This window comes from Malurus melanocephalus, unplaced genomic scaffold (assembly GCF_030028575.1).
Source record: "Malurus melanocephalus ecotype Western Australia unplaced genomic scaffold, MMel_1.1 scaffold_204, whole genome shotgun sequence".
Taxonomy (NCBI): Eukaryota; Metazoa; Chordata; class Aves; order Passeriformes; family Maluridae; genus Malurus; species Malurus melanocephalus.
The window spans coordinates 602,215-663,304 of NW_026623436.1; the positions used below are offsets into that span (position 1 = coordinate 602,215).

General features: G+C 39.9%; 2 protein-coding genes across 3 annotated transcripts; both read left to right on the forward strand.

Annotated features, from left to right (window-relative positions):
• The first annotated feature begins 7,066 nt into the window (after positions 1-7,066).
• CTSC (cathepsin C) lies at positions 7,067-23,960 on the forward strand. Of its 2 annotated transcripts, none has more exons than XM_057373650.1 (7): positions 7,067-7,273; positions 8,248-8,393; positions 16,591-16,757; positions 17,211-17,354; positions 19,364-19,479; positions 21,939-22,070; positions 22,827-23,960. In XM_057373650.1, the coding sequence occupies exons 1-7, from the start codon at positions 7,108-7,110 to the stop codon at positions 23,327-23,329; spliced, it is 1,374 nt and encodes a 457-aa protein (XP_057229633.1). In that variant the 5' UTR covers positions 7,067-7,107; the 3' UTR covers positions 23,330-23,960. The 2 variants fall into 2 exon arrangements, with proteins under 2 accessions (XP_057229633.1, XP_057229631.1); XM_057373648.1 differs by having other exon boundaries at positions 7,069-7,273; positions 17,199-17,354.
• Positions 23,961-37,906: 13,946 nt separating this feature from the next.
• RAB38 (RAB38, member RAS oncogene family) lies at positions 37,907-59,882 on the forward strand (the record flags this gene model as incomplete). Its single annotated transcript, XM_057373643.1, has 3 exons — positions 37,907-38,360; positions 45,906-46,186; positions 56,145-59,882. Coding segments are annotated over 3 exons (888 nt in total), but the record flags the coding sequence as incomplete, so codon positions are not given.
• Positions 59,883-61,090: the final 1,208 nt, after the last annotated feature.

The window sequence follows — 61,090 nt, forward strand, 5'->3', positions numbered from 1 at the left end:
AAAANAAGAAAAAAAAAGAAAAGCATCCGGTGCTTGTTTTCAAAACTCAGGATGCAAAAGCAATACTGAATACCTGTTATATGCACAGGGTTCTTTGGTACTCACACAGTTTACCTGGCATTTAACTTTGAAATCASACCACAAAGTCACACCAGGCTGTTGCACAAGTRTATTCACCTCCTGCTGACCTATTACAAAACCAGGCAGGACTGCAGCTGAGTTACAGATACCAATAATAGAAAGCTGCTAAGCTTTTCTGATTGCAAATATCCTTTGTTTTTCACCCTTCCTCGAATAGGAGCACACCTGATCCAGCCCTGGAAGGTTTCTCATGGCCTACAGGCAACAATACATACCAATAAGCAGAGAATAGGGAGTTTTTGTGTGGGAGCTTACCTTGTTTCATCTCACTTTAGAGGCTGATAAAGCACAGGAATGATTTAGGACTGCCTTCAGTTTCTCAGCTCCTACTGGGCAGTAACAGCCTGTGGTGCATTGGAAATACCTTGTTACCCACCAAGCAAAACGGCCTGCAGACCTTGCTGCACCGAACATGTCCTTGTCACCAACTTCTGAGGGTGCTCAGCCAGGCAGGGCAAGCACCACTGACAGCCTTCTGGGTGACTCAGGCTCCCCAAAGCCACACAAATGCACGCACAGAGAATGTGTGTGCTGCAACCACACTTTGCATGGCTGTGAGTGAGGCAGCACTTAAACCACACTTGTGGAAACAGTTTTTTCACCATGAGCTGGTTTTGCAACCGACAGCAGCACACCCCTCAAGAGTTGGGACATAAACCTCACCTCAAGGGCAGAGTGGATAGATATATTTTTGCTTGGATTAGGCATAACCTTGCGTAAATAAGTGCTTTGAGCAAACTGATGACTTGCATCTCAGAATAAGAAAACCTGACAGAAGMCTGGGGAAAATGGGTTAGATCATTAATTAATAAGTCCTATTATGGAGTGTRGAGCAAGTCCATTGCTGTTACTGTAGTCAAAGAGATGCTGCTGTTCCCCTCCTTCATCTCTTGCTTTCCAGARTGCTCAGGGATTGTCTAGACACGGGTTCAGTGAGTGGTTCAGTGATGTGATGCAATGGAAAAATATTCCATTTTTTTTGTGATGGCATGCTAGGTTTTTTCTCTGATCTCCTTGCTTGCCTGTGACTGCTCAGTCACTGGCTTTGATGCCACAAAAGCACCTGCTGGGTCTGATGGGAGAGGTAGGAAGAAGCAGAAGGGGACTGKTTTTTTTTGCATTGGCAGTCTGCAATTACACCAGCTAAAGCAGAGCATCAAACTGCAAACACAATGAGTTACCATTTCAACTGTTTGCCTCTTTGAAAGCTGACTGGAAAACCTAAATATAATGGATTTTCTTTGAGACAGTTGCATTGCTATCAGAATTTCTACTTTCCGTGGCCATCCAATTTCCCACATGACCTACACATTGTAAAATCAACTTGCAGGACACTAAATGAATTTCACTTCCTAACAGTGGTAAAAATAGTGTTTTGCTGTGGGAGGTGTAGATATTGAATTATTTCAGGTTTGTAACATTCTTTACCTTTGAAGATTAAAATGCTCATATATACCAAGCACTCAACCAGAAAAGCTGTTGSTTTACGAGAAGTGATGTTTCTGAAGAATGGCATTTTTTTTCAGTGAAGGCAACTCTGAGAAGGTCACATAACATTTTTTTATCTTCTTCACCTTCTTTCAGTGAACCACAGGGCTAGAGAGCTTTCCAACAGGTCACCATCTCTTCAATATCAGCTTTTGTCTTCCAGTGCTGGTAGGATTTGCTATGGGATGATGTTTGTGAGCTCTCAGCAGTTCACCCACACCATTCTGCAAGTGACTACCCCCAAATCCTCCAGCTGACACTTTCTTGATTCCTTGGTGCTGTAATATTCTACACATTTATATATCTGAAGGAAAAAAGATTTTCAAAGTCAAGTTTCTTTATATTTAAACTTATTGACCTCCTGGTAATTTTGAAGATAACAGGATTTTCACATTGTTTTTAATTACAGTGACATTWCCTGTTTTTTCTGTCCCCACTGGAACATTATCTAGATTTTTTTAGTGTCTTAATCAACATTGAATTAACATTGTTATTTTAACAGTCATTGCAATAACCAAAGTAATAGTTTCCAGAATGCTTCCATCAAATTTCCCAAGTTTCTAAATAGGAAAACACACTCAACACAATTTAAATTATAACATGTTTTTCCAGGAACAAATGAGCTATATTTTTGAGCACAAACACATATGCACACAGGCTATGCAGATGAGTATTCTGTGTATCATCTTTCAGAAAAAGAAGGCAGAAAAAATGTCCTCAGTGGAAAAAAGCCAGGYAAAGTAACTGAAAGGTGATATTTCTGCTTGACTTATGGAATCAGATTCCGCTATGATTTCCAACCTTGCAGTGTGCTGTGGGGAAAAAAAAAAAAAAACAAGACTGCTGACATGCTTCTACAATTTAGGTGTTTCCACAGCAATTGCAATGAAGAGTCTCTTTTCCCCCATATCCAACTATTCCCAGCTCTGTGYTTCAGCAGGATGATCTCCAGGTCAACCAACACAACTGGTTTGGATATGTGTTAAAGTGCAACTTGGTGAATTGATCTGCATTTAAGTTATCCTCCCATTCTTTTTTCTTTCCCCCTTGTTTTGCACATTCTCTGTTAGGCTGTATCATTTCCCTGGTGTATCTCACTGTGYTGCATTACAGACAGGTATATTACAGTGCATGGAAAGTATGATGCTCTCAGTCAGAGAACTGACCAGATCATCAAACTATAGGCTCAGTCTATGCTTAAATTCCATCCTAATGTTATTTATTATTGCTATGATTATTTTTATTTAGCCTTTCGATACTGGCAACATGATAGAAAGCAACTTTTTGCCCACTAGATGCAATGAAGWAAATAATAAAATAACACCAAAAGACTATGAGGAAACACATGGTTGTTTCTAAAAAGAAAAAGTTCAAGAGAATTAATCACACTGCTTGTATTTGCATGATTACTAATTCCTGCACTGAAATAAAAAATGAATTATCCAAAAATCCCTCAAAACCAGCTTTCTGAAGAAACAATTCTTACCCCAACATCTGCAAACTTCAGTTGTTAATTTCAATCCCCTAGACAAAGTGCTGTACATCAAGATGAACACACACATCACACCCATTCTGTTCACAAAATTAACTCACATAATTGTTAGAAACTGCTTGAATTGTTCCACAGAGCAAGTGTCTTCCCTTAAAATCCATAAGTTTATAGCTATCACAAACGAATATCTACCTGCCYTCTAGAAACGTGCAGCAGCAGTTTCACTGTGAGGTAAACAGAATGCTTTCAATCATGCATAGAACTATATAGTGCTAAGCTGGCATAAGTACTCTGCAGTAAAACAAAATGACCAAATTTTACAGTGAGATAATGATCATGTATGAATTAATGCTCTGAAAAATAAGTCTTTGAGTACAGCTCTTCACTTTGGAAAGGCACATAATTAGGACATTGCTCTTGCAAAGCCATTGGCAGAACAACCCCGTCTCAGTAAGGAGCTAATTTCAGAGCCTACACAGGACCATGCAAATGCTCATATTCTTGTACTTTTCCAAAATAAGCAAAGGAAAAGGGAGTCTTCAGTTATGTTTAGGCTCTGATTTTTTTTWAAAATTAGTCCCATTATACTGTGCTTCAAACAGCTTCATCAGAAGCAGGGATGACCACACACCAATAAAAATGCAGCAGAGTTTGTAAGGAGTTATAATTTTTTATTAGCTTTCTGTGAAGCACTCCAGGCATGTAATCTATGTGTTCTCTTTTGTAAAGTGGATGGCTAATTAGCACCCAGATCATGGGTATCTCCCAGACTGGGGAACTGACTTGACTGAATAACAAACACGCCAGGGATTTTTGCTCCCAGGATTCTTTTCAGCCAGTTCATTWCCTCACAGCACTTCACTTCCACACACTTTCCATGTACTGCTTCCGCTTATACAGACAGTGACAAGTTAAAGAGGACAGGATTGGGTCTAGAAATAAAAGGTTTATTYGTCATTATTTGCCGAAGTTCTGTTTATAAGCATTCAACACTTGGTGAGCCATTCTTCACACAYGGTGACACAAAAGGAAAATCCGCCTCTTTCCCCATGCTACACCTGCTGATCACTGTGACCAAGGAGCCCTGGATCCTTTGCTGAGCTGATTCAACACTCTAACCCAGCAGAAAGCTATTCACCTTTTGGAGGGAGGATTTTCACTGTTTATTTTTGAGGGGTTCTCTCCCACCCCGTGACAGTGACTTCAATTGCCTTACAAAAAAGACAATGCATACCATAGCTATCAGGAGGTTACCAGACCAGCCCTTCCCCTTGGGGACAATAAACCATGGCACTGATTTGGTCCCTCCTTATCTGACTTTCCTCGGGAGATTGTAAAGCACTGACAAAACACAGTTTACGAAGGTCTTATAAGTGATTTGGCAACATCTTGGCTTCAAGAAAACAGGTAACAGTGTGACAGTAAAAAAAGTCTGTCACCAAACACAGATGTCCCATCTGATGTGTCTCACACACAGGGTGAGACATTAAGTAACTTAAGGCTGCATTTCACTGACAAATCCAGGTATGTCAGTGCTTATGAGGTGGGAAGATTTTCTTTCCATGGAAGTAATTAGCTTAGAATTGATACTGGATAGAAGGCACAGGGAGTGCCTTTATCTTCCACAGGTAAAAAAAGTTACAGCGGAGGAGAACTGGAGTGAACTTAATCGGCCAGACTGAACCATCTCTGCCAGGTCTCAGTGACCATTGCACAACCTCATTATGTAAAATACACCTCTATTTTTTTATAATCTATTGTGACTTCCAGGCAATTACAGAGAAACCCATATGGTTTTGTGCAATAACATCCTGCAGTGGCTGCAAATTGAAACTGAAAATTGAGACTCAAAGCACTGAAGAATGCAAAGAGGCAGGATCATCCAATCAGTGTCATGGGGATGAGATGGAGTTATCAGACTCTTTCTGCTCCTGCACATTAAACCAGAAGGACAGTAACACAGGCTTTTTCCTAAGGTCATTAGAGCTTTTGAGTTGCTCTCTAAATATGTGGAGCCAGAAAAAAAACAAAACGTATTTGGTAAAGAAAGGAGACATGATGATATAGCCACATGTGTTTGGAGAGGCTTGATCAGGAACGGTAAGGTGCATGCAATCGTATGGCACATCCAGCAAAATGTCCAGCTTACATGGCATGTCCAACTGCCTTTGCAAAAAAAAAAAAAAACAACCTAGAACTATGTTTTTTAATACCATAGCAYTACTGGATAACAGAGTCTTAGAGAACTGAATGAGCATTTATTCTCTTGTCTGTAACATGGAGGAAATTCTGTTTTCCAACCAAGTCAGTGCTTTAGAATCCTTAAAAGGCCTTTCTAAAACAAGTGTTTTAATCTCTTTTTTGGTATGACTAAGAGCATCTATTAGCTAGTTGCTCTAAAAATCAGCAGCAAAATGTCAAATTAATCCTTCCGCAAAAGATTGAGAAGATGGGATAAAAAGAAATTGATGGTGGTAAAATAATGTATTACTTAAAACAGTTTAAATTTACTGATGCAATTACTAATCTCATGATTTAAATCAATACAAAAATAAAATGGGACACTTATAGTTTAAACCTAGTTTAGCTCGTGAGTTATTTAAAACCGCACTTTTGAAATCTCTGATGAGCATCTATGGGTAGATTTATACCGGTTTAACAATATTTATTTTAAATTTATATCCATAGTCAAGCCAGTGCATCATTTTCATAGCCAGAATTTTCATACTATATGCATTTATTGTTCCCCAGAAAGGGGTTATTTTTTATATAACTCTTTTTTTAAATGAGGGTATATTTACTCATCAGCAAGTCTTTTAGCCTTCTTGATAGCACATATATCTTTGTAGATGGGAAAGCAGCACATTTTACATCTGAAAAGACAGTGGAAAAGGAGCCACTTCCCTGCACACCCATCCATGCACTCAAGGGCTGTACCCAGAGTCTCTTGGTTTGGTGGACACATCTTTGTCCCAGATAGCACCTGTTCCCTGCAAACACTCTGCATGTTGGACASGCAAGATTGTGCAGGTCACCAAACCTTCCACTTTCAGGGTGGGTTTTCAGTGCTTTTTGTTGACTCTGAAAGGAATGAGAAATGAGTGTCTTTACAAACAGACTGATTCCGGGGGTAAGATAAGGCTGATACTGGGAGATAGAAGGAAACAATGGGAAGGATTTCCATAGGAATTCCTTTGATTGACTTMTYCCAGACTATGTTAATGGACTACAAGAGCAGAGACACAGAGATGTATATTGAAAGGGGGCAATGTATGATAGAAGGGGGGTTTCATCAGGCGTTTCGGGAAGCCTGTATCTCTCAAGTACCTCAGCCAATGAGGAAAGAGAGAGGGAACCGCGGCCGGGAAATTGGGATAAAAAGAGGCTTCGTCCTCTATGAATTTGAGAGACCCTATGGGAAATGCCCATGACCTCTCCCTTTATTCATGAATAAAGTTGTGGTACTCCTCTGTCTCCTTTTTGGACATAAACCTCTAGTGCTTGTGGATTCATTTTCCTAACAACTGCTATGTATACAAAGTGTCTCAAAGCTGGTGCAGGGTTTTGGGGTTACATCCCRAACAGGGCTCATGCCGCATGGTTGCCTGGCTGTAACATGTGAACTCTAAGTCACTTTGTGCTGCTAAATCCATGGCGAAAGAGAGGCCTCGCCCTCCACAGCAGCAAGGTGCTGGCTTGCAGTGTCACCCAGGCCTGGCCTCGCTGGGGACATGCCGAGGCCTGGGGTTGGGCAGGAGGATCCCTTTGGGGAGGTAGATGGACTTAGGTGAAGAAGACACCCTTATTGGGGAAGGATGTCCTTCGAGGAGGTGGATGCGCTTGTCAGAAGAGGCCGACCTTTGGCAAGGACACCCAGCGGGGAGGAGGAGGCCCGGCCGGGGCGGGCCCGGGCCCGGGGGCGGGGAGGCGGCGGCGGCCGGGCCCATTCGAGCGGCGGTGTCGGTGTCGGCGGCGGGCGCGTTGCGATGGCGGGGTGGGCGCTGCGGGGCTTGGCGCTGGCGCTGCTGGCGGCGCTGCCCGCGGCCGTGCTGGGCGACACGCCGGCCAACTGCTCCTTCGCCGACCTGCTGGGCGCCTGGGAGCTGCGCGTCTGGCGGGCCGGCGGCCGCCACGGCAACTGCTCGCAGGCGGGTGAGAGCGCGGCGGCCCCGGCCAGCTCCCTCCCTGCGGAGCCCGGGCGGGCGGGGGACAGGGCGCCCTGGGAGCGGGGCGGGGGGAGCGGCCGCTCCGTGCCGAGAGCCCCCGGAACCGGCATGGGCGGCGGGGAGGCGGCTGCCTGCGCTGTTGCACTTCCACCTTACTGTGCGGTTTTGTTTCTCTTTTGTTTGTTTCGATTAGGGTTTGACTAGGCCTCAACGTGGGCCCCATGGCTCACGCCGGCTCTCTGCCCCTCTGCTGCCCAGCTCTGCCTTTCCTGGCAGTGGCCATGGCCAGCAGGAGAGGGTGGCAKTGCTGGTGACACCTGGGCACCGCCTGGGATGCTGTCAGAGCTGGCAGTGGGGAAACCTGACAGCATCCAGAGAGATGGAAATAGCACTTCCCTCCAGGGGATAATAGTAGTGAGGAGTAATTGTTGAATGATTGTATGTCGGTGTCATTTTAAAAATAGTAGATGCTTTGCATTTTTCCGTGTCATGTGCTTTTTGATCAGAGGAGACAAGTGGCAGTACCGGCAGTGGAGGTGAGGTGGGTGGTAGGGTTGGAGCACTGGTGTGAAGGAGTGTGGGATGTGTGATGCTCATCCCAGATGTTGTAGGGGAAGAGTTGTCATTKCAGACACGGTGCCTGAGTGATGCCACAGCACCCATGAACCTGCGTAGCTCTGCAGCAAATTGTGTTTAAATCAGCTGTCACAGCTATTGGTGCTGCTGCTAATTAAATGGGCAGATTCTGTCTAAAAGTGGGGAAAATGATCATGTAGACCCACTGACAGGTGAGTGGAGGCCCTGAAGTGTCTTGATGCCCTTTTGCAGAACACTATATTCAACAAGTATATTTTAGCATCTTTAGGAATAAAATTACAACATCCTTTATGCTGGTTTTTTGTATTATTTTTGTCTCTCCCATACAGTAATCATGCCATAATATTTCTTTATTTCTTTTAGRGCCTGTGGAGAAAAAGGTGGTTGTAAATCTTCAGAAGTTAGATGTGGCTCAGGATAGTCTGGGCAACTATGGTTTCTTCACTCTGATTTACAATCAAGGCTTTGAAATTGKGATAAATGACTACAAGTGGTTTGCATTTTTTAAGGTGAGTTAACGTGGTGTGTTCTGGATTTTGCTTGGCCATTTGCCAAAATGGCCTGCAGTTWAGATTCTCTTCAGTCCTTGAGTGCCACAGTGGGGTGGTTGGAACACCTGATAATCWTTGGCTCTAAGATACCAGATAAAGGATTTCTTCTTTTCTTGTTTTTAACATAAGGAAACTGTTACCAGTGGTTGGGTAGGGAGCAGAGAAGGAAGAGGTATTTATATTCCACACTGGCTATTTTCTGAAAAACASATGCTATTACTTCCCCTTCTGGGTGTGCTTAAAGCAACTGAAGGCCTTCATGAAGCTAACTTGCCTGTTAGCCTGGAATTTTTCTTTTTTGGAACCTGCGGACCCAAGTCAAATAGCAAATACCATTACCTTTATCTTTCCTTACAGATGTTGTCAAATACATGGAAACTTARGAGCCATCTATTCTCCTTGAGGGAGGATTTCTGGGATCTTTAAATTTTATTTCAGAACACTACTTCAATATTTAAGGAACCACTCTGCTGTCTCTAATTATTCCTTTGGAGTAATACTGTTCTCTTCACCCCCTGCTAATGCCTTTAGGTCAAGCTGAAAACAGTGATGATAGGCAGGGGTTAGACAGGAGTAAACACTCGTTAGGAGTGCTCTGCTTCTATCCTGATGAGTGGGACATGATGAATATGAAGGGTGGTTTGAAGTAATCTCTGCAGGATGACTTTACTACCTACAAGACAGATGTTTTGTGCAGCGGGGCTTCTCAGTTGATGAGTGCAGCCCTGGGCAGGAACAATAAATGTGATTTTGGTTGTTTTGAGAAGTATGAGCTTGTGTCTGGCTTTGGATGAGTCAACAGTAAACACCCAGGCCTTGTCCTTAAAATCTCTAAACTTTGGCTAGTACTAAGGAGACTGAAGAAATAACTTTTTCTTTAAATTGTCTTTCTGTGAGCAAAGGTAGATRGTTTATTTTACAGCAGCTATTTTAACGTCTATGTTTTGAGATAYTAACAAAGCTAGTGATCCATTCTTTCAGGAAATTTTAATCCTTACTGAACAGAAATTATGTGTAAGGCTSCAGTTTAACTGCAAACTCCTTGCAGCTTCCATCTGTGCCGATTTGGAYTCATATAAGGGAAAGGACTGTACAGACTGTTTAACACTGTGGAAGTTGTTTATGCGCTCATTGTTGTAGGTTAACCCTAGTAAACAGCAAAGCACAACTCAGCCATCAGTGGGATGGAGTAGTGAATCAGAAGGATAGAAGTGCAAAAACATGTAGGTTGAGATAAAGGTCAAGCAAAGCAAAATGAGGGATTCATTCACTGCTTGCTACCAGGGTAACTTGCCACCATAATAAGCAGGTATTCAGCAATTTCCAGGAAAGCAGGGCTTCATCATGCATAACTGTTACATAGGAGGGCAAATGCCATGATTCTGCCCCTCTTTTCACCTCCTTTCCCCAGCTTTTAATTCTATGCATGATATTGTATGGCACAGAATATCCCTTTGGTCAGATGGTGTAAGCTTTCTCAGCTATGTCCCCTCCCAGTTTCCTGTATACCCCAGCCTATTTGCTGTCAGAGTTGCCTGAGGAGCAGATGAAGCCTTGGTGCTATGTTAGTGCTGCTCAGCAGTAACTAAAACATCCCTGSAATATCAACACTGTTTTCTTCACAAATCTGAAATGTGGCCCTATATGAGCCACTATAAAATGAACTGTCAAGACCTAATGCATTCATATAACTGGAAATTTGGAAATAAGAATGCAATTTTTWAAATAAGACAGGGTCTTACACTTGAGCAGAAGCAAAGGATGAGAAGTACCTGATTGACACTCTCTTCTGTGTGAGATAGTGAAATTGTATTGTCATGATTATATTGAAACTCCTCACAGGTTTGGCAGGTGATACAGCAAAAGCACTGAAGGATAATCTAACTGAGCAGAATCACTCTGAAACTTCTCAGACAGGGATACCTCTATGAGCTCACCTGCAGTGGCAGGACCTGCCTTACAAGTGGCAGGAATTGCTGCCTCCATGAGGACAGCAGAGCACAGTATGCTGTTAGTATTGTCCATGAACTTGGTCTTGAGACGTCTCTGGCAGGTAGAATTCCACAGTCGTTGTTGGACTCATCTGAGGACAATATAGTTGAAGTAGGAGACTTTAGGCTGATACTTTACACTGAAATACAGAGTTGCTTTGCAAGCCTATGTGTAGAGCTGTAAAATAGCTGCTGATTATCAAAGGAATTCTGAGTGTGAGGAATTTAATCATAGAAACAGTGTGGCTTCTCTGGGATATAATGTATCTGTTTGGTGCAAACTTGAAGATAGCTGAGTGTCACGAAGGCTGCTGCTGTTCATACTTTGTGAAATACATCATCCCCAGGAGATGAGCGCTGAGTCAAGTGACAAATAAGCACTGATTTCATGTATTGCATTGGTTTAATTTATTGCATTGATTTCATTGCATTACAAAAGTACTTTTAAAACAACTTATCAAAACTGCCGTAGAATAATTTAAGCTGGAAGGAGCTTCTGGTGGTCATCTGATTCATCTTGCTGCTCAAAACAAAGTCAAATAAACAGCTGAGCAGTAGCAATGTGCAATGGCTTGCATTTTATGATCATGAATGTGTTTCAGCCCTTTGCGAGGTAATGGATTAATTATTGGTTTTGAACTTGGCTTTGGTATTAAGAAATAGCAAGCTTGTTTGGTTCTTTGCTCAGTGGTGGAGAATCCATCAGTGAGACATATTTAAATTAAAGACTTCTTTCCTTAAGCACCATAGAGAGGATTAGAGCTCAATTCGGTTAACCTCTCTAATAATTTTTCTGCTGTCAAARGAGCAGCAGATTACCAAGATGCAAGTCTATTGCTGAGAAGCATGAGGAAATACCACAGCACTTGGTAAATGGATTTTTTTCTTTTGCTGCAGACAGCTGCTTGCTGTTATTGGGCAACAACATGCAATGTGTCTGCCTCCAAAACTCCAATTTCACAACTATCAGTGAGTACTTGGAGGGAGGAACTGGTTCTTTGCAAACTGCTTGACCTCGTGGCATATTTAACTGTGCATATCTGTTTACTTTTAATCCCGTAAATATTGTGTTACATATGAAATAAAAATACACCATGTCTGACATTGAGCAGAGGAAGGATTTGCCAGGTACAATGAGCAGCAGTATTTAAGCCAATACAGTACTTTTTGAGTTTCAGGATTAAAGAGCCACTTCTGCTAATTGAACCTCCAGTGTATTCTTTCCTAGTGTTAAAGAATTAAGCTGTTAATTACTGACAGGAATGCCGTGGGCTTGTMTAAGTGGTGGCTTTATCAGAGCTACTGTACTGTGTAGATATGGATGCAGCCTGTTTGGCTGTGCATGTTTCAGTGAGTTCATCATAGCTATTTGTTCCTGTAGCTTATTAAACAGACACCACTGAAACTTTTGTAGGGCTTCATTGCCTTTACAAGGTATTTGTTCTCTCACATGAGRCCTGTAGGGAAATGACATTATACACCAGAGAAATGGATTGGGTGAGCTAATCAATCTTTTTTTTTCCTCAGTTTACTTTAGTATCATAAGTAAGGAGTTCTGACAGTTTTATTTCTAACTATTGTACATAAACTTGTCCCTTTAAGTTTGCCAAATTAAATGCAGCATCCTACTGCATTCTTGCATTCTGCTTCTCACAAGTCACAGTTACTCTGCCTGGTGTTTGTTTGCAGCACAAAATAACTTGTTTAATGTGTGCTTCTGAAACATTCCTATACTGAACTTGGATGTGAAGTTAGTGTACTGACTTTTGGCAGAAGCTTGATCATGTGCTTCTGCTGGATGAYACAAAGATTCTTTAGCGTTATGCAATATATAAAGCTTCAAAGATTTTTTTTTTACCCTCAGAAAGGAAGAAAATAAATAGGAACAGCATAACATAAAAAGCTAGAGTGAGGCTGAAAGGAAAATTGAGGCCAACTTGTTTCAATTACTTGGTATCTTTGAGGTATTTATTTATTGTTAAGACTACCACTTTGAAAAGAGACAGTCTCATRAGATTGTTCCTGTTTGTCCCTTGGGCTAAGTGGCTCTGACATGTTCTTTAGCAAGTACCATAACTGGCATTTTTTTCTTACTGAAAGGTTACTACTTCAACAAAAAGAAAGAGATAGACTTTAGAATATTTCACCACTCAAGTTGCTAATCTTTTCCAGTCTGACTTGGTGACACCTTCRTCATATCTTTTTCTCTCTTCCCCAATGCTCCCAAATTTGGTTAAAATCAAGGACTATTGTTCTGAAATAAACAGCCTAGATAAGCGACAGCAGTTAATATTTATGTTTTCAGGATATGGGAAAAAGCCCCRCACCAGAATGCATTTTATTTCATGTTGCCAAAGTACAAGTGTTAGAGTTGCTCATGCTATTAAGTCATCTTGRAAATCAATTGAACGTCAGCTTTTARCTTGTCTTATTTGGGCTTGCTTAACTGGCAGTGTGCCACTGCTGCTTYCCTGAAGTGTAAATCTGAAAGTACAAAACTCAGAATTGCAGAATGTTTCCTAGAGTAAAGGAAATGCATCTGTAGTTGATATTTKCTTGCATTTTATATTGGGTAGCAAGATGCAGTAGTTTGTTCTGGTAATATCTACTGTATTTTTGTGTAGTAAGGCATCTGCAAGTCTGCAGCTGTGCTCTCATTCAGTGTGTGCTTCCCATATTAAAATGCATAGGCACACTTGTAAATTTGAGAGAGAAGTCTTTTTACCAGRTTTAATGGGTAGGGTAGTCCTGCCTCCTGGAACTGAATGTGGCTTATTGCCCAGGCGTTGCTTCAGTTGAGAGCAGTAGATGTAAAAGAGTCTGGAATGTCTGCCTCTCTATGTAGCACTGCTGAATTCCTGTTAAAATGCTGTGACCAATGAGGTCTCCATCCTGTCTTGCTTTACTCTTAGTGAGATTAAAGGTTTTTTAAAAGCTTTAAACAGTTAGGACTAGGATTGAACATGCAGTTAAATTGTATCATGATGACCAACACAGGAAAGACTTYATTAAAAGTATACTTCACTGAAAAGCTTACCTGGTTTCAGATATMTAACAGCACACTTTGAATTTTAGCTACATGAAGCCTTTTAAGGTTAACATTGGAGTGGCTTGGCTAAACTTYGGCATTAGGACATGAATTGTTAGGCTTGAGAAAAAATAGGGATTTGAGGTAGAATTAAATCTTACTACTTTCAAAGCTCAGAATTGGAACTATGGATACAGTTGGGTGCCTTTCTAAAGGAGTTGTCCTTTGGTCAGGTCATTGGATGGAGTTAACACTGCAGATGTGAGCATTGGCTGATGAAATTATCACATGGCACAACTGCAGTGGTGTTAACTCAGAAATGAAAGCCATCTTCTTAAGTCTGCGGAGAAATGCATGCAAGCAATTGTCCAGCAGTTCTGGTGATCACAGCTGTGTATTGTCCTCCATGAAGGATGCTTTTCTGGGGTGGATTCTGTGGATATTTTGGGTACTGTGCTGGCAACTTYAGTTGAATTTGACATTGTAATTCACATCCACCTGAGTCTTCTGTTGTTCATGCAATGGCACCATACCCCTGTATGACTGACTGTTAGCTGGGCAGGTGTACTCATAGTCTGTTCTCTAAAACTGGTACAGTCAAATTTCCTAGATCTCATCTGTCAGTCCTTCACTGGTAGAAGTAAAAAATGCTGCATGTGGTTTTAACAATGATTTAATAGTGTACCTTCTGGTAAGCAGTAGGCATCATTGTTATGGCACTGATGAGATTTTTTAAGGGCTTGTCTGCCGCTTCTCTACGTCAGTGGCTCTCAATTAAAAGTTAGAGGAGAGGAACGCAAATAGCGACCTTATGTGGGTATCTAGCTACAGTGTTTCTTGGAGTTMAAATTCCCTTTATCCAAATGTCATTCATGTGTTACATCTCAAAGTTTCCACATCCACTTTCCTAAGTCATTTCAGTAACAGCTTAATCTGGCAYTCTATGAAAAGGTAGCTACAGACAACTTGAATTGCCTAATTTCAGGCCTCTACACAGACTATCTGAAATCGGCTTTTTTGTCTTGTTTGTATTGAAGYATTGCCACTGGCTGTCCCCTCACCTCCTTTCTAGTTTTGCTGATATGTGTGAGCTGAAAGAAAGGTGTAAGAAATTCGCCACATTCACTTTTCTGAAAGCTAAGTTGCACAGATGGTGTGAATGCTTTTCTGGTTATCTCTCTACATCCTTAAAAAAGCAATGAATTTAATCTCCTGGAAAGGGAGAGGGATTTCTAGGAGAAAACCACCTTTTTCTTGTTTTTGTTATTTTAATTTGCTAGTTAGCAGATAATTAATTGCCTTTTTTTCCATGAAGATAACGCCCAAATCTGTGTTACTTGTTTTAACTCASTATAACACTCTGTGTGAGGCAGGATAATTGCAGGAAGCAGGCCTGTTCTCCTAATAATCTTCAGGTATTCTGATTGAAAGTCTATGGTTATTGAGAATTGCTGTACTTAGTCTTGTTATAATCTGTGGCAGCTTTTAGATAGAAAAGACAGATATTAATTTCTACTGTCATGAAGAGCCATAAAAAGTGATCTCACAGTAAATTAGATGTAAAGTCACTATCTGTTGCTGTTGGAAATGTCTGGATTTCTGTTTTGAAGAGGCTGTTTCCCAAAAGTCATCTCTGGACCTTGCCCTTGGTATTTGGCTAAGTGTAGTTATTTCCCACATTGCACAATCTTGCATGGTAAGATGGGAATAATAAAACAAGGCAACAGCTCAGCCTTCTAGTGCCCCCATCCTGCTCCAGTCAGCAAACACACTTGCTGGGTGTAGATATTTTGCCTCTGCATCCTCMAGACTGGTAACAAAGCAAATTTCCATTGTTCCAAAACAGTCAGGATTAACCTTTAATTTTATTCCTCTGATCGATAAACCTAAGTATTTTACTGTAAGTTCTCCTTCAGATTTCTCACAAAACCTCAATAGCCACAAACCTCCCAGTGTCTTTAATTAATCCTTTCCATGGGGTATTTCCATCACTGTAAGCCACCACTACCACCTTCAGTAAAGAAGCTGAGCRAACATTTTGTTGAAACATAGTTACAAAATCCATCTACCATTTTACATGTGCGACTCAAATAGGTTGAGATTTAATGAAGTTTTCTTGGACTAGGAAACTTGAATTCTGTTTAAGTGATAATTTTTTTTTGGTGATTAGAATAGTAAAATTAAAACCTTTCTTGCATGGGGTTTTCAAGGTGCCTTTGTAGTGTAATACAAAACATGCTTTAACCTTAGGAGATGAGTAATGAGCTGCACACACCCCCACCATGACACATTGTGTTGTCAGAGAATTGCTAATCCAGAAAATTTAGGTAGCTGGGCCAAATGTTAGTGYTACCTGTTGTATGAATACATACTTCACTGAATATATTGAATTACTAGTCCTCTTCAGTGGTAAAATGAAACTTGTGTTGCTGAAAAAAGTAGTATTAGTACTCGGGACTTGAGGCTTTAGTTACGCTATGTGCTGCCAACTTTAAATGAGCTGCTCTTAAGGGATCATCATTTCTTAGTGTCTYATTTTGATAGTTCACGTGAAATTGTTTCTTGATGCTTTGCCATCATAGCCCAAACCTATAAAAGTGGCAGGAAGTTTCATCTTTGGTTAAAGATGAAACAAAACCAGTGCCTAAGTAGTACATAAGCATATAAAAATAGTGCATAAATTTTAAAAGAGAAATAGTATGAGAGGTTACTGGATGACAAACTTGCCATCCACCCTGTGTTTAAGTCTTAATTTCTCAAACTTCTGTAGCAATCCAGAGTGAGCTTGACTAGTCATATATTTGGTGCAAGAAACCTCAGGACCTTGAAAACAAGGGTAAGTAGTGAGAGGTTTTTTAACATCTTGCTGAGAAAGTAACCTTTGCACCCAAAGAATTAGCACAGGTTAGTTGATACTGATAGGAATGCATCCTTTGTTGCTAAAAGTGCAAGTCACAACCCAATTGTCTTCTGCAGTTATTTGATAAATACCAGTTTCTTTCATCTGCTTAACCTTGGGAGTGTGTTTGGCCACTTCCTGTAAAACACAGTCAAGAGGCAGCTGAGTGGGTGGGGAGCTACTGCTGTGCTAACAAATGCATCTGCTCAACACAAGCATAACTTCTTCACATTACAGTACAAAAAGGAAGGCCAGAATGTAACCAGCTACTGTAATGAGACTCTACCAGGATGGGTGCATGATGTACTTGGCCACAACTGGGCTTGTTTCACAGGACACAAGATTTCTTCATCTCCCTCAGATGTTCATATCAACGAGCTACCTCTCCAGAAGCCCAGGGGAAGGTAAGCAACATATTTTTACTGAAATAAAATGTTTCATAACAGTGCTTGATGTTATAGCTAAAATCATAAGAACCAAATTTTAGCTAAGATCATCAGAACCAATTCCAATACTGAGGTTGAAGTTAATGCCAGTGATAATGTTGGAAATAAACCTGAACTCAGAAGAACACAGGAGGGTGTGCCTGTTGCATCACACAGTTTTTCCTTCAGTCTGTGGTGAAGCCCAGTTATAAAACTGGCTTATCTAAGGAGCATGGTTTTATCTAGTCTGTCTCAAGTTTTAGAAACCTTGCCTTGATCCAGTAATTCCATGTTYCTTATCAGTATGTACCAGAAGACAGTTCCAGATATAGTCTTTTATATATTGAGTTTAGAGAACACCTTTACTTTTCARTCCCAGTCCTTTTCTTACTGTTTTAGTTGATCTCTTTTTTTTTGCAGTCTTTCCCACAGACGTTATGTGCACAACTTYGACTTTGTAAATGCTATCAATGCTCACCAGAAGTCATGGAGAGCAACAAGATACAAGGAGTATGAGAATTTCGCCCTGGAAGAACTGACTAAAAGAGCTGGGGGTCTCTATTCCAGAGCTTCAAGGTAGTAAGACACTTTGTTCTGCCACAAACCTCACTGCTGCTAAGAGTCTGCTTGTATTTGTCCTGGTTTGTCCTATCTATGTTTTGGCTTGTAGTTTAGATATTTAATCAAGTTTCAAGGCCTTCCAGTTCACATTCATGGGGYTGCAAACATATTTTTCATTTGAATGGTTATTCTGAGCATCTGTTGTCTCAGGCAGTTGTGAAAAATAGAGTCACCTACCCTTTAGTCTTGCCCAGTAACTCGCTGCTGAATTCATATGTGCAGGGAGAAARTGGGGACAGTCTCAGTTGACACTCTCGTGTCTGTTCATCAGCTGCTTGCCATAGTCAGGAGTTTCTGCTTATGCTTCATCCTGGTTCTGCTTTCATATTTGCAGTTCATAACTGCAGTTAAAAAGCTGTGAACTGCAATCTGCTCCTAAACATGAATATCAAAGATTTTTGAGGGAATTCCCTGGTTMCTTTGATAATTTGCCACGCCTGCAACAAGAGTCCTCTAGTAGGAGTGTCTCAGTGAAGAAACAGGAAAGTAACCCATAAAATAGCGTCAGGCTCTTGCAGATCACTTAGATGAGAGTGGCAGTGGGGATGGGTGCATCATCCTATACGTAATTTGAGAACTAGACTTCTTTGATCTAAGGATTCCCTTCTTTATAGKTGTTTTACCTTCTTCATAGTTTTGCTTTGTCCACTCTTGGTATTTTTGTGAATAGGAATGCTACTTTTCCAAACTGTGTCAATTGTATGGTTGTAGAAGAAGGTTCTACTGTGGAATAAAAATACAGATTTGCATGGGAGTATCATGCAGATTATGGTTTCATTATATAGACAGTATACTTCATCTTGTAGATGATCTTAAATACATTAACCTATTTGGAAACTCTCTTCCACTTAGCAGTGCCATGACAGTATTTGGTTGGCTCTCTCCTGCTTTCAAAACAGACTTCAGTGTCTGGTGTTTGTGAATGGCACTTGAGGACAAGCATCAGGTTATGTGAAAGTTGAATGCAGGAAGCTCTTCTCCTGCTCATATGAACATCACATGGCTCCAAGTGGTAGATGAGGGCAGGTAGCGTTCAACACTTATGCAGTAGTCACAGTAAGAACTTGCCTCAGAGAAGATTCCAGGGCAAGTGGGACTGCAGTTAGTGAATTGTTGGTGTTARCCACGCCTGTGTCTGAAGTGAAAGGGTCTGTAGTTGCTGTCAGCACATGCTGCCAAGACAAGAGGCTTTCTCCAGTCAGGTATTCTATATATCTTATGGTTGCAGTAAAATAGCTGTTGCAGAACTGTGCTACARCCTCTGAGAGTTACCTCAGCAGTTYAGACTAGTGCAGAAGTAGYTGACTTCAGTAGCTTGTGGATGTTAAGCAAAGGCTTCTGTCTGACCACCCAGGAGCCACTCTGGCAGTCACACTTGCCCACCTGAGCTGGGACCAAGGCMSTTTTGCAGCTACACCCCACATACACACTCGGAGCAGGTTTCCTTACCTGGGTTCCCATAACAGAGACTCAGATGTCCAGATCTTTAAAATAATTTWATCTTSGTGCAATAACTAAATACCAAAATAGCATCTTGAGCTGGCTCCAAACAAGAGAGCCCCTGGGCTTTTATACACCCCGTCTTAAGTGTGGGAAAGTCTGGGGTTCTTTCTGAGTGTCCTGTCAAGCTGATTGGGCCATAGGTCCTTACACCTTTGGTTATGCAAAGGGATTTTGCCACACAGAGCACACTTTGAAGCTCATGCTGCACTGAATGTATTCTTGAACAGCGGATAGTTAATAATATAGTTCCCTCAGGGAGCAATTTGAGCAGGTCTTTAATCTTGCTGACACTTATCTCTTCATAGAATTGACACCCACTCAGTTTAGATGGAGACTGTTTTAAATTGCGTAGTGTAAAACAAGTCCAACTAGTAGAAGCCAAAGATAAAAACTGAGTGTTACGTAATTGTTTCCTTGCCTATAGTGTGATATGTTTCTCAAAAGCATTTTCTCTTCTTTAGACCAAAGCCAGCACCTCTAACAGCTGAGTTACTCAAGAAAGTTTCAAGCTTGCCGGAATCCTGGGACTGGAGAAATGTGAATGGTGTCAATTATGTCAGCCCTGTTCGGAATCAAGGTAAAAATAAATAAATAAACCCTCTAAATTAAATGTTCTTGAGCTCCTTTGATGTACTTTGTAATTTGCTGCTAACCAGAAGGTTTTGTCTAGTGTCTTGCAACTGACAGATTGCACCTTTACTGTGAATGACCTGTGGAAACTGGGTGGAGTCCTGGCTGACAACTCTGTACCAAAACAGGTGGTGGTACTGGCTTGTCCAGGCATCACTGAGTTGCTGGAGTGAAAGCCATTTACCACAGTACTSTGCATGGACACAGCTGTCCATTTTTCTCCAAACAATCAAAGACATGGTTTTCTGCACACTGACTTAACTGATGTGCATCTAATTTTTTTCCTAATTCCCGCTGATGCCAAATTATCATGCAGCTTTAATGACTAAACCCATGAWAATTGCTTATACTGCCTCCAAATCTTACCACCCTGATAAATTCAGGAGTTACTTAAATGGCTAATTGCAAGAGGATACATTARCCATTATGAAAATTGTGGAGAGTGACAAATATAAAATACTGGTAAAAACTTAGGATACAATGCTGGTGTATATTGATTCTGTAGGGAGTGTGTTAATATGACTTGTGTGAGATGCCTGAATTAGATGATTATGTAATGGAGGCCAGGAGTGAGCTCAGTTAATGTGTCCCTTTCCTGTGCCACCATTTGCAAATAAAATTGCTTCTACTGGTAGCTATCTGGTTGCAGCTTTTTGGGGGAAGGGGACATAACATTACCTTGGATGGGGAGGGCCTGCCTTAAATCACTGATCCCTCTTTTATATCTGACAAATTCTGCCAGCTGTACTCCTGGTAGCAGAAGCAGCATAGGAAGGCTTGTGGAATTTCTAGTTAYGTGGAAGCGCTGGAAGATGGCAACAGGAAATTATATGGCCTTGTGTAGGTGTGAGTCCTGTACTTTCTCCTGGTGAGAACTGTGAATATCCTAAAGGCTTTTTTATCTTCCAAACAGTTGAACACTCCCTTCCAGACTTACCCTTTCTCCATTGTGTTGCTTCAAAGTTTCTCTAAATGAGAACTAGTCTGTTGTTTCCTATAATAAAGCTTCCTACACTTCTTATGTAATCTGAGGGTCCATGCTGAGTGTGCTAAATGTCTGTGGAACATGCATTCTGCTCCATCAAATTAGAATTTTAGCTTTCAGGCTTTAAAAAAAAGACCCCAACAAARCCTACAAAAGAGGTCATTCTTTGGGCTTCATAAATAGCTCTGTGGTAGCAGGAAAGAAATGTAGCAGCCAGTCCAACAGACTTCAGACTGAAATGGTTGTGTGAATTGTATTTTTCATGTTTTTTGCACACATAATGCAACAAAGTGTTCTGCAGTGTGGCCCATCTCAGATGCTGTGACTCTACAGTGAGTGGGTGGCATCTTTCACTGCTTCACTSTGCCCTGCTGGGAAAAGAGTGTTCCTGTTTAGGCTGATTTTGTCCCTTCTCTTCAGAGATGCATCTGAGTGAAGGTGCAATTTCACAAACCCTTGCTGTTGTAATAGCTCTGCTTTTATACACCTACACAGTTCAAGAGAAAGTAYTTTGTTTTGTTCCTCAAACCTCCCTCGTTTTCATAGCTCTGCAATATTTGACCTTCCCACTGTCAGGAAACCAAARGAAATCAGGTACTTTGATGACAAGCAGTTGATAAAATAGGACCTCATCCAAGTAATTGTTCTTCCCTGTGATGCTTGTCATTCCCCTTCCAAAGGCTTTTAATGAGTGAAAGAAAGATCCTAGGGAGTGAAAAGGCCTAAAGCAAGAAGCAAAAATAAATTTTGATGCAAAAGTAAGGAGACTTAACTCTTTGCCAGGAAGYTGAAGGGAAATTAAGGTGGCTCTGAAAAGCCAGTGTACATTTACATGCCCTWGRGAAGCAAAGGAAGCTGGGATGAATCCACTATGTCAAACACGCTATTTATACCACTGTTGTCTCAAAAGTAAGTTATTTTAGGGATAGCTGTAGAGGTGGAATATTTTTTCAACTGAAAATTATGGGACTAAATCCATTGGTAGGTTGGAATAAGAACAATATTGTCAACATTCACTTCAAACAGTTCATTGCCCCTTAGCATATGTCCTCCATAAAGAGTGGATAGAGCCTTCTCAGCCCTGCTAATGCAGTCTCTGAAGGTTCATTCTGAAGGAATAGGGTAATTGGATGGCTTTTAAATGCTTCTGCTGAAAAACACTGGAGCAGTACATTGCCTCTTATTCTYGAATAAGCTCATCATTCCCTGAGAAGTTGTTAGAAGTGAGTTTTGAATTGCATTCATGATAGCTAAATGAAGATTTAAAGTTTTTGCTCTATTGGTGTTCAACTTCTAATCACTTTCTTGTAGGTTTTAACTCCTTTCAGTGGACTTCAGCAATAGTTGTGCCTGATGGCAAGTGACTAACCTTGTTTAYGTTACTGACTGCTCCTTGTGGTTCCTTTTTCTCCCCTTCTCAGGCTCATGTGGCAGCTGTTAYGCATTTTCGTCCATGGGCATGCTGGAAGCAAGGATACGTATCCTCACCAACAACACTCAGAAACCAGTCTTTAGTCCTCAGCAGGTTGTGTCTTGCAGCCAGTATTCTCAGGGTGAGTATGCTGGTATATATAAAGACACTTTTCAAGTAATGATAATACTGGAGAAGGAGACTATTTTGAAAACTTCCATGCCTTCCCAATCACACATAAATACTGCCAATACTTYYGTAAAGTATTTGGCAGGCTACAATYTATAGTAYTTCTTTATTTGAAATAAAAATAAAACCCCCAACTTTTCAGCCTACCTCACTGAAGCAATGGCACTGAACTGGGACAAGTTGCACTCATGCTCAGGATGTTACTGGATTTTACATGTAACTGTGAGATGGAGAATATCTAAGGATTTGGGCTCAAAATCTARCTAAATTGCAATGCTTACCTAGAAAGAATGGATCTAAATATTCTTGTAGTGGCATATTCAGAGGGAGGAGGAGCATACAGCGACGGGGAGATGAGCAAAAGCAATGACTGGACCTTTCTAGAGAACAGTATCCTTGTGAGGACAGATTTTTGTACTGCATGTAATTAGCTGCTCTTTCTGACAGGGATTGTCAGGAGCTTTGGGTGAAAGAGGGGTCCATGTATTAGTGTTGCCAGTAACAGCTCCCATGGACGTGAATTTGGCCTTGTGTGTTTCAGAAGCTGGCTGTAGCTAATAGGAGTATTAGGGTGATCTGGGTCTGTAGTGTGTGTTCAATACAGTATCTGTATTGATTCAAGTAGGAGAGTCTCCTGCCTCAAATAACTTTCCAAGAGAATAAGCATATGTTGTTTTCGTCCTTTTTTTTTTTCATTTTTTTTGTTTAGGTTGTGATGGTGGCTTCCCATATCTCATTGGTGGAAAGTATGTCCAAGATTTCGGTGTGGTGGAGGAGGACTGCTTCCCTTACACAGCCCAAGACTCTCCGTGCCTTTTCAAGCGCAGCTGTTACCACTACTACACTTCTGAGTACCGCTATGTTGGTGGTTTCTATGGAGGCTGCAATGAAGCCCTGATGAAACTTGAGCTTGTTCAGCATGGCCCTATGGCTGTTGCCTTTGAGGTTTATAATGATTTCATGCTTTATAAAGARGGGATCTACCATCACACTGGACTGCAGGATGGTTTAAATCCTTTTGAATTGACCAATCATGCTGTCTTACTTGTGGGCTATGGTACAGACCCAGAAAGTGGTGAGAAATTCTGGATTGTGAAGAACAGCTGGGGCACCTCGTGGGGAGAAGATGGTTACTTCAGAATCCGCCGTGGCACTGATGAATGTGCAATTGAAAGCATTGCAGTCGCTGCAACTCCTATTCCAAAGTTATAATGTGGAGGTCTTCATCCAGTGCCTTGTCCTGAGCCAAAAGAACATAATCATTCTTGAAGACTCTGGTTGAAATCTGTCCTCTAGCTTGAACAAGACAGCTTTAAGGAATTTTTCCAGAATAGAACAGTTTCCATTTGTGAGAGGATGAACACTGATAGCTCTGCTCTGTGCACTGGAAGCTTCCTCTCGAGTCTGATGGTAGATGACCCAGAATGGCTGTTTTTGTAACAGTGGTGATTGGTTACTCATCATTGAATACACATCTTCAGTTACCAATTGCATTTTTTTTTCCATGGGCAATCTTGACCTTCAGATCTCAAGGGAAGTGTCTGCTATGATAATCTGTAACTGCTTTGAAGGGACACTGTAGTGCCTTACTTCTCAGAAATCAGGAAGTCACTGCAATTTGGAATAAATGTGTATTTGTGAGGAAATGAGTGATTACACTGATTAAAATGAAATTCTAAAGCTCTAAGWGTCCTGCAAAAATTGCATGTCAAACCCTTACGACAAAAAAAAAATAAATTCTAAGTTTCAGGCTGTTACTAAATGTTCCAGGTCTGGGTTTTRTTGCTGTGCTTCATAATTGACCATTTCAGAGTTCAATAAAAACACCCCACTCCTATAGTAATTTGTGTTTGTRGAAGGAGTTGGTACTTTTGATGACCTGTCTATGAATTTTGAGCTTCCTGTCAAAAACCTTTTACTTTAGCAGGATCWAAACTGGTGGGAAAGAAGGATGAGAGGGGAGAACTGACAATGTTGCAGCTGAAGCTGTGATTGTCACAGCAGTATCAAGCAAGTTGTCCAGTAGTCCTTGCTGTGGATGTGGGACAACTCATTGAGTAAATTTGCTAATTCCCCAGTAATCCTGTCTAAATCCTTTCTGTTAATCTCTTGCCCTATTTCTTTCAAATATACAAGGTAGAAAAATAGAGTTGAGAGGAGGGATTGTAACACTTGGAATTAACCATTTCTCTGCTGCAATGCAATACTTCATTAGCACAGCACTGGTCTTTGCTATTCACCTGAGGAAATGAGTGGCATAGAGGTGAGTGCTGGTTTCATGAGTAGAAGATAATTTCATTAGTGAAATTAGATAATTCCATTTCAATCTTCCATCAAAATGTRACCAAAGTTACTTAGTATTTTTCTGTGCAAAATACAGTCTCATGAGTGTTTTTTTTTCCTACATGCAAGGAAATTTATAAAATGCAGGAAAGTGGAACAGTTGTCTGTAATCAAAATATCCCATTTAACTTAGAAGGGAAAACTCATTTTTACTTCGGTAACAGAATTTCACAAATCCTGGATTCTAATTTGCTCAAGTTGAGGGGCAGGGAAAGGATACCTTCATGCTTTTTTCAATCCCCTCCTAAAAGATATTAAGCCTGGTTGGTARCAATGAGCCAGCAGTACCCTGGCAGCCAGGAGGGCCAACCCTRTCCTGGGGAGCATCAGGCRCAGCATCACAGCTGGGCAAGGGAGGGGATTGTCACACTCTGCTCTGMYCYGRMSYSRSSYYRCCTCMSSTSCWGKGSKSRGSKYWGSKTKSSRYRMYAMARWWAMRAWRCWAWKSKAKWRRRRRRRSMRKGMSRWKRGKRWRGKGMMKKGMSKKGRRGSKGWGYSRKGWGWGGMKKRGSKSASKGSRYYKGKTCWSYYYRGMSKRGASKRRRSKGAGRSSWSAYCWYRKYMTRSWSYWYMSYTKYSWKGKGAGGRGRRGRGGMRGGSMMKGMWCTSWTCTCTCTGGTGACCAGTGACAGGACCTAGGGAATGGCCTGAAACTGCCAGGGCTGGTTGAGGTTGTATGTTAGGAAAAGGTTCTCACCCAGAGGGTGGCTGGGCACTGGAACAGGCTCCTTAGGGCCTCAAAGCACCAGCCTGGCAGAGTTCAAGAAGTTTGAASAATGCTGTCAGGGACAGGGTGTGACTSRTTGGGAGGTCCTGTGCAGGGCCAGGAGTTGGACTTAATGATTCTTGTGAGTCCCTTCCAGCTCAGCTTGTTCTGTGGTTCTGTGAAGATATGTTTGGAAATTTAGAACATCTGTTTTGCAAAAAGTGGAATAAGGACTTYTGAAATAGCTCATATTGTGCATTGGATTGTTTTAGCTGAGGGAGTTGAGGGAGGAGCTATRTTCCTGGATTCCTTTAATAGCTGAAGCACGTGAGATTAGCTTGAGAATAAGGATATAAAAACTAGGTGTTTCTTTTTACTATCTTTCAGCTGTTGGGAAATTGACTCCTTATCATCAAGCTGTTGYTGACACTCATGGCACTGAAAAAATAAAAATGCAATTCACCATGCATTGTATCACATTAGCTACATGTGTTTTGAATAACATTGTGCTATTTTCTCACCAATTCCCTCATCTGTCTGTCACTGCTTTTGTGTGGCAGCTGCACCSGTGCTAATAGGAAGATGGGAGAGTTCACAGACTGGTCTGTCACTGTCACTGGCCCCAGTGACTGTCGTCAGAYGTTGTTTGCCTCTGGCTGACTGCGCCGTGTGAATGTCTCTGTTTTCTGTATGCCAGAGCTGCACAGAAGAATGTCAGCCTGATGGAGCTGCTATGGGGCTATAGTTTGTTTAATTGGCTTCTTCCTATAAACAATGTACTAGCTGTATGGAAAACATGCTATCACTCAGGAGAATAATTGTAGGGCTGGCAGATGTGTCTTGTAGTGAACATGTAAGGCCTTAATATATGTAACTTATCAAGGAAGGTTAACAGATAATGTCATGGCTGATAAATACTTACAGGGGAAATAAAGCTTGTCATCAGCCCAGCAAATAGATATCAGAAGTTTGGTGTTTTGGAAATAAGTACATGCAGAGGACAAATAAGATACATCTGTTTAAAAGTGAGCATAATAAATATTTAAAAACTTTTAAGGGCTGTGGTGGAATCTCYGTCACTGAACTGGGGTAATTTTCCTGTTTGAGCACTGCCCCTGACATCAGAATTGCTCAGAGGCTCATGCAGTTGGTTTATGAAGGGGACGTGGCAGGGACATCATGACTCCTTGCTCTGTGATCTGAGAACTTGAAAGACAAGGTGACATTTAACTTCCAAAGATGTCAGTCTAACTTTGCAGTGTAAAATTCATATAAAGCAACAGAGATTTTTTTCCTAGATTTGTTCAAGTTGCTGAAATTAGGACTGAGTAATTTTAAAGTTGTGTTGGTCCAGGGGTCTTGGGAAGACAAGAAAAAACAATGCTCCAATGGAGTTTATGGAGATGTCAAGCTCAGGAGAATATTATGGCTTGATAGCTTCTTCCCTTTTTTTTTTTTTTCTTTTAAATGACTTGCAATTCATCAGTTGTTTTCTTGTTCATTGCTGAATGCTTAATACTAGCTTGTACAATGAAATTAAGGACATTAGACTACTTCTAAAAGTTCTGCTAGCGTCAGACTTCCTATGACCTCTGAAAATACTAAAATATGTTTCTAAACTACTATGAYTGAGATGTGATTGGAACAAGGCTGTAGGTATTGTTAGTGGAACATTTGCAAGGATGTCAAATGGAAAATTTTGAAAAGCACTTTTTTCTCAATTTTTGTATTTTAAAAGGGACAAAATTATTTATTTTAGAAGACAAAAAGGAAGATGGACTAAGGAGGCATTTTTTCGGTGGTTTCAGTCTACAAAAGAGCATCTCTTATCAAGACTTTCTGTTTTCAGTTTTTCATTCTTCCCTTTTGGGAAAAAAACAAAAAAAAAAAATCATAGCACTTTTTTACCCCATCAAATTATTAATTTCTTCAGAAAAACCTTTCTGGTATGTGATAAAAATCCTGTTAAAACATCAAAGCCATGACTGATTTTACTGTCACCTGATTTGGTGGAACTTATTTAATGCTGCTCTAGACAATCCACAGGGATAGAGTTGCCTGATACTGCTGGAAYTGTCTCACTTTGGGTTGAAATAATCTAGGAAATGATGTGGTGTCCACAGTGTAGTGAAGAGTGTGATATAATGCCAGGAGCTTCTCAGAGATGTGATGCAGCAGTGGGTGAACAGGGAGGTTTTTGAGGACAGTTTGCCCAGATCTGCTGGTGACTGCAGGAACTCCAGGGCATTGCAGGAGTGGGGTGGGGACAGCTGTGGGGCCTGAGCTGTTGTGCAGAGGGGTGTTCTCATCGTGTGTCTAGCAGCACAGCCTTATTAATTCCCTCATTTCCACCATCAGAGCTAAATAGCACCCGAGTTGTAAAATAAAGTGTGTTAGTGAGGTCCAAAATCCTGTGGATGTGAACATTCTTGTACTCAGAGCAGGTCATGGCTAATTCTTATTTTCCCCTCTGAAGTCCATTGCACATCTAGATATATCAAATTGTGTTTAAAAGCTTGATCTCAATTTGTACCTTGAATTTGAAATGTTGATGGTGAGCCTAAGCWTATTTAAAAGAAAATACAAGCCCTTTCCATATCTGAGCAATACGGGCAGCATGTCACAAAAAAAAAACGATGGAAGTTTTGACTGCAGTATGAAATGATGCAACATACKTGACTACTTCTGAACAGTGAAGGAGTTTTAAGTGAGTTTTAAGTGAAATGTCTCATACCCTGTTTGACTGAAACTTATGTGCTCAGGAGAAGGTATGGGAGGCTACAGCTCAAGCAGGTTGAGCTTTCTTTGCTTGTTGCTATGGCTTCTGGATGTGCTGTAGGCTGGAGCAGTCTGTGAGCGTSTGTATCTGTATGTTTAGGTTTCCAAAAAAGTGGCAGGTAAAATGTGATTAATAACCTGCAACTTTAGGAGGCAGTCAGGGKCAGGACATTAACAAGGCACCAGTTTTTATCAGTTCCCTCTGAATGACAGGTGGTGCAGGGGGAAGAGAGATTGAAGCCCTTCTGTACAGGCTAGAGAGAAACAGGCATGTGCATATGCAGAATTTTTCTGTATCTGTAATAGGGAAGGCACTGACACACTTCTGCCAATTATTCCTAATTGTTTCATTTGGAGCAGCTGGCTTGATCCAGCAGATGCTATTTAGCATGAGATGCACAAGCTAAATTAAACTCTCTCCCTCATGGTAGTATWTCACTAGGTTGAGAGTTTAGCTCAGTCCTCTCCAAGCACATTTTGCTATTTGCACTTTAAGATACATGTGCATGTTTATGCCCAAAGTGATCCTTGGGACCTCTGACTTACCTCATTAAAAAGAGAATAATTTAAAGGGCTGTGTAGAAGGGCTGATATCACTTTAGCAATATGAAAGGTGATGAATTTTAAGTACTGTCATAGCCGCCAAAGATATTAAAAGGGATGTCTTTGCCCTAGGAGGATTTCAGAATCTTAAAAAACTTTGTACAATCTTAAATGTACAGCAGTTCCAACCCTGCGTTCTTTGTGTAAGGTGGGAAAAAAATGGTTTCCCAAAACCATTAAGTTACTGTACAGAACCCTTATAATTATATTTTGCAAAGGATAAATAATACATGCAGTCTGTGGATTTTTTGAAAAGTTCATTTAATTAACTTCTCTATTACTCTCTTATTTAACACTTGTAACACTAATATAAAATGATGGCCTCTTCTATAGTTCTGTTTAGCTGRAATAAATAGGATTTTTGGTCTGGACATGGCATTCCTTAAGGGTTTTCTTCTCATTAGCACTAGCTGATTATATCAGAAGACAAATTTTCCTGAACGCAGACTGGCCATGACCTTTGGGAGCCCATGACTTTACCAGGGAATGGGGATACCCAAACCAACTGTCTCCTGACTTTTTACTCAGTAGTCTGGTCTTGGTCTGACTGCACCACTTCTTGTTCCCAGATCTATCTCTGTACCACAGTTCAGGAAAATCTTGAACCCACTTAAAATCCTGATCCTATTTTGGGACTCTCTCACTTCACCCTGTAGGTGTTTGGGCACAAACAGGAATACTCCAAAAGCTTGACATTCGGGTGACTAAGCCTGCAGTCTGTACTATATTTTACTTTGCACAAAGATTTCCTTCTACAACTCATACATTTATAAGGCTGCTGAGTTTCGTCACTCAGTTACACTTCTCCCTGTTTTTCTGAAACCCTTTATTAACCTTGGGMTTATATGCACAGGTTGACATTCCAACAAGATAATACCTGCAAGAAACTGCATCCAGTTGTGGGAGAGGAAAAAAYCAATTAGAAGAAATGGACTGAAAGGCCAAATCAAATACATAAAACTCAGCAGTAGGATAATAAAATATAAGCAACTAAATGCTTCTTTTCACAGAATATAACTATTTTCTATGTTTGCTGCCTTGAGGAAAATYAGAAATATGGTGATTGCATTTTCTTGATTCTTAAGGACTGACTTTTAAGCTATTACAATGAAAGGGTGATTTTATTTTTCTTTTTTAACTGAAGAGGCTGGCCAATCAGAATTTGAGCTCCCTCTTAYCCTTTAGGATTGTAGAGGTTTGTAATAGCAGCATTAAAACTTCTTCAAAAGGAAGATGAATGGGACCATCAATGTGGAAGGATCAGGAGGGATAGCAGGAGATGAAATATAGGAAGGGCAGGTGCTGATGGTATCTGGGTTGGCAGCACAGTAAATTCCCAGCACATTTGCATGAAGGGCTTCAAAACACCCAGAACAGGAAACAAARAGTAACCCAAAGTGAGGGGCATCCTAAAAAAACCCGACAATCTAAAGAAAAAAATGAATTTCAGTGATTTGGGTTGGTAGGGACCTTAAAGATCCAACTCCCTCCTCTCCTCCCGTAAGCATGTATGCCACTCGCTAGCCCAGGTTGCTCCATCCTTGAACTCTTCCAGAGATGGGGCATCTACACCATCCCTCAGCAACCTGTGYCAGTGCCTCACCACCCTTACAGTAAAGAATTTATTCCTGATATCTGATCTAAATATCTCCTTTTTTAGTTTAAACTKTTTACCCTTGTCCTATTACTACCTACCCACTTTAAAAAAATCCTTTTCTCTCTTTTTTRTAAGGCCCCTTTAAGTACTAGAAGGCTGCAGTAAAGTCTCCCCAAAGTCTTTTCTTCTCCAGGCTGCAAAAACCAGCTCTCTCAGATTCTCTTCACAGGAGAGGTACTCCAGGCCTTTGATCAATGTTGTGGCCTCCTCTGGGCTCATTCCAACACATCTTTCTTGTGTTTAGAACTCCAGAACTGAACWCAAGGATCCAGGTGGAGTTTCACAAGGGCAGAACAGGGCACTGCCCACACTGCTTTTGATGCAGCCTGGGACAAGTTTGGCTTTCTGGGCTGTGAGCACACATTGCCAGGTTATGTCCAGCTTTTCATACATGAGAACCCCCAGAAGTCTTCTGCAGGGCTGCTCTCAAAGATTTCCTCTCCTGGTCTGTGCTCATGTCAGGGATTGCTCCCACTTACACTTGCACATGTTGAACTTCATGAAGTCTTTGTGGGCCCATTTCTCAAGCTGGTCTGGGTTCCTCTGGCTGACGTCCCTTCATTCGGTTGTATCAACTGCACTGCTCAACTTTGTGTCATCTGCAGATTTGCTGAGGGTGCACKYRGTCCCACTGTCTGTGTTGATGATGAAGATATTGAGGAGCAATGGTGTCAAGACAGAACTTTGAGGGATTTCACCCATTACCAGTCTCCACCTGGAAAAAGAGCCATTTTTTAAAAAGCAAATAAAAGATAAAAGGACAGGTTGCCTGCCTGTGCCAATGGTAAGAAGAAAAGGGCAAACCCTTTTCAGCAGCTTCCAGGGAAAAAGACTAAATACTTTAATGAGCAAAACCTAAGGRAAGTGGAACAGCTATGAAGCAGCACAAGACCCCTCCAAAACCAGCACCTGAAGGCCAGCCTAGGGATGAGGAGTTGGTTGGGGCTGAGTAGCTGGCATCCCTTTTCCTTCCTGCTGCTGCAAGAAAACTTGGCCAAAGAACTGTGATAGATGTGGGTATAGGTAAGCAGGGTATTTTAACACAGAGCATGGCACTTGTAAGAAGGTGGGTGTCGAGAGTGTTGATGTGTGTTTCAAAATAGAATTACTTTCCCCTTCTATAGGTGTTGCATTGAGTTTTGCTGCATTGCTGCTAGAGAGAAGCAGTGTTAATTACCACAAAATCTCTGGCTTAAGAGTTCAACAACAGGTCTCCAAGTACAGTTCCCTTCCTCGGTGTTAATTTGTGTGCTGTCTTGAACTCACGAGCAATCTCGTATGGCAAAGCTCGTGTTTACCCTCTAATTTGTTTATACCCTTCCTTGCAATCCTGCTTGCACAAAGAAAATAAATGCCCGGACAGGTGGCCCTCTTGTGCTATGGATCAGGTAAAATAATCATAACTGGAGGGTGGTTACCAGTTGAAAGGGCAGCCGTGACGCTGCTAAGATAACTTCCAGAATGGGTAGGGAGGTTTTTTTTTGTTTGAAAAGAGTACTAAAACCAGGATAAAAGTGTTCAAGAAATGTGAATAAAACTGACCCTCCTGTTATTTCTGAATTACTTAGGGATTTTTTCGTATTTTGAAATGTGTTMATGAGAAAGCTGCAAAAAGGGAAGATTTGAGAAAAATGCAAAGTTTCAGCTCCTTGGTAACATGCCCTGATATTCCTTTTATATATATATAGAAGGAATATATTCTATGTATGTATATATACACAAACAGAAAGGACTGACTTTTTTATTTTCTTGCAGTTGAGAACACTGGCAAAACTCCCAATCTGGAAACCATTCACCAGATAAACTGAGATCCACACAGTGTTACTTATCCTCCTTATCTCTACTTTTTTGTCAGTCTTTCCTGTTGAGATAAGGCTTCAAGGAGCAGGCCTGGCCACCATCCAGGGTCGGAGCAGTGTTCAGCATGCAGGAGCCTTTCTCGCTGAGCCCTGAAGCGCTACTCTGATAGCMGGTTAAATAATGACCAGTGAAAGGTGAAAGGAACCCAAGCCCAGCACTGTCTTTATAAACACCTTCATGGTGTCTGACTTGTGTCTTGGGAGGTTTCTGGAGTGTTGATTGCAACGTCCTGGTGCTGATGAATGAGCTGATGAGGGAAGATGCTCTGCTGCATCACATACTTACAAACAAGGGAGTATTATACAGGAGTTGAAAATGGGGCAGCTTTGGCTGGCAGCCATGAGAGAGTGGAGTTGAGGATCCTGAGAAGAGTGGGATAAGGAAAAAGTTGAGGTTGCAAGCCTTGATTTCAGGAGAACAGACTTCAACCTGTTTCTTCTTGGGAAAATCCTCTGGGARGCCCTGGAATGAAGAGGGGTCAAGGGGGCTGATTTTCAAGAAKCACCTCCTCCAAGTTCCAGAACGGTCCATCTCCACATGTAGGAAATCAAGCAAAGGCAKCAGGAGGCCTGCAGGGATGAATAAGGAGCTTCTGACTAAACTAAAAAATAAAAAATTAAATGCATAAGAGATGGAAGGGGCAAGTGACTGGGGATGGATACGGACTCACTGTCCAAGCCTTGGTAAGATCTGATTATTAAAATTATTAGAAGAGAGCCTCTTCTCAAATTAAGGTGACAATGAGACCATATGCTGAAATCAATTGTATGGTTTTTGCTTAACAGTAAATAAAACAGTAAACAGTGAGGCAGAGAGAGAAAGAAGTAGAAAAAGAGARGGGAAGGGAGAGAGTGTGACTGAGATCAAGAAGAAAAATATCACTACTTTGTGGACTCCAACAGCATTCCATTGGTCCTCTTGTCTTTGAGTTCATGAGGATCCTGCAAAACATAGAATACATTCAGGGCAGGTGGGAATGCCCAGGTGCCTTCCCTGGTATCTTCAGAAAGAGAAAGGAGGAGAATCCATCAGAAAAATTCTAGTTTGACTTAGACCCGCCTATGTGCAACACTGCAACTCTCTGATTCTCATCACACAAATACTCTTCCTGAAGGAGGTTAAAACTGMTGCTTTTGTTGGTAGCTCCACAGTAGCATTCCTGCAATGAGTTTGATGCTTCCACCTGCAGCCTCTGTGAGTGCTCTTAGCACCTCACTTATTGAATCTGATATAAAACAATTTTGCTTTGGAACTGGCACATTTCTGACTAAATCTGCTGGATGATGCTTTCACTGCTGTCTGGCCACAGGGACAAGCTGTTTTACTTTGCCCAGTGTATTACTGATCCCCCTGTTATTAGATTTTGCCMTTGGCAGACATTCTGGTCCTTGCCTTATTGCTTTTTGAGTTGCTCTGTRTTCATGTATTCCCAGGTGACTGTTCAAATACACTTGGTGTAAAATGCACTGCGGCCCATCTAAATTTTTGCTACAGGCTCCAAAGGATAGACCTTAACTTGGATTTTAGCAGGCTGTATGGTTCTATATTAAAAAAAAATTATCCTTGTGAGAGGGAGTTACATCAAATTATTATGAATTTTTTAATCTGTTGGAGTAGAAGCACATATTTGCATATGGGCACTGACTRTGCTCAGACAGGGCTGATAGATATAGAAGGTATGTTGTAATATGCAAYAAATAGTCAAACTGGGTTCCTTTAYCAGAMAAACTGGGTCTCTTTATCCACAAACTTTCATTCTTTTMATGGAATCACTGCAGTGATTCATGCACCACTGGGTTGTTAATTGTGTTGATAACAAATTTATTCCATACTCAGCATTAATTGGAATACAGAAGTCTGTCAAAAAACTCTGTGTAGAATGTCAATGTTTTGTATTTCTTTTAAARCAGGATCTAAAACAATCTTCTAATACATGATATTGATTTGTATGTATATGTGTRTATACCTATGCATACACACASAGGTGTGTGCTGSCATGTCTCCSGATTACTGTGTCATTTATATCAYGTTAGATAAGKTCAATGTGATGGTGTAGATCAATCCCCTCAGGATATTCAAAGWTACTGGATATAACATTACTAGCTGTGGTGTGAAAACCCTACATCATTTTAAATGGCAATCTTTTGAACACRTACATTTATAATAATCTGAATTTTGGTCACTGCAATATAAGGAAGATATTTCCATGTACAGGAGGTCAACAAAGATGGCGAAGAGCCTTGAGGGAAAGCCATATGAGAGTGGCTGAGGTCACTTGGTCTCYTCAGCCTGGAGGAGACTGAGGGGAGACCTCAGTGCAGTCTGAAACTTCTTTGTGAGAGGAGGAGGAAGGGAAGGCACTGATCTCTTCTCTGCGATGACCAGTGTCAGGACCCAAGGGAATGGCCTGAAGTTGTGCCAGGGGATGTTTTAGGTTGGATAACAGGAAAGATTCTTCACCCAGAGGGTGGTTGGGCACTGGCACAGGCTCCCCAGGGAAGTGGTCACAGCACCAGCCTGGCAGAGTTCAAGAAACGTTTGGACAATGCTCTCAGSCACAKGGTGTGACTCTTGGGGATGYCCTGTGCAGGGACAGGAGTTTAACTTGATGATCCTTCCAACTCATCATCTTACCATGATCCTTTTAACAAAAACTCTTGCCTGGTATAGTTTCATTATCTCAGAAAATACTGTTGTTATTAAAAGGTATGTTGATAACAAGTCTGATGCTCAAGGTTGATGTCCTTTTCTGTGGTTTATGCCACACAAAGRGGAGTGATAAAATCCAGGATGCAGTTGTGTTTTCCTTGATTCCTGTCAAGAAATTGCATCTTCAATTTTATGACTTCTCTCAGAGAAGATCTCTACTAATGCCAGAGAAATAGTGAGGAATTTCTGAAAATTATCAYGGTAAAATGAGTTTCAGTTTTATGCAGAGTGCAACACAGACTGTTATGCCTTAATTTGATGGATTTTTTTTTTAATGTTATTATTTAGAATTGAGATGTATCGAGTTCCCATCAATCCTGCCAATTAAAATAGGATGTTATAACRTTCTATTAATATTGATATAGTATTAAAATAGAATGATGGATAGGCAGAAAATACAAAAATAAAACAGCATAGATATACATAATGTCACATGGAATTTCAATCATTTTTTCCAATGATTTAATAAAGTTTAAAATGTACATGTACCAGAGAAAACACAGGTAAATTAAATGTAAACACAGAAATATCAACCAAACTGCTGGCATGTTTACATGTTTTTATTGCCTGGACAGCAGAAGAATGAGGGCTCAGAGACAACATCTGGTTCTCCCAGCCTAACAAGTGACTCAGTGTCAGCTGAGCCCTGCTAAACACCTCCCTGTGGGTGGCAAATGCAAGCTGGTGTGGTTTATATCACCTGTCCTTAAGTGGTCTCAGCACTAAGATGAGATCTCAGACAGATTTTGCTGCATTGTCTCCAGGCTCAGTGGGCTTCCCTGGACACCTCTGCCTGCAGGAGATCACTGAGTCGTAGTAACCTGTTTGGGTGTGTRAAGGGATCAGCTGGCATCATCAAACAAATTTGGCAGTGATTCTTTTAAGTTATAACCAGCCCAAATTATCTGCCTTCTCCCACGACAGTGCTGCAGCAGGGTTGTAGRTTAATGATAGTTCCACACCTCACTGCCCCAGTGCCTTCAGATGACAAGAAGACCAAGGCAGTACTCACACATAGTTCCAAAAAGGTGGAGCAAGCAGGACCGAGGGYCTTCTCCCACTTCAGGAGCATCTCAGCAGACAGTGTCTATAAAAGCCAGCTCACTGAGGATTTAGGAGGTGTGAACACAGCTATCATTCAGCAAGATGCTTCAGTCCACACTTCACTTTAGCTCAGCAAATCATCCTGGCTGCAATGATCCCTCCTTCATGCCCACCCCACCTCTGAACACCTCRCTGAACATCTCACTGGTAGCCCTGCTGCCAACCCATGGTGACCTCGATTAAGCCTCTGAGGAGCTCACTGTACCAGGGTGCTGCTGGGGCCAAGAATTCAGCCACATTCAGAGAAGAATTGGAGATTTAAACAAGTAACACGATTATTCAGAGCTATTATAGCTAATGCTAACAAAAACTTTGGAAGAGAGATAAGGCCTCATGCTTCTGGGTGTAGGCCAACCTCTAACTACACTTACTAATAGACTGAGACCTCCAGTTACCTAATATCTGCTTTCAGGGACCTTTCACACACTGTTCTCTGAGCAGTGGCCATCATCAAAGGCTAAAAGATCAGATATAATTTAATCTTACCCAAAACACCAATTTCATAATTCCCTAAATTGCTAAAACCTTTCAGCCTGTTTTTTGTTTAAACTCTATAATGGGAAATCTTTGACTTTAGAGGGGAATTTTGAGCATTTAGAAGTGCTTGAGTATTGGATCTTCTCTGAAAACATCAGTGCTGTGTAGGCAAGAATTCAGAGACCACACACTACTAGTAATAACAATAATAAGTTTGAATCATGCAAGGTACTAATTGATYGATCTGGTTTGCTTTTCAAATTGTAGTCTTTTATCATGTCCATACCTAACGAGGCTAAGCCCTTTAAAATTTTCTTTCYGAACAGGATGCAAATGGCAGCTTGTTTTTAGAAAGACAATTTCTCTTATTGGAAAAAAGAAAGCCTCTTATATAAAAGAGGTTCAAGGAAAATAAGACATTTTTTATCTCCAATTACCTATTTCCACTTCCTGTATTTATGTTCATATACCTATATAAACAGACAAACTTTTAAGCTTGAGTTTAAAAACCGATCACAAATGATTGCATAATATGAATATTCTGAATTCTTTGTCTACTAAAATCCAGCTTTTTGGATAGATGACAAAATTCTAATGCCATTTCAGTCCACACTAATAAGAACTCTATCAAATAATATTACAATAAGTGAAAAACGCATTTACATTTTCTCAAGGRCATCAATAAATATAAAAATCATTCATTGATGAGTTACACATAATACTAAAATTCTGTGGGTTTGTTATCAAAGCTGTTAAAATTATTAAACACCTCTAGGTGATGGATAGGGATCTACAGCTAGGTTGCCTACAAAAACTCCGTATTCTTCAAAATGTAGGGAGAATCATGTCAATGGAATGATTTACTCAGATGAGTTCAGTTGTTTGCAAGTTTGATATAACTTGTTTTGAAAAACAGAGGGTTGTTGAGACACTGGCATTCATATGCTCTAATGCTGTTACGCTTTCATAACTTCTGATTACTGGAGTCATGGGATAAACCTGGATTTTTTTGCTTTTTAGAGTTGTATGAAAAAAAACAAAGCATGAGCTGTGTGCTGCATTCAAATGAGAGCATGCTTAAAGAGATAGAGAGAAAATCACAATCATGGTAACAAAATTTAAAAATATGCATCTGCTATAATTAAATTCATGCAGCCTTCCTAGGACAGAAGCAAAGATSCTGTATATTGCTATAAGTGCCACTTCTGGTGATGTAACTGCATTCACAATTGACTTACATRGATTAGAACCGTCCAAAGCTAAAGTCTCATCTGTTTACTTTTTGCACCTTAGGGGAAGCATGAAACCTCTGAAGTCAGTTTTCTGGGTTTTTTGCAGTCGCTGGCATCTTAAAGACATCTGGAAACAAGCATAGGGTGATAAATTAWCACCAAAGCAGTTTTACACAGGAAAACTGTGTGTTAAAAGTAGTGCAAAACAGAAACACTGTCCTTTCAGTAAGGAGTGAAACAGAGAACAGGACTGTTGCATGAATTTTCCTTSCAAAGTCTTTAGCAGCCAGACTAATCCCAGACACACCTCGTGCTGACCTTTACACATATACGCACAAAACTTTCTGGGAGACTTCCTTCCCCCAGTTCTTACTTACTTCATCTCCCAGCAGGGCTGCCTGCTGGACCTGGTGATCCCGCTTCCGTACGAAGGGAGAGAGCCTCCACCTACCCTGCTCTCCTTCCTTCCCTCCCCAGTCCCTCACTCCCTCTCTTCCCCTCAGGCTGGCAGGATTCCTCGGGCAGAGCATGCAATCAGTTTGCAGGGAGCAGCCGCAGCCACARCAAAGATGCAGAAGCACAACCAGAAGGAGCACCTCTACAAGCTGCTGGTGATCGGGGACCTGGGAGTGGGCAAAACCAGCATCATCAAGCGTTATGTCCACCAGAACTTCTCCCCCCACTACCGGGCCACCATCGGGGTGGACTTTGCTCTGAAGGTGCTCAACTGGGATGCTGAGACTGTGGTACGGCTGCAGCTCTGGGATATTGCGGGTGAGTACAGAGGGGAACCCTTTGCCCCACAAGGCAGTACGAAGTATAGACCCCAATTCATTTGTGCTGAGCTAAAAGCTGGGAACTGCCAGTGCCTGTGCGGTGAGGGAGAGCAGATGGAGGGAAAACTTTAAGGGTAGATGGACATTTTGGAGTTTCCCTAAAGCCAGGGGGCTCCCAAGCAAGGAAAGTCAGAGTCAGAGTGGAACCTGTGCTGTCTGATTTTTCTCCCTTGGACACATTCAGGTACACAGGCGCCTCTCTCCATATGCCCCGCTTGCTTCCCTGCAGCTGACAGTGTTCTTTTTTCCCTCCTTAGACTAACAGATCTCTGTGACAGGAGGAAGAGTAGCAAGAATGTCCTGTTATATATTTTAATTTGATGGAATAGAGGAGGCATTCAGTAAAATAATAAAAATTACTTTTATAGTTTTAAAAATAAAGGAAGTGTATATCTGAGTTAGTTTATCAAAAGACCTTCCTTTTTCCTGTTCTTCCTCTTTCTCCTACCTTCCCTCCTTCAGTCCAATGAAAGCAACTTCTTATGTGTTTTGAAAAGAGAAATGTTTCTATTTGGCAGTAATGTTGGTTGTTAAAATTATAATTACTCATGTTTAAATATCCTTGTTCCAATAACAAGAAAAACAAAAGATGATTCACCCTGTGCAAGGAGAAAAAGAGTAAAGAAGTTCAGCTATCCCCATATGTTTACATCATTAAAACCCACAGAATCTGACATTGTTGCTGTCAGTGCTTCAGACATTTTTGGTTTGGCTTCAGATTAAACACACAGCTTTTTTTTTTCTACTCCCTTTCTGAAAATTAAACACTTGTTTCAGCCCACAAAATAAGTTTACTTTGATGGTGTATATCACATGCTGTAAGTAATCATTTTTCATTTAGTAAGCGCAGGAATCCGAATATAGCTGTAACACAATAAACTACAGCATAAAAGATGACATTTAAAAACTCAATTAAATTAAGAAGTTACTTTCATTAAGGAGGGAATAAAGGTGAACATCATATCAGCTGTTGGGCAATTGTGTCAGCCTGTGGCCTGAGTAGTGGGCTCAGTGATCTAGTCTGGAACAGCACTGGGCAAAACTGGTGAAATGAAAAAATTCTTGACATTCTTATCGGCGGAGGGAGTGCCTTTCTTCTGCACTGAGCTGTCTCATGTCTGAGCTCTGAATTTGGCACTGAGGTACTGAAACTTATGCAACAACGCTGCTTTATGCAAAACGCATAAACTCCGCTTTTTCACACACTAATACAGCCTTGTGGTTTTATGYTGCTAAATACATATATGCTCAGTTTTCTTTATTAAAAGTTGGAATAATGGGGCAAACTTTTATTTTATTCTTCACCAGTGGCTGATTGTAACAACAAACACATATAGTGCCAGAAAAACTTTTCTGCGTGAGAAAAAAGCATTTAATAGTAAATTCTGAATGTATCAGGGACTTAAAGAATGTATTTTGCATGCCTTGTTTCAGAGATTTATTACACTACTAATCATGTGCTGGCGGATCATATGATGTAGCTTTCAGTCAGGCTGCAGAAGCAATTACACCTAGATGTAGTACTGAATGACTAGCATGCTTTCTGAGTTATCACACATGACAGAGAGAATTACAGCACAGTACTAAATTTCGTATGAATTGCCCAATTCAAAGCATCATTGTGAAGGTCAAGACAGTGGTCGGTGATAAAAAGAGTTGCTGTCTTAGTTTAATGACTGGTGCTTAAGGAGCTTTAGCTGCTGTTGGCTGTACATAGAAAAAAAGTTCTGTAAGCAGCAYGCTGAATTCAGATGGTCATGCTGCAGGCATGGAAGTTATCACAAATAAGGCATCTGTCTGGTGAGAGGAAAAGAACTTTTAAAATGAAAGAGAAGTAAAACTGATTGGAAATATGGAGAGAATGGAGCTGGTTTCTTCTGGCTGTCGCTGGTCATCTATCATCATTTGCAAAACACAAATAGACAATGAGAAGATGGAGGAAAATAAAATCTCGGRTCTCAGAACATCTTCTTTCTTTTGGGAGACTCTGTTATTAGGCCAGGTTTATCTGTGGGTAGGGAAATTAACTTTCATCCTCTGAAGGATGTTGGCTTAGCATGCAGGACACCTTGAATAGGCAAAATGCTGCAAATGTATCAATAATATTGCCCATCAGTGTCTACATATGAATGCATATTTRCACATTTATGTATATATAGGTATCAGGTATCATTTTGGCTCTTAAACCCTTTCCCATCTCCATTATATGGGCAGTGAACCCAGTACCAAGCATAGATGCCCTCTTCCTTGTGCTTCATGCTGTGGATCAGTGGGTAGTAAATTGTTTAACAATCTAGAAATAATTTTCTCAAAAAATGTTGTGAGTGTAACCAGCGTCAAGCTTATCTACATTATTAGCAGGATTTATGTATATGGTGACTTCATTGGAGGAGTGACATATTCCAGCTGTGGTAGGATCAAGCAGTTTAGCCTGGTTTACCCTTGCCATACATAGGAAGGAAAAGTAAATTTGGTTCATCTGGTGTCACCTAATTAAATGYAGTTAATATCTCTGTAACATATTTTTGTGTATTTTTTAATTTGGTAAACAAATCTATAATACAATCTAATAGCTAAATGCTGAAACTGGATTTATTTGGATAAGAGAGAAATGCCAAAAAACAAGGATAACTAGCATTAGAAAAATTTATTCAAGGATAATGTAGGCTCTGCATCACACATTGTTACATTAAGATAGGATTTTTAAAACATAATATATTCCTGAAGCTATGAGTGTTGGGCAGGAATAGTTGGATTAACCTTCATGTTTTATGATGATACGATGTTTGTAACAACATGCTGACATTAAAATCCATGAACTTATGTCTGATTCAGTGAAGTGCCYAAGTTTGAGGTGACTGAACTTTTAATATTGTGTGTGGGAGGAGATATACATGATAAAATTCTTCTTGTCTTTAATTTCTTCAAAACGATTCTATGTTATTACACCTTATGTCACAAATTATCAGTTTTGGTGTTCCTGTTAAAGTGTGAAATCACCTCCACTGCTGTGTCATTCAACTTTAAATCTCGCTCCTCAGTCAGTTTCTTCTTGCTTCTTAATCTTTTCTGCTGCTTTTGTGTACATATCCTTTAAACTCATTAACCAGTTGTTAGAAGGAAAGCTTTAAAATAAACTTTTAATCATATTTTGCACAGGGTTACTGTGGATGGGATTGGCCCTGCAGATGCAGGCCAACACACAACTTCTGAAGAAAATAGCTGTTGCAGAGAGGAGATCTGGTGTGTTTGCTGTTCCCTTCTCTACAAGGCTGCTCTCTATGCTGCTTTCTGGTTTCATGCCCACACAGCCCAGGGATTTCTCTGAAGACCAGCTTTAGATTCACTGCAGGGAGAAGCTTTGAGTGCACCAGAGAGCAGAGAGCAGCACATCAGAGCCTGCTCACTGCTCCTTTCCCACAGCCATCTCAGCATCCCCTTTTATCACTCCTGTGTGGGCTGGATTATTCATTGCCACCAAAACAATGTTGGTTTGTGTTTAAAAGGCCAGTTCTCATCTTGTTAAGGGTTGGACCAGTGCTTTGGGGAAAGAACAGTTCCATTTCCTTTCCTTTCCATTTCACTTTCACCTTTGGAAGCAGCAGTCTTCCTRCAGATACAGAAGGGTATCTCTGCAGTTGTAAAGTTTTTAGGACYGTTCTGCTGCAGAGGGAGTAAGCAGAAATCTGCTCCCTAATGCCAGGCACAGCACGTCCTCAGCRTTTTCAGCTTTCAGCAGCTGCTAAGCATTGCAGCACATCTGCATAAATGAGATAGTCATGGTGATTTCTAGGCTAAGTTACCTTGAAATTACTGCTCTGCAAACATCAATAAGTCTCTTGCTGTGAGGGTTTTATTTCAGTGTAGATTGGTGGTGGGATCCATGGGCCAGATCCTGCTGACAGCCTTTTATTCCGCATTCTGCAGCAGTGAACATCCTCTCAAGGCTCGCTTAAGCTTCAGTCCATAAAGACAATTGTTTGAATTCAAGTGTGAGCATTCTGAAAGTTGTTTTGAAGTGAAAGGTAAAAAATGTTCAAATCTTGCCCACAATTTCCAGCTTCTCAGTGTTGGATAAGGGTTGTCTGTAAAGCAAGGTGCTTCCCAAAAGCATTTGTCTCTTGGGATGGTGGAAAGAAGTAAAATGCATCACAAAACTCAGCATGGAGCAGTTTTAATCAATTTTTAATTTCAATTTTTGTGCCACATTTCAGATGTTGTGGTCAAAATGCTGGAAATTATCTGAATTTTAGCATTTCATCATTATTTTTTGTACCTTTATCAGAGATGATAGTGGTTAGTGAAAATTGTAGATTTCTGTACAAATTAATGTGGGATAAATGTTTATAAACTATGAAAATCCAGCTGTTGATTGCTTTAAGCCCTGATAGCTTTCCCTGCTGCAGAGGTGCCACTGAGATTAGGATAAACGTGCAGGCAACTGCCCTTCAGACAGGGAGTTCTTCCCCGAAACAGAAATCTTGTTGCTTTGTCACGTTGGTCTCACTTCCAAGTAGAGTAAGATTCATCTGAATTAACMATTAGACATTTCTTCTCAGACCCTGACTACAAGGCAACACTAATCTTAGGCACTCCCAGTTAATTTTTTTAAAATCTAATTTAGGGCTGATAATCCCAATGTAAAGCACCATCTCAGTAGGCAAAGGCCATTGGATTTACAGGGTTTGATGCAAGGGGTGCAGTAAAGTACAATGGGTCAGATCATATATTTCCCAACTTCCTGACCCTTCCAGGGAAAAGCAAAACCYATCTTCCTCAGTCGATCTTGCAGTAAAGCAGATTCTAATGCTCAAGGCTGCCTGCAAGATACCATTGAATTCCTAATGGCTGATCTATTTTCTAACCTAATTCCTGCTTAAGCCATTGTGTTCCTGAAAACCTAAGGCCAGATTTTGACATCTTTAATACATAAAATAGTGTATTTTTACGAGCAATTTTTATGAGCAATTCTGCTAAATGAAAAGGTTTTAGGAACCTCATCTTTAATATCGGATTTTGTTCACATGAGGCAGAATCTGTGGAAAAAAGAACACTTCTGCATCCTTAGACATATTATTTAGCTCTCCAAGCAGAATGCAAATACTAGAGATCACTTTTTCCACAACATAAATTGAAGTCATTATGCAAATGTCATAAAACTAAAACTCTGATTTATAAAGAACCTTCTTTTCTGTTCAAAATTGTCTAATGTCTTTTCTGWCAAGTATATTCAGTAATTATAACTGATGGAAAAAAAAAGACCACTTCTAAAAGAGTTTAGACAGTTTATCCAGCCAGCAGCTCCATTCTTCCTCTTTCTTTGAAGTGATTGATGATGGAAATTGGTTATTCCTGTCTTCCTGCATAATGCTGCTTTTGCAAACATGTTGACTTTTCTGTGCAGTGAAAATCCTGTGTGTCTGAAAAAGCAGCTGAAAGCAAGAGGAAGAATTACAATTTGTCAGAAATTTGTGGGCCACTAATCAGAAGATCACAACATATTYCTCTAGCAACTTTCTTTGTGGTGAATGATTTCATGGTGCAAATGAATAATTTAGTCCATGTTCTATGACACCATGTCCCACCTATCTTAGAGATTTGTGTCCCAATTGATATGTGTGAGGCCTGAGTTGAGCTTCGCTTATATCGCCTACAGTGTAAGCATCCCAAGAGCTTTGTATGAAAAGAATAAAGCATCAGTGAAATACAACATCCATCACAAACTATTATAAATGTTGCTGCTTACATCACTTCTATGTTTCTAACCAGACCTTGGCTTTTGTTTGAAGGCACCTTCCTGCAGATGAAAAAAGAATTTCTCAACAAGGAGTTTATTGAATAGCACATGACTTAGCCATTCATCTGATTAGCCCACTCATAGGAATCATAAGACATTTGAATAAAATATAGACCTAAGAAATTTTGAATATGACCTCTTATTTTCCTGAAATAATCTATTTCTATCTTCCTTTATCAATAGGACACAGTGTTTYTTTAAGGTAAAAAGAAAGTTGACATGAATTTGGAGAAGACAGGCTTCCTTTTTGGTTTCTGTATCACGTGAATGACTTTCTCCTTGCTGCCACAGTGCTTAAAACCAAAGATAAACATCACAAAATGATGTTTTTGACCCCCATAAGGGGGTTCAATGCTATTTCCATTAAACGAAAGTGCATGGACTAAAAGCCCAGCAATCAACACTCTTCCCTTCTCAGCCCTTCCTTGCATTTGACAGCACAATTTCCATCAGATAAATCCTCCACAGGTAACCTTCATGGGGTCAGAGGCAGACTGCCAATCTTCTTGTCTTCCTAACCTACTCAAAATTACTCACATTGAGAAAATAAGGCTAGAAACAAGTTTGCATTGAATCTTTCTATTTTCATAGTACTTTTTCCCAGTTATGGAAGAACATGCAGAAGTTGTCTTGCTTAAAGACTGCTATTGTTGTGAAATGTTTCAGGAGTTTATAATTTAGATCATAGCTCAGCACTAGACATTAATGGAGATTCTACTTTTTATTTTCAAGAAAAATTCTGTTGAATTTATTTTTTCAGAGTTCACATGAGAACAGCAGATTTATCAACAAATCCACAGCTGATCAACATCCTGATGTCAAGTGTGTTGTCATACTGTTAGTCATATAAAATGACAGATATTTACAAATGTCCATGTTTGACTATAATAATATATATTATACAAAATTTCTGTACCTTCCCAGAAAATTCAGCAAATAAAAACGTAAACCTTCCAAACAGATCTAGTATGAAACTCCCCTCCCAGATTTTTTCACTGGAGCAATGTTGCTCTTCATACTGCTACTGCTGTGCCATTTCTTAGAGCACTTTCCACGTTTGCAAGGCTTTAAATTCATCTTCTTCACCTCTGTGTTTTAGTTTGCCAGTGAAAGTAAACTTGTAATTATTCTGATGCCTGGTGTGACTGCAGAACTGAATTATGTTACTGCTGGTTACTGTCGCTTGCATGAGGTTATGCAGGATCCTCTCCATGCATGAGCAGTTCAATTGTGTTATACAAAATATCATAGTACCAAGGAGCTTCCAGTCTGGTACCTAGATTTCTTTGTGACTCTTGTTGGAAGTCCTGTGATCTTAATTCTGTCCCCAGCACATGAAATCTAGCAGCCTAATTATGATTCAATATTRCACTTATTATTCAATTGTTACACTTATTACTCACTTATTGCACTTATTATTCACTTGTAATGAGCTTCATTAAATTTCCTTGAATGTTTGCTTAAAAATTCCTTTTTCATGGAGTCAGGATCAATAGTCTCCTGCATTTTCATACAAACTAGTCTAGCATGGTACTTATAATTATTTAGTTAAAGAGTAGTTTCCCAAAGACTTATAAAATGAAGCCGTGCCTTCAGTAATGTTATCTTAGAAAACCTGCCAAGTGAAATACTGACCTAGACTGGAAACACTGATTTTTTTTTCCCCTCCTACTTTCTTCATTTCAGGACAGGAAAGATTTGGAAACATGACCAGGGTGTATTACAGAGAGGCTATGGGGGCGTTTATTGTCTTTGATGTTACAAGACCTGCAACATTYGAAGCCGTGACAAAATGGAAAGAGGATTTGGACTCTAAGCTGGTTCTTCCAAATGGCAAACCTGTGCCCACAGTCCTATTAGCAAACAAATGTGACCAGGGAATAGATGTTCTTATGAACAACGGCATCAAGATGGATCAGTTCTGCAAAGAGAACGGGTTCGTGGGCTGGTTTGAAACATCAGCCAAGGTAATGTTTCTGTTTCTTTTTAAATGTTTCTAAGGACAGAGAAATCAATTCCTAAGCTAGTTCAGTTGGCCTAAATGTAAACCTTGAAAAGCTCCTCTCTTGATGGTATTAATTAAAGGTGAATTTATTTRTTTTATTTATTTATTCTATTGCCATGAAAATTACCTGAACCATTCTGAAATACAGCTGCTCTAATATGATAGGTCAGTAGTAAAATATGTGCCTGGTCAACAGGTGTTAACTGCACAATAGCCTGGGAAGGAAGATGACCTTAGGCAAGGCATAAAAGCTACCTCTTGAGTATGATATGAGGATGTTTTTTATCATTCTTAACATTGAATATTATCTCTAAATATTTTTTATAACCACTTTGCCTGAGAAATGCTGATTTGAGACAATAGCTTCATTGCCTYAGATTGTGGAAATAAATTAAGCCTATTGAGGTGTTTGTACAATGTTTGTTGTTATAAGCTCTCATTCTCAAAAGCTTTTTCAAAAAAAATCACATATCTGGAGAGGAAGGAAATATCAGTGGTCAAAGCACTGAATGAGCTTCTCTGAGGGTCAGTTCTTTGCCTTGGTACAGATTTCCTGAGTGCATTGAGGAATTGAAAATTGAGATAAAAATCATAATGGGCACTCGGACTTTCAGATTATAAAGGCCCAAAGTACATTGTTCTGTATTTCAATTTCATATGTCTCAGATAATTTCAGTTCATGCAGGATTTGGAGAGCTGGCRTGTGAAATACTGATTTGAACACAACAATTCAGTGGATATCGTGTTGATTGCATCCTCMTATTATGAAAGCTGGTGCCATCATTGACACCTCTCAGGAACTTTTGGATATTTTGAAATGGAAACAGTTTAGTTCTGCTTCAACGTAGTTAAGAGTCTGAAAGCCAAAACACTACATTTGATTGTTTAATTCATTTTGAACACTTTATGTAAGGTACTTAAGAACTTTGAGGGCGTATATTTTGACTTTTCTGGTCTTGACACCTTCTTTRAGCATTAATATTTAAAGGCTGTTTCACTTGTAATCAGCAGAAGTAACAGCRGGGGAATAACAGCATGTCCCAGACTCCCTCAAGCATTGCAGAACTCTGGGCTGAGATTGCAGCTTTTCAGTACTCAAAAGAAAGATGGGGACAAGACTGTTATCAGGGCCTGTTGTGATAGGACAAGAGGTAATGATTTTAAACCAAAAGAGGGTAGATTTAAACTAGAGATAAAGAATAGGTKTTTTTCGGACAAGGCTGGTAAAACACTGGAACAAGTTGCCCAGAGRGGTGGTGGATGCTCCAGACCTGAAAACATCAAGGCCAGAATGGATTTGGCTCTGAGCAACTTGATCTAGCTGAGGATGTCCCTGTCCTGGCAGGGGGTTGAGATAACTTGAAGGGGTCCCTTCCAAGCCAAACCATTCTATGATTCTATGATTCTATGATTCTATGTTTCTATGATTCTATGTTTCTATGATTCTGTGATTCCACGATTCTGTGTCTTTGTAATTATTGTCTTTTTTTTTCCTACTGAAAGGGTCTCAAATCTAGTCACTGTTTCTTCAACACACCATTTATAGGGAGAAATTTTGGTCTAGATAAGTGTACAAATTATCTTGCTCCACAAACAGGGTWTCTCCTATTCCTTCTTGTGCAGCACCTGGTTTGTATTCAGGTCTGTGGTTCATCTGCTGATTTATGTTGGGTGAGATCAAGAGAATCCAGTGTTCCTCTTTAGTATAAACTACTTTTTAGTACTCGAATGGAATCTRTACCATGAATTCCATACATCAGTCCCAGCAAGCACGGATCCATCACTCAACAAAAGGACAACCACATTTATTGTGCCAAGGGCCACTGCAGTTCATAACAGAAAATGAATGCATAAACAATTTCAGAAATCACAGAAGGGTTTCACCATGGTGATGGAGACAGTCAGGGACAGAACTATGGAAGTATAAAAGATATGTAAAAGACATATAAATTTTTTAAAAGTCACAACAGAGGAAATTTTTCCAAGTTTCTCTAAATCACATAGAATGAAGATCTTCCTGTTACTTTCAATATTGGAAATATCTTGATTATTCCTACTTTATTTAACTCCMAAATCCAAGCAGTCCCCAAACTGCCAATGCAATCATGTAAGAACAGAAAAAAAAAATCCATCTATGACAAGATTTGTTTTCAAAAGCCACCGTGAAGGGAGTGGTGAGAATTGAGGGCACACAACTGCTATCAGACAGTTCTCTGCTGGTATACACCAGAGGCTGGGACCTGTTATTCTGCAATCCACACACCCAATTTCCACCCAGAACTGGAGGCTACTGACTGTAAAATTAGGCAAAGAAGAGCCATTCCAGTAAAAGTGGTAAAATCATAACATTTAAACTAAATTAGATCAAAATAATTTCCTCACTTGGTCTAAGTTCTAAAATAAACCCTACACTTCATTTTCTRAACAAAAGTTATTATTACTGCTATTTTAGAATATTGGATGTTATACATACCTGGTATTCATTCAGCGTAGGGCATCATAAGTAATTGAATTTGGGTCTGAGAAAAATAAATACTTTGTTTGCTGCTGAGAATAGAAACTCCTCTGAAGCAGAATGAGAAAGGAGTCATCATATTTCAGCTAGCAGTTTTAGCAGTTCAAACAAGTAATAACTCTCTTTTTGTGGTACCCTGGAATAATTAGATCTCTGGAGGTTTTCTGGAGATGTGTTGGAAATGTAAAAGCCTTCAGAGCAAACTGAATGTGATTTACGCATTTTGGAAAAACAAAGGTGATTACTTATAAAAATAACATATTTTAGTTCTGGTTGCCTTGCAGAAAGCAGCATGCTATATCTGTATCTATCATATTTCATGTTGTCAATGGTTTTAAGCATTTTTTCTGTGGCACTGGAAGATTGCACTGAAAAAAAAAAAATCACTCTATTTTTCCCTGGTGCTCTTTTTTGTAAGTTAACAGCTCCAATATAAAACATTTGAGCCACCTAATGCATTCTCATGTATTAGTTTTGATCCTTACATTAATCTGAAAGAAATACTCAGCCTGTTCCAGTCTTCTGCTCCCGACAAAGAAAGAAGATTTTGTTTGGGTAGTTTTCCACGTAAGAAGGACTTTATTGGGCAACACCACAGCACAATATAGTCACAAGTTACACTATTGCCCTATATCCGGTGGAGAGCCTGGTCTCTTTTATATCTACATATTCAGTTTGCTCATATTGACTGCTGTCTGAAAAGACATCCCCAGAGAGTCATAAAATAACCCTTAATAATAAATTCTTTAATAAATTTCATGACCACAACTATTGCAAAAGATACATTCTTTAAAAGGAAGGAATTTTCTTCTTCCTGTCACACATTTAATTATCCAGCACATGGCCAGAGCAGCTGAGATCTCCACTCACATTTCCAAGCCTTTAAACTGTTTTCAACACCATTTCTAGTTCAAAGAGGTGAGCTTTTGACTTGGATTAGAAAAGGAGCAATTTCAAGCTTATTATCACTTTATAAAGAAAAKGGAACATGTGCAACAAAACAGGCAAGTCAGGCAAAACTAAATGTGCTTGAAAGTAYTTAATTCAGAAATAACTTGAAATACCTTACAACTGGCCATGGCTGTACTGTGATTATGCCTGAGTTCCTCTTTTTCCTGCTGTAATTCTGCTGTCAGCAATACAGAAGTAGATGAAAAGACATTTATGTTTTGTCTAAATTGCCCAGAAATGCTGGTAGCTGTGCTTTTCAGAGGCTTACAAAACTAGGTTAAGCACACAGCTCCTTGTCTCCTGAACATCATGGCCTGGAGACTGATGAGCAGTCTGAGTCTCTGGGCTATTTGGACCAGGAGTATATTGCAGAATCTTTCTCCCTCTAAGAAATGTGCATAATAAAATGTCCTTTATTCAGCTTTTGTTTGATGGGCAGTCCATGGTGTGTCACSATAGCTTCATAATGATTTGGGTTGGAAGTACCTTAAAAACCARCTAATTCCAACCCCTCATAGGGCCCAAATGCTGGACTAGCAATCAGAAGTCTTCTTTGCCATTGATCTGCTGTTACCTTCAGAAAGTTATTCTCTCCTCTGATCCAGCCCTTTCTTTTAAAAAGCAAGGACAGTAATTCTGCTCATCTTACCAGTGGACTCTGTGAATAAATCAAGCTCCACTAGCCCTTGTTTAARTCACAAATTTTTCAATTCTTCTGAGTGGACAATTATTATGAAAGATGAAAAAAGCAAGCTATGCAGTAGACTTGCAGAGGAACAGTATAAGCAGTTCTGATTTCCATAAAGTAAAACAAGGTTTGGACATGTCTTTGAATTAGGCTGACACTCTAAACTAATCTGCTGATCTGGTAACTTAAATCCAAGCCATCCATTGAGACTGCCAGACCCAGTTAGGGATGTGTTGTTCCATATCCTGTCTTTTTAATTCACTCAAAAAAAATTAACCAATCTCACTGCACAGAGACTTAGAAAATATTTAATCTTCTACCATATAGCAAGAAATAAAGCTGACACTTAAGGCWGATTTCATTTCAGATGTACAGTTATTCTGCTCAGAATCCTCTGCAGAGTTTGTTTCCTTTAATTAAAAGGATTTGATTCAGATTCTCCTATGGGTATTAGAGCTGTCCTGTAGYTTTCTGGATCACTTTCATGAAATACAATATTTAGTGTTGTCCTAAAGCAGGAAATTCAGAAAATCACAAAATTGTTGAGATCGGAAGATCAATCAGTAAAATAATTTATTTGCAGGATATTCCACCAGCTGTAATAATTCAATCACAGAAATTATCTTGTTCTCAGAGTTGCATTCACAGCAGTTCACACTCATGAATTTCATGTTCATGAATCCAGATGGCTTTTAACTTGTGAGGCTGTATTTTCCTAGAAACACCACTGCAGCAGTATGGCATCTTAATAAGGTTCTGCTCCCAGTGGTTTCCAAGGGAGTCCTGCTAAGGGAGCATGTGGAGCCATTCCCTCAGACTGCTACCCCAGGAGAGTGCAGGTTAAAGCATCYTTAAAGTCATTTCCCTGCTCCAGGATTTTAGTGCATAATGGAAACAAAATGTGGAAGCTATGAGCTTCTCACTAATAGGCTCACTAAGGCTCCCATCTAATACCTGAATATTTCACAATTTGTAAATGCTTGCTTATGRGAAGTCATTTTCCTTCAGCTGCAGTGGTAGTTTAAGGTCACATCTCTAGGCAGCACTGATTTAGAGCTCCCCAAGCGCACTGTGCCTGCATACACACTGTTCTTCACTCTGCCTTTCAAGGTAAGACTCAGAGGCACCAGATTCAATAAAAAAAAGAAAGTATCATTGTAAAAAGGGAAAAGCTTTATACCAGAAAACAACCAGATAGACAAATATAAGGTACATGCATGGTAAAGAAACAGAAATTTCTTTCATCTGGAATTGAGACAGGCCTTTAAAATGAGCAAGGGTCTTTATTGTTCTACAAAGAGCTAAGAGCCAGTCTAGTCTGTGGGGACTTGCTTCATATATTAAAAAGGAGTGACCTAAATGTTAATGCTCTGCATCTGCAGGAGAGATGGCAGATAAGGGGGAAGGTAATCCAGGATGCAAAAAAGGTTGCTGGGCTTGTGTACTACTTTGAGTCACATTCAGTAATGTATTTGTTTTCCTTTTAGCTGATTGTTGCTTACAAGACGTTATTTCCAATAGCAATCAGTTTAAAGGTTTAAAATAATGCAGCTCTCTTTCCCTGCCCTCAGTTGCTATCCTTTCCATAAAACTGCCCTTTGAAAGGATATATTTAAATAAGATTGATCTATAAAGCGAACTCTAATTTCATTTGTGTCTTCCAGTGTTCCTTTCAGGCTTTCAAAGRTTACGCAGAATTATTTTCTCTGCCTTGTTTTATTTGTTAATAGAATAAAGAGTAGCACRTGCTGATTTTTGCTTTTACATTCTTTCTTGATGAGGTCAGGAGAAAGACTGGCTCAAGTAGGCAGACATCATCACAGAGGCAGGGTTTAGGTCCTTGCTCTGGCAGATTTTGGCAGRTTGAGGGAGGATAAGTCACTTAGGCATGGATTCACAAATCAGYTCTTGCACTGACTGGGACAGTGACTCTCAGCTGCTGGGGCTGCTGAGGCACTCAGAAATGGGCCAGACACCTCTGGGGACAGGGGCAAGAAAAGGRTTTTACAAAGGCTGGCATGTTGAATCAGGAATAGAAGACTGATAGTCACTAAGACACCACAATTTGGGTGAGATCCTTCTTTTTGGTCTTGCAGAAAAACCTCTCCCTTGGGAGAGAGCTTTCCTTGGGAAAGTGTTGTGTTCTTACCTTATCATGTGAAGATTTCATCCTATGCCATCTCCCACTTCCCAACTAGCCACCATGTGCTGGACCACGTTTCATGTGGTTTCCTCTGATTGTGGCTCTGCCTTTTCTTCATTGGACAAATGGCCCAGGCAGCAGTTCCCTACCCCAGAAAGATGCTGGGTCGACAAACACATCAAAGATGCAGCGCTGAGTCACACCAGCCCTAAAAGCAATACAGGGAGAAGAGATCCCCTGTTTTTGGAGAGCTGTGAAGGTAAAGCTGGGCCCAGAGGAGGCTGGATAACCCACACCACATCTGCATCCAGTATCATGTTGAGATCCAGGGAATGCCTGGACACCTTGCTGGTCAGGAGGACGCACAGGAGGTCCCCCAGTATAACCCAAAAATTTGCTCAGAACATGAAAGGAAGTTATTAAAAACAAAGGCAAAACCAAATGAAAAAGAGAACAGAAAAAAAGAAAGGGAAGGGAAGGGAAGGGAAGGGAAGGGAAGGGAAGGGAAAAGAAAAAGAGAAAAAGAAAAAAAGAAAAAGAAAAAGAAAAAGAAAAAGAAAAAGAAAAAGAAAAAGAAAAAGAAAAAGAAAAAGAAAAAGAAAAAAGAAAAAAGAGAAGCCTGAACTTCAGCAATCATCACAGTTCCTGTGGTGTTCTTTTGTTGGGTAAATGCCATACAGAAGATGACAGTTATGGCATTTCAACACAGAGATCTATTGAAAGATATTGTTTCCCTCTGCTGTCTCACATGTATTTTCTTTCTCTTTTGAAATATAATTAATCTTATTTTTAGGCATAATTGAGGCTGTTTCCATGTCTCAATACCATTAGTAGGGTGTCTGTGATTGTTCCTCTCTGTCCAATCTTATGCTGTGATTGTTGGTTTCTTTGTATTTAAATGGATTTTYGCCTTCTCTTTATTCTCTTTCCTCCCCCTGATTGCCTTTCAGCRCTGACTAAGATCACCAAGCCTCTGGATATCTGTGTTTGGATAGCAGATCACCTTCTACTGTCTGCAGCTGCTTCACTGCCCATCAGGCTATAGATTTTTCTTTTGCAAAACACACTGTAGGAGGAGAGGTGGAGAAATCAATATTTCATTAGTCAGACCAGAACACAGCGATGTCTGATCTGCAGATCCAGGACACCACAGGATTAGGGTTGTAACAAAAGGCAATAGCAGCCTCAGAAAGGCAGTGGTCAAGGCAGGATTTGGGACAGCAGGAGTTGCTCTGCTGCCATGACCACAGGCTCCTTGCAGCAGGTGGCTTAACATGTCACTTCTCATCCATGCCATGTGCCAGTTGTCATCTGAACCACGGGAGCAGGCTGGAGCTAGACACAAACTCAAAACCAGCTGTGCTGCCTGCTGGGTTTATATTTCATCTCCTTGGACCCCAGCAGAAATTGTCATCCACACAGCTTAAACAGTTCAGGGTGAGAAAATGCCTTTACACTCAGGGCAGGACTTTTTATTCCTTCCCTCTCATTTCTTTTTAGTTTGAGTACTGGGTGAACTTTTTTTTTTTCTTCTGAATTTTTAGGCTCATGTCTGTTCCATCACCAGTAGGGATGAAGGATGTCCACTTATAYCTATGTAATGCTTTTGTGGGCTTGGGTTCCTTCCCCATTTTCCAATTCTATAAAATGATAGCCATTGACAARGAGGCTTTCTGTTAACACATCTGAATATTAACAATATTGGGCAGAATCTTAGATAGCTTCTAAGAAACTATTGAATAAGCATGTTCTGCCATTTCAAGGCAGAAGCAGCACATGGGTAAATGAAATGCTCACCAGTCAATTAGTARAGACAAACACAATGCAAAAGATTTTTACATTTCTGGGTTTGTGCATTTAATAATCCTGTTTCGATTTCAGATTTCTAAGCAGTACTGAGAAATGTTTTTCATTGTCTGGGGTTTTTTCTAATAAAATTTCACAGTGGTCTGAAAAAGGTTTTCAGTGCATGCTTGAGGAATTTTCTTGTCTGGTCTGAGACAGCCATGTGATGCAGCAGAATTYTAACATCTCAGTACAGAGACAATTTCCAGTTCCAGTTACTTGTCTAAAGATTTGGGAGGTTACAACCTACTGATATTTTTACATATAAAATACTTAAGTTCACATATGTTGTTGAGGAAACCTGTGAAATCTTGCCCTAATTAATATTTACAGTTAGATCCACAGATTTCAGCTCTTTACTGTGGTACAAAGGGATGGACAAAGGAATCTGTGGAATTTTGCCATTGATTTCAAGAGGATCGGACAAAGTCAGCCTCACAGAATCCATTCCTTTAGCTTTTAATTTTCCTATAAATATACCTTCTCTACTGAAACACACAAGAGTGCCTGTCTTTTATAGTTAGTTTATGGCCTCAGTACAGCCAGCTCCAGAGTGCCATCCAGAGGGACCTGGACATGYTTGAGAATTGGGACTAGATGGATTTTAAATATTCCTTCCAACCAAAACTATTCTATGATTCAGTGATTCAGCTTGAAAACCTGGGTAATCTTAGGTTGCAAATAAAACAATATGTTTACTGAGCAAGAGTAGTGTGTGCATATACATAAACGTATACACATAYATCGGGATGCATTTCCATGTGGATGTATGTGGCTGTGTGATACAATTTCCTAGAAGATTGAAGCTACAGTGAAGTTTCTATCTCCTCCTTATAAAATAAGTAATCAATGCMAATAGCCAGGCTAGAAGAGTGCCTTTTATGCCAGAAATCCTGACTTTTCATTCCAAACATATTGGTGGCTGCCATTTAATAAAAAATCCTTACTCAGTGCTACTGCTTATTTTCTCTGCTGCATTGAGCTGTGTCTCACTGATCAGGCTGTTTCAGCTGTACTTATTCTACAGAGTAAGGCTTGCTGCAAGTTAAATATGCAGTCAGTGTAAGGCACATGCAGAAAAAGATGTGCTTGAGATTTCATTTTAAACCCCTAGACTAAGGATTTCTGTCCGGCAAATGAAACCAGGAGTGATATATCTCTTCTGAAGCAGTGCATTGGACATAAGTGAGCTTCAACAAGAAATATGGGAGGACTCCAAATCATAAAGAACTTTTTTACTGTTTTGCTAGCAATTTGAGATTGTATCATTTATTCTGGTTCATCACAGGTTTCACCGTGAGCACTGCATACAGAAATCTTTTTGAAACTGTGGAAAAGGTTTTAAAAAATAAGTGCTATGCATGACTGTAATTTCTGGCAGGTAATTAACAATTTGGAAATCAGAGTAACCCTTATTTAAGCAGTGCAATATGGGCTTTGGAGCTTTTCTTCAGGCAGTGGTCTTCAACACCTCTCTGGCATTTGTTTTTTCAGTTTATTGAAGCAATCAAATCACCAAGAGATTGAGCTTATTTAAAGTCAGTTTTGTGTACATTTTAAAAGAGATATGAATTATAACATATAAAATAATAAAACTTAACCAGATTCGAACTCCAGTAATCACTMTTTAACACAGTCAATTTTTAAAAACTGTTTATTAAGGTAAGTAAATTTTTGATGTTGCCAAGAGAAAAGTTTAATTATGCACAGGAAATATGTAGCATATTTAGGTTTAATTAATATTGACTAACCCACCTCTCTTTCTCTTTCACTTGCAGGAAAATATAAACATCAATGAAGCTTCCAGATGCTTGGTGAAACACATAATTGCTAGCGAGAGTGATCCAGTTCAGTTTATTGAACCAGATATTGTAAAGCCACACTTGAATTCCTCCAAGATTGTCAGTTGTTCAGCTTGTTTTAAATCCTAAGAGACTTCCAGACTATTACAAGAGCTGAACAACTATGATTCACAATTTATATTTTATTCAAYGAATCCAGCCTGCCCACATTGTCCCTAAGCAGATTGCCAATTTCTCAGAAATGTATTTAAATTTTTCCTTTTTTGTTTTTCTGCTAAAATTTATTATAAGCTGTTCATTGATAGCAAATATTCAAAACTCTTTTAGGCTACTGGTCAAATATGACTCATGGTGACTGCTGTGTTTTCCTATTTRGGTAGCACCATTGATATCAAAGCCTATTTCTTTGCCATGTGGTTTCTGAAAATTCCTATTTGTGATGTGACTGCAGTAGCACCCTACTTGTCTAATGATATTTTCTTTTTCATTTTCTCAATACCTTGACCAGGCAAATGTCATCATTGCACTCTTTGTCACCCCTCAGACTTGAACAATCTTGTTTCATATGTGGAAGATGATGATGATAATGAAAATTYAGCTGTTCAGAGACACCACGAATGCTCACAGTTAAATCTTCTCATTGCAAGTTCAGTCTCCCAGATGGAGTGACAGAACTGAATGTGAAGAAACATTTCACATCATACATTCTCCAGCAGATCTGAGCTCCTGAGACTGATGAAGTTCCAGCTCCCTCTTCCTGAGGACTTACATTCTCATAGTTGATGGCATTCTCTTAGATTGAGCAAAATGGAACAAGTCAAGTGTGAGGGGTGACAAAACAGGTGATGAGAGGTACAGTCTCACAGGTGAAGCAGCTCAGGGTTTTCAGAAAGGTTATCTGTTCTATAAAGCCAGCATTTCTTCTGACAAGTCCACATTGATTTTCTTTCCCTGACTCTCATCCCTCATGCCACAGATATCCCTGTGTGTTTAAACTGCATGTTATGTAAGTCCTTACATTCATCCCTTCATTATGTTTATGCTCATGGTAAAATTACTATTAACACTGCAACATAACAGCAGAACTTCTCCGAAATCCATCTGTATTGAATAGAAGGGTATTTGCTTTCTGAAAACATTTTTCTAAAATGTATATGAATGATCACAGGAAGCAAGCAAAATGAAACAGTCCTAAAAGACATTTCTGGAAGTCGTGAAGAATTTATTGAGCTGTATGTACTGTGGAAATGAAATGGTTGATTTTCCGCATCTCACAAAAAATGCAGATTGGTGGAGTCGTTCAGAAAAGTGTGTCTAGAAAAGAAGTCTGAACATCTGTCTGCAAGCCCCTTCAAACAAACTTTGCCTCTATCCTGCCACAAATAAATCACTTGCACTTTCTGTTCTTACTCAGACTTTTCCTTCCTAAACTATGAACTCTCAGTTGCAAGAGCTGTCTTCAGAGATGGGTTCTTTTTCTTAGAGAGGTGTAGCACCATGGGAGGGAGGAGACATCTGCCTTGTTTGCAGATGTCACTGCAATACTTCACTGAACACGTAGTTGGAAACGAAGGAGTGAAAATCTCAAAATCTAGTAAATACCTGCTGCATAAGAAAAATGAAAAATAAAAAGTCCTCAAGCTGACCTTATACTGTGAGACCTATGAGGTTCATGTGCCTGTAAAATTCATCCTGCTTGGCAATGTAAGGTTTATGTTTGGATTCAGTTTTAAAGTTCTTTTCCAACCTAAATGATGCTATSACTTTGTGCCTCTATCACTAAATGCTCTGTTACAATATTGGCACTGCAGACAAGCCTGGAGAGACAGGGGGAGAGACATAGCTCTTTGTGTGCTGTTCCTAAAGCCTTCTGTTTTTGTCACAGGATTGTGGAATAAGAAAGCGAGATCTCTAGTTTTAAAAATTAACATGCACATCCAGAATTAATCTGCACAGATGTAGATGTATGGATACATATATATAGATAATGAGCTGCCTTTTTTGAGAGCAGTTTTCAAGTTGTCTTGATTGCTGTGTTATCCTTTAATACCTGTGTTGAAAATCGTTTAACTCCTGCTGTGACCTGGGTCAAACACCTAAAGCTTCCTGCCTCRGTTTCCTCATCTGTAAAACAGGGATCTATGTACATACCTACCTCACAGCACTCCCTGTTGGCAAGTCACTGTTGGCTCTGTGCTTTGGAGATACATGTTCTACAAATGCCAAGCTCTGTCACTGCTCAGAATGAAATGTGAGTGCCCTCTAGCATAAATACATGGTGCTGTAATACCTTGGGTGTTTATAAATCTATCGAAGGCTTGCCTGGGCTGCAACAATTAGCTTTGATTATTCCATCTCAGTTAACCTGGTCAAGGTTAGAAAGCACTGTGTGACTTCATGGGATGCTCAGATTGGCTGCAGATGGTTTGCAAATGGAAGCTGTGGCTGCACAGTTGTCATGGTACTAGTTTRGTAATCTCAGCAACAAAGCTGCAATTCAGAACTAGTGCCACATCAGTTATTTCAAATTTAAAGCATTATTTAAGTGAAGTCATRTGCCTTATTAAGGATAACAATTCATATCCTGAGCCAACACTGYGGGGAACACAAGCAACTAGGTATTCAGATAGCCTCTAAAAGGCTAATTTTTCATAAGTCGAACCCCATACTTTATTTATAAATTTGCAGGTCTCAGGTGAAGCAGAGAAAGTTGCCATTTCATCCAAAAATTATTTTGTGCTCAACTCACAACAAACAGAAATTTCTTATGTGTTTTACTTATCCTCATMTCACCTCTATTTGGTAGCTTCCAACAATATTCACCAAGCATAACAGTAAATTCCATGAGACTGAAACCTATGGCTAAAGATCTGGTTTAACCATAATTAAAACAACCCTGCATAAATAAAACACTTCAATGACATATAGACATTTCTTTTCTTCTYTTCTGTACTACATAAACCTGCTTTAAAGTACAGACTCATAAACTGTTCACCTTGTTTCTGTTGTCTCAGGTTTTTCTGCAGTCAYTGTTCTTGGGCAGATTTTCCACCTCTGGTACATGGTGGACAGGATGTGGCCAATTGTTAAACTAAGGACTACACAACACAGAAGTTCTAAAGTCATACGTATTTACAACATAAGAATTAGAACAGTATCACGAACAATCAGACCTCCTTAGGAGGTTACATAACTATATATGTTCATTTTTATTTGAACTCAAGTGATAAAAATCTCTCAAGTTTTTTCTATAACACAATAAATGTGTGAATGCAACCTGGATATATAACAGAATCTTTTTAGAGAAGGTTATTGTAGGCAAGCCAGAATAAAAGCTTTAATTTAGAATTAATGAGCTCAGTTTGTGCCAATACCCTTTCAGGAAAAAAAAAATGTAAAATTTAATTTTACTGTGTCAGTCCCAAGCAGAATGAATTTCTTTTGGTTTTCTTGATACAGTCTGTGCTATGTTCTCTTTGCTGGTCACCAGGGACCAGGCATCTTAATCACATGTCCATTCCAAAATTAAACATTTTCACTTTCTGTTTGCTATAAGTAATGAAAGATGGGGGGTTTTTTTGCCTTGCAAATGGGCGAAGGCACTGCAAAGATTACAGTTCTCCAAATATACCCCTCTGGGTATSCCAGAACCTCAAAGCACATGTTGATGAGCAAGTGAGGTGCTGGACATGAGATATCAGCCCAAACCACTCAATTAAATAAAATGGTGGTTAAGCATCTTCACCCCAGACATCATTTGCAACTCAGCCACAACAYCAGTAATGACAGAAGATCTTTCATTTTCCATGTTTGAAGCTCCATACAAACAAAACCTCATACTTTGGGAAGTATATACATATTAATGAAAGATAATTACTCTGTTACTCCAGAAAGACCACAGTTTATTTGATCAGGTTCAGTTTTCAGCAGGAAGCCATTTGGACTCTGAAAACCAGGCTTTGTTATTCTCACGTATCACTCTTTTAGGTATCATATTTTCATTAACTTTTCTATTCAGAATTAGAAGTTCCAACAGTACTCTGTGTATTCAGCTTGAATTGTTGTACATCAATATTTTATCTTCAGACTTTGTTTTTTTCTGTTTTAACCTACCTGACTATATAAAATGGGGASGGAGGGAGAGAGGGAAGGAGAATGTGCACCTTTAATAAGCAGTGTTGTTTTACTTCTTGAAACAGCTTGTCTAGATGGATGAAGTGAAATTGGTAAGCAGATGTGGGAAATGAACTCTGTGTCAATTGCCAGGAAACAGTCAATGAAAATAACTTTTACTGCACCAATATTTATGCWTGTGACCGCAGGTTCTATTGTAATAAAAGATGATATTTCTCACAACACATGGAATATGAGTAATTTGTAAAATTAATTCATTAACCAAAGTAGGCACATACAAGTAGCCACAAGCTAATTCAGCTTTCCTCATATGTAGCCAGCTTACAACATATATATGTTTATTTTAATAATTTAATTTAAACTGCTTACTTTCTGTACAACTTCTCTTTTAAACCATCCAGGTTAGTGTTAGACTTTGGTTAAAGAGACAGAAACTTTCCACCTTTTCTCCCTATTTTATACCCAATTCCAGATGCAACTTTTATGGCTCCAGCTCTTCAAAGAACCTCAGTTCAAAGTCTGATTTTTCCGGCAGAATTTTTGGCTCACAAATAGGTGCATCATCAGTTTGGAGGCTCATTAGTAACCACAGGCTCAATTGTTGGAAGTCTGACTGGGTAAAAAATGGCCTAAATTTGTAAAACAGGCAGCTGCATATCTGGGGTGTAGTAACTGCATTTTTCTTCAGCTGTCAGGACAAGCTGGTACCTGCAGTAATGTTACACGCTTTACTTCTCATGATTCCCTAGAAATATTAGATTGTTATATTAATTTAAAAAAAAAAAAAA